The sequence below is a fragment of the Cyclopterus lumpus genome, chromosome 3 (assembly GCF_009769545.1).
Source record: "Cyclopterus lumpus isolate fCycLum1 chromosome 3, fCycLum1.pri, whole genome shotgun sequence".
Classification (NCBI taxonomy): Eukaryota; Metazoa; Chordata; class Actinopteri; order Perciformes; family Cyclopteridae; genus Cyclopterus; species Cyclopterus lumpus.
In genome coordinates this window covers 18,764,677-18,836,765 of record NC_046968.1, presented here as the reverse complement: position 1 = coordinate 18,836,765, position 72,089 = coordinate 18,764,677, and the positions used below count along the sequence as shown (strand labels likewise).

The window sequence follows — 72,089 nt, the reverse complement described above, 5'->3', positions numbered from 1 at the left end:
ACAATAGAACAGATTTAGATGGAGAGGTGCTGTGTGTGTGTGTGTGTGTGTGTGTGTGTGTGTGTGTGTGTGTGTGTGTGAGAGAGAGAGAGAGAGTGCGTGTGCGTGCATGTGCGTGTGCGCGTGAGTTAAAGAGGATCGAGAGAATGATGCAGGTTCAAACGTCTGTTTTTTGTACTTTTTGTTTCGCTGTTTCTCTACCATCTCTCTTCCTCTGGGTCCGTGGGGAGAGCCCTATAGATTGGTGGTTGGATAGTTCTCCCCCTCTACATGCCCAGGCCTTGTATAGTATGATTAAATTGTCAATGGTTCGACAGTGTGTAAGGGGGTTCAAAAACACAAAAGGGGAAAGATACAGTAGAAAGCGACATGGAAAGAGACTAAGAGGGAGAGAGAGAAATGAATGACCATGTCGCCTTCCGACTGACAGTGAAATATTCCTCCTCTCATCCTCCCATCATGCTTCATGTGTGTGCCTGATGGGGAGCGAATGACAGGCCAGCCCATCACCCCACCTCCCTCCTTAGTTTTTTTAGTCTGCCTCTCGCGGCTTTTTATTTTTCTGTGTGTCCTTTGAGCGCTTGGCATCACCGTAATTTACCAACTTTTTCATGCACATGACAAATAAACTCCATCTAACCATCATACAATAGCCAACGCTACCTAAACATGCTCACAGAATTCACTGAATAGTTAAATGTCCTGGCACTGAACTAAAGTCCATCTTTTCTTCATCAGATGATGATTGAGAAGCTTTTTTTAAACAGCGCACACCGAAGCGTAACACTCATGAAATTCTATCGATAAAGAGTGGAATGTCTCTTAATGCAAATAATTGAATACTTAAAATGTGTCTCTAACAAATATGTTGAGGTTGCAGCTTATTCTGCAGATTCACACACAGTGTTGTCATGTCAGTCACATGTTTATATGCATTGTTTTGCACATGTGCAACACTGTTTGTGTGTACCTGGAAAATAAATGTTTCTGTGTGTACTTTTATTGTGTGTTTTAACTCCGTGTCTGCGAGAGAACGGACATCACAACCTTAGTTGTGACATTGTAGAAACTAGCAGCGCAATTTCATTTTCATACGTTGATCTAAGTCTCGTGTTTTACGTCAGCATTAGATTTGCAAAAATATTCATCTGGTTTTAAATAGGAGATCCACAATCAGCCTTTTTGATAAACAAACTAAATACCATAGCTGACAAGATAAAACCAAAAGAGCCCTTTATATATTATGAATCTTCAAACACTGTTTTTGAACTTTTTCAGGTATGTTGTGGCACTTCTTGTCCTCAATAGATGTGTTTCTCTATGCAGCTGATACGCACTTTTCTTGACCTCCGCAGACAATTCATTTCCCCTTTATCCCCTTCTCCCCCCCCCCCCCCCCCCCCCCCCCCCCCCACCCCCCCCCCCCCCCCACACACACACACACACACACACACTCCCTCCTCTCCCTTCCCACATACCCCTCCCTCGTGAAGCTGTCACCTTTTTGCACCCGCTCAGTCCCTATTAAGGCCGACAGCCCATCTGCCGCCTGCCCCGCTAACAGCTCCCGTCGCTAACGCTAACGCGCACACACATCCACATCCACTCAGACACACAAAGGGCTGCAGCGTCGAACCCCACCTGCCCCGGTGCACATGCCGTTTGCCTGGAGAAACATAATCACACACATATAAATATGTATTTATGATTATGTAATGGTCAATCTAAAGTCTCCCAAACACATACACGCAAATACATGTCGCTGTTAGACTCTATTTATGAGACTTTTACAAATATGTTATTATTATATCACAAATGCAGATAATACATTTACATTTCCAACAATTATTTCTCAATATATCAGGAATAAAAGTATAATGTGCGCAGTCTCAACACTGTTTACTACATTGGAGCTTAGTTTTTAAATGAAAAAGAGCCCCAGTTTTATTGTTAAGATGCAAGAAATTGAACAGTTCAATTTATTTTCTATTGCGCTTTGTCTGGTTTTTGTTATTGTAAATTGTTGTAGGCGAAAGTGTGTATGTCTGCTCTAGTGAAGCAGAGGAGGAGGACTGGATTATCCTGCACATTCATTGTCGCCTTAGTTTTTTTGTTCATGATTGTATGTAACGGTGTGTGTTTATCAAATTGTTTAACAAACAATACATATGTGGATATTTATCAGATGTGTGACTGGAAGACATCACACTGCCCTGATGAGAGAGGTAATTAGGTAGGGCAGTTGCAGCCCTCTGTGTGTGTGTCTGTGTGTGTGTGTGTGTGTGTGTGTGTGTGTTGTGGCATTTGCTCCCTTCAGGGATAGGTGCGTTTTGCATTAGCAAGAATGGCAACTGTCTCATCAATCACTGCATCACCATGTCACACACACACACATACACACACACACACACACTCACACACTTATTGTGTCATGGTCATTCTGTTCACAGATGGGCCAGCAACACATGAGTGAGTCACTGAGCATCAGAAAGACACCCACGATCTCCATACTTTTACACACTCATACACACGTACACACAAACCCACACATCCAAAATGTGTGTGTGTGTGTGTGTGTGTGTGTGTGTGTGTGTGTGTGTGTGTGTGTGTGTGTGTGTGTGAGTGTGTGTGTGTGCTGCTGCAGCTTACATACATACATAGTGACAGGAGCGTGAAACAGGTCAGGTAGAATCACATAGGTTAATATTCCTCTCCTTTATTCTCCCCTTTTGCTTTGTATTCATGTGTAATTTATGACCTGAGTTATTTATTGTGTTGGTGTGTAAGTACTTTTATGGATTTGAATGCTTAAAATGAATCCAATCAGGCTGAGATTATATTTGATATTAACTTCCTTTTTATTCATAATTAGTACTGTACTAATACCATGTGTACCTTTTCTCTTTTAAGATGTCTCTTTATTTGCTGATTTTAAGATGCCTTTTAGCCTAAATGTAATCTTCTGGAATGAATAAAGACTTAAAAAAATATCTGATTACTTTGCCATAGGGTATTATGTAATAAAACAGAATATCCCTTTGTAATCCCCAACACTTAATGCAAGTGGCTGTAGGTGAATTCTGCCAAATCAAAAAAGCCGTTTGCTGTTTATCTTAAATATTGAAATTGTGATTTATCTCAGAACCTGTTAAACTTAGATTGTGCATCTCATGGTTCGTGGTAAGGAGGTTGTAAAGCTTAATAAGTAAGTGTCAGTTGGATCTGTCCCCCTTTCTTCCTCTTTATTAATCTCTACTTCCATTTCATTTCACATTAAACTTTGTTGCATTGTGTTGGCCTGCAGAAGGACGCAATTCACATAACAGCTTGTATGCAACTTGAAAGGCAGGGGTGAGGAAACTAACAACACCATGTATACATGGTAGTGGGTGTACCTTAGTCTGGTGTGACACCAGGACACTCCCCCAATAAAAAAAAGCAGTAAGTGTTACCTGTCTATAGAGCATTGTGACACCGCAACCGAAGCCAATAAGTGTCTGAAGCAGCAGCAGCGGCAAGATATCGATTCCTCCTTTTCACCAGAGTGGAACTAAAACCTACATATTACACACACTGGCCCTCCAGCTCTCACTGGGCCGACCCAGCTCTGTGGATGGAGGGACGAGTGGTTGGTCTGTCTACCTGTCTACGTAGCCCTTACCTAAACAGCAACCCACAGTGGGACACCGTCACACACACACACACACACACACACACACACATACAGCTACATACACACAAATGTCTTTGTGGTGTGTGTTTGTGTGTTAAACATGCCAACACCTACTCTGTTTACGTATACTCAAAGTCTGAGACGACACACACACACACACACACACACGTACGTGGTAATGGCACTAACCCAAAACAACAATACCTGAACAGATAAGATCTTTACTAAAGTCTAAAGTCCTTGCTTTGCTTAAACAGCTCCCAGGTTTTTTTATTTGAGATGTTTGACATGAAAAGATTAGTCAGTATTTTTCATAAACCAATGTCAAAAAGTACTGCTTTTTAAATTAGTACATTTTCAAGTGTCAATAATATATGAACTAATTTCTCCCTATTTAGGTCCATAATAATGTTTTACTCATCTGACATTATGCTCAAAATGGAAAGCACAGGGATGCCTCAAGCCTCACCAGTAGGCATCTCTAATGCATTATTTTAGAAGGATCACTTTATTACCAGTTTTGTTCTAACATCTGTTTCCCACCCCGAATCAGTTTCTGTATTTTCTATATTTTGTCTGCTTGCAAAACAGTATTTTTCTTTAAAGAACCGCTCTATTCTCCCCTGATAGTTTTGTTTAAATATAGGCAACCCAGGCAATTGTATTATAAACCCTTCTCTCATCCTCTTTGACGTCAGCTAGAAGTATTGGCCTTTTTTTTCCGCTTGGCGTGTTATTTCTTTGTTTAATTTTTGCAATGGATGATTTGGATTCTGTTGCCCACAGTGACCTTATCACCCTGGCGACAGCTCCTCCCCTAACGACAGTGCTGGGTTTGATTGACGGATAGCAGTCCCTCGTCGGGTGCTTTTACTTTTATATTCCCTTAGTTTGAAAGCCTTTTTGTGAAGCTAAAACTGGTAAAACTCCTCTGACGTTAAACACAGCCGGGGTGTGCTTCAATTAGCAGCCTGACGCCTCCACCACATCTGTGCACAGACGTGTATTTGTCAGAAATGTGTTCACACATTCCAGGACAAAAGTCTCATGCACTGGTTTAAAGTCACAACCTGTCCTCTGTGCATCTGTCTGTCTGACAGCTGTCTCTCTGTCTGCCTGTCTGCCTGTTGGGGCTCTCAGCATGTCGGCCTGTGTTTCGGTCTGTCGTGTCCACATACCTAAGTACTTTACTTACTTGTATACTGTAACCATTTGCGTATTCTGCAGCTGTTTGTTGTTTATACTGCGGGCAATAGGACAAGCAAAAAGTGAACGCTGAATGTGTGTGTTGCGTGTTCATTATTAATTATGTTATTACTACATTTTTTATTCTATATTTGTCTATCCATTTCCCTAAAAGAATACTCCACATGTCTTCCAGTTGTATGACGTGATTTTAATGTCCATGAACAATCGATTTGTAGGTTTTCTCCGAATGTTTTCATTTATTAACTTTTTTTTTTTTTCAATCTTTTTTTAACAGATTTTGTATCTTTTACTTGATAGTTAACCAAACAGCCCCAAGTAGCATTAAAAAAAGTCATGTTACCACTTTTTTGTTGCACTGGCTGTATTTTCACCCCTTCGTCTCTCACTTTGTTCCCCCCTACAGAATGAACTTATCGAAGGGGCCATTGGTGAACAGCAGCAGTGACGATAACGCCAAGTCAACCTATAGTAAATGTGGCGCTGGCGCCTGGAGGATGCACCAGAGCTACGATCAACTGGAGGCCAACCACATGAGAGACGCACATGCCCTCTACAACCCCAGGTAAGACAGAATGAAGAGTGGACCAAAGACAAACAGAAAGGAAGGAAAAGAGCAAAAAACGTAGAAGAAGAAGAATCTAGGAATCTGTTCAGTTCAGTTTTACACAAAAGCCACACTTGACCTCTATAAACCCCTGGATGAAAAAGAAAGGAAAGGCAAGCACTTTGAGACCATCAAAAGCCAGTGTTTTTTTTAGTAGTCCGTCTATATGTGTGTGTGTGTGTGTCTGTGTGTGAGTGAGTGAGTGAGAGAGAGAGAGAGAGACATAGCGCTGAGAACTTTCCTCAATTCCTCTATTAAAGTATCAGAGTTATATACTGTATGTATCTTTTGTTAATCTTCATTTATTCATTTCTTAAGTCAGGTATTTCTTCTTTCCTTTATTCCATGGATGAAGGCTATATGTTCGAACTGATTGAAGTACATTTTATATTTTCTGCATACACGTATTTATTAGATCCGTATTTGAAGTAAGCTGCTCTGCTTTTGTGTGACCATGGGCAGTAGTCAAACTTACTCTATGCAATAAGAAGATGTACCTGCTTAAAATTATAGCCTTGAAAAAAGCAGGATCAGCAATTTGTATTTTATCTTATTTTCCTTTTTTCAGTTAAAAGAATCCCCCACTATGAGTTTATAGAGTGACTGCTGAGTTCCATATGATTACAAACGCTAATGTTTCTTATTATCAGTGACAACAGGCATGGAAAAGCCATTGTCCATGGTGAGGCCTAGTCTAAAATGTAAGGTTTCACTGTAATTGGTGGACGTGTTAAACATTTGCAAAGCAATTTTTACTTGTAACTGTGCTATAAAGATTTAAAAATCATGGCAAAGAGAAGATAAAAGACAGGACTTTATCTTCTGCCTCATAGAAATATGTATGTGAGCAGGACTACTAATTCTGCTTTACACATTTTACTCAGTGTTTAAAGACACATGTATTATTTATTTATATATATATATATATATATATATATATATATATATATATATATATATATATATATATATGGGCCGTCAAGAGAAAGCGAGATTCAACATTTGGCTCAAGGACACTTCAGTAGTGCAAATGCGTCGCAGCACAGAGAATTTAACTCATATCATTTGGTTGAAGGACGGTCACTATTAACATAACATTAATCCCCTATGCCATCTGCATTTGCAGTAAAGCATAAGAAGTTTAAACTAAAGTGACATTTTTAAAGTTCTCATGTGGAAACCAGTTCTACGTTTTGTGTTATTTGATGGCAGGTGAAACTAAGGACTACCGTAGTCCATTTTTAGAACATAAACTGTAAATATGCTGCTTGTTTCATGTTAAAACAATGTGTGACGCATTGAACACAGGCAGACTTTCCCTCTCTTCATATTCCTCCTCCCACTCACTTCCTCTCTCTGTTTTTTAATCATTGTAAGTTTCACTGGATAAGAGAAAGAACCTCATGCCCAGATTGAAAACTGTAATTGTAAGTATTTGTGTTGTAAATGATAAGTAAAGTGCAGACTTATCTCACATATGATTATATTCTATCTATTTTCTTACCTGAGATTCTTGTGACCCAGCGCTGCCAAAGATTTTACATTATTATTTAATTAATTGCATTTTTTAATTTCATTGTCGCAAAAAGTGCTCGCATATGCAAAAACAATCTATTTATAAAATATTTGATGTGTTAAGACAGCTGCTCTGTGGAGGTTATTGGTTTGTGACTAAACAACATAATGCTGTATGATCTCACAAGCTGACATGATTATATTGATGAACATTACTATCGTGAATAATGTTTTTGTTGTTGCAGCATTGAAACACTATTGATTTGCCCATTGTCCAGAGGCTTTTGCACAGCGCTGTACATTATGTGTGTGTGTGTGTGTGTGTGTGTGTGTGTGTGTGTGTGTGTGTGTGTGTGTTTGTGGGTGTGTGGGTGTGTGGGAAGTCTTAGTCCAATAGGATTTCAGGGTTAGTCTGGGTCAAGCCAATTAGAGGTCCGGCAAGCCATTCTCACACACACTCTCAGCCAATCAACATGAGGAGTGTCACCTGCAAAATGTAAGTGTGTGTGTATGTTGGCAAATAGTGCAGTCTGGTGATGAGACGTGTAAAGGTTTAGCCAGAGGCTAGGCAGTCACGCCATGGCCTCAAGTCACACCTACCATTCTTGCGCACAAATAGACACTACACACTAAACTCCACATTTGGGCATATTATTTGTGCTGCATTGATTCAACTTTTGGGGTTCAAGTTCAAATAAGCTACAGTGGAAAATGTAATTGTAAACTGCCAAAACTATGCCAGGCCTCAGATTTGACAAAATACGATTACCCAGTTGACTGATTACAATTTAAATAACATTATTGCTGAAGTTTATAACTAAATGAATGCATGTTATGATCAGAACAAAAAGCAACACTGGATTTCCACTCATTACATGCACACAGTCTTTTCACAGGAAACAACTAATTTAGATTTAGGGAACAAAACTACTTAGTTAGGTTTAGAAAGAAAATCGAGGTTTGGGTTTGGAAGTGGCGTTACTTAAGTACGGAAGTTACGTGACAAATAAATAAATGTTGACTTGTTGTTTCACATGTGGTACGAGCAGCGGCCTCCTGGAGGAAGGACCAGTGTTTGTTTGAACCATCAATCTCCCCTCCCGCTCGCACTGCGTGGCTTTTCGCAGTCTTTATACTTCCGCTTACATTGATGACATTCGCGTCCGAGGGATATCTACGAAGTACAGGGCTTGTTATTAGTCAGGGTGGATGTACAGCCTGACTAATAACATTAACAATGACTCCATTCAGTTCAAGCCATTATTAATTTGATTCGTTACACCTCTGCTTTTTCTACTGCGATATGGCAACATGAAATAATAAACAAAGAGGACCCAGTCTTTATAAAATATAATATGGACATAAAATCTATACATAATTAGGTACTAAATGGTTAAGATGAAAGGTACTGTTACTGTCTCCTAACACATGCATGTAGACATACAGACATGCATTTGTTCCACAGAGTAGAAGGAGAGTATTTGTAGACACACACACATTCAGTATAAGATCACTTAAGCATTTCCTCCAGGATATCGGACCTCTAACAGTGTTGATTGGTGTGGAGTCACACAATTGACATAAACACGCACTAAATGCGTCTTTGAAAAAAAGTCAAATTTCAATTCTGATACAACAAATTGTATATACCTGTGGCCCAAATCACGTTTTTAAATATAAAGGATAGCATCCATCAAAAAAACCTAAGTGTTTGATTCAAGAAGTAATATAATAAACGTTGCTTTGTTTCCAATAGCTTTTGCTGAAATGAAACCTTTTTTGAAGTATGATAAAATTCCTAATTTTATTTTATTTTCATTACACAGCAACAATATTATTCCTCTTTTTATTTAGGCCATCAAACCATGGGAATGTGATTAATGCCAGGCAACCGTGGTGCGCTTGAATACACACACACTCACACACTCACACATTGCTGTAAACTGAGCCCAATGTAATCATAATGATAAAGCAGATTGCCTTAACACACAGATGGGCCTCCCAACAGCTCTGTGTGTGTGTGTGTGTGTGTGTGTGTGTGTGTGTGTGTGTTTGTGTGTGTGCGTGCGTGTGTACATGTGTGTAAGTGTGGACAACGCTGATTGGATTGCAGATTTATAGAAGAGGATTACTGCTAGTGCAGAGAGAGAGAATGAGAGAGAGAGAGAGAGAGAGAGAGAGAGACGGTTTCAGACACTCACCTCTCATTAACTTCCACCCCCTTCAACTCAACTCGCCATGGATAAACACACACATATACACACACCGAAACATGCACGGTCCAGTTGTCGATGCAGCACCTCACTATACATACAATGTCAAATTGATGCTAATAAATCAATTGTAATATTAGAATGTTTGAGGAGTATTTAAATTATTGTAACTTACAATTATGACTTTTTAGGAAAGCCACATTTAAAGCCATGTGTCAATAAATTAAGCTGTAATACAACCAAATTATTTAAAACCTAAATATTCACACATCAGATCAGATTAATTTGTTCGATAACTGTCACTTCATGCACTGGTGTCAGTTTAGTGTTAATAAACAGAGGAAAATAAAGAGCAAGATGAAAATGATGAAATAATTTAGACAGGCTGACGGACACTGTAGAGAAATGAAATAATTCTAAAAATGGAAGACAATCAAAGACAAAATGTAAAATAGACAGCAAGAAGCAGGTAGGTCAGAAAGAGACAGCGACAGACAGGGAGGCAGAGACAGTGGGCACTCCAGCAAACCTGATTATGACTGGATGTGAATTAGATTCCCTAACAGATGGTCCAGGAGCGAGGCTGAAAGGTGCAGCAGCCAGCAGTGAGGGTAGGGAGAGGGGGGAGGGGGGGGAGGAGGAAAGAGAAGGAAGATCAGGAGAGGAGGCAAAGGGGACGAGTGTCAACCGAAGCTGGTGACATGACAGATCAATGCAATTCGAAAAATACAATAGCTTTAAACATTTTATTTAATAAAATGTGGGTGATGTTCCAGCATTTCTTTCACTTTTTATTTCAAAACATAGTCTACGATATTCTTCTTTTCACCCTCAGTACCTCTCGCGTAATGTCGCCATACAGTAAAAGTAATGAACTGGCTGGATCGTTACCAGTCAGTACATTTGTATGTGTTTTGGTAATTCACAGAATGTTAGATATGTTCTTCCTGCTTATGTGCAGCTTTTAGAATTATTGAATGCTGAATTGAAAAGTAAGCGGTGAACTCAGCCTATTTAGGGCGGATTTCCTCGATGTTCTTTCAGATGCTGTGCATTATTGTACATACTCTAGCTCTGCTTCTCTCTCTCTGTGATGGATAGGTGTAAATCATCCCAATCCTGTAGTGACAGCCCAATTTCCCCAAATCTGATCTGCTTAAAGAATGCAGCTTTACTCGCTTATGTCTCCTCTCCTTTCCGACATTTCCGTTTCTCCTTTTTCCCACTTTTTCCCACTCTCAGATCAAGCCCCACTTTTCTTCTCTCTCTCTCTGTCTCTCTCCCTCTTTCTGTCTCTCCTCTCTTTTGCAGCATTGTGCTCCCTGTTCCCATTCCCTTCTTGTCTGTTTCCCTCTTCTTCCCCTCCCCTCTCTCTGCCTCCGTCCCATGTCACATTTGAAAGCCCTGTCATATTTACTAGAGTGGAAATCCTCTTTCACCATCTGCTTAATAAAATGTGTTTTTAATCCGATGGGGATATTTAGTTTTTTTTAGACACTTTTTTTATTATACCTCTGCGCACCTTGGTTTCTATCTGTCTGAGTATGAGAGAGAGTGAAGGAGAAGGAGAGCTCTACGTCTCACTGTACATGAATGGTCGAATGTGTACATGGACAATTGTGTGTGTGTGTGTGTGTGTGTGTGTGTGTGTGTGTGTGTGTGTGTGCGTGGCAAGTGACGGTAAGTGTTTAGAAGGGCGGTTGCACCCCGAATGCATCGAGATAACACTGCTTATCCACACACACACAGAAAGAGGGACACACAGTAACCTTGATCAATGACCTTTCCTTTATTAAGGAACCAGCCTACAATGAACAACCCTGCACAGCCATTACCTGCCGATATCCTGTGAATACGCTGTAGGAATGTGTTAGTTCAAAACAAATTAGATGTTTATGTATAATTATTACATAATTTCATAAAAAAGAAGGAATAGTAATTTCAGGTTTTACCTAATGAGAGGATGGATTAGATAATTGTACCTGATTTACACCACTCAGCCTTTCCAGTACAAGTACACGGTATGCAGTTTAGTCTGCCAATTCCCAAAACATAACTAATTTAGACATATAATTTGTAGTAATTTAAGTATTTGACTATTTTGAATATAAATACCTTTATATAGTTAACACACTAACTGTAAACAGTACTCGTGATCTGCAGCATACGGATGGAGCTGAGCTGTTTTAGAGGTTTATAGCACTGTTCTTACAGTAGACAACCACCTTTACAAACACAATGACACACAACAGATAAAAAAAGACAGAAAGAGAGAGAGACAAAGAGAGAGGTAAGGAGAGAGGGAGACATGGTGACAAAGATAGTGCCTGGCAGCAACACACTAATCAGCCACTGCTCCGCAAGAAAATGACCTAAATCATCAAGATTCCCATCTGACACACACACACATACACAAGAGGTGCACTGCCTTCACATTTCTTCCTGAACAAGCTCAACCTCTTCATATCTTTCCACTTAAATAACTGCACATACACAGTCAGACTCTCAAATCTAAATCATCCTTTGCACAGACCAGGGCAGAAAAGGAATTCCGTTAAAACTGTGAAATATAATCACCTTTTATGAGAAGAGAAAAGACGAGAGCAGTCCAGAAAAATATAAGAGAGGAGAATGAAACAGTTTTATGAACCCGCTATATGATGATTAAAGACATGTGAAATGTATTGATATCACCAGACTCAACATGATATTCCTAAATAGTTTTCGCAGTCTGCAGTTTGGAGAGCACATAATTCTTAATCAATCGTGTTTGGCCGAGCCTGCCCTGTGTGTTCTGTCCCCCACTGTTTATCCATTCACATCAAGAGAGGGTACGTGTGTGTGTGAACTTTATAAACTCCAGGGTGCATCATAACAGCTTTAGCCCCACCAGTGTGCCTCTGTAAGTCTTACCCAATTCATTTCACACCCCTGTATGTGTTTGTGGATAGTTGTGCACAGCAAAGCTGTGTGTAGAACTGTGTTTGTTACATTAAAATTCATACCTAGAAGGAGTCTTGGTATCGAAACACACAAACATTCAGGAATATAGACACGCACACTCACATTTCCTCTCCTCTACCGGTCTTTACAGCCCGACAGCCCATTGGGCAGAATGTGTTTTAGCCATTATCACATTGATTGCATGTAATCAGGGGTTTATTCTGCAACCAATGAAGTGAATTACAGGTTTCCTACCCGACTAACACTGTAACAATTGATCTGCTCCCTGGTGTGAGTGTGTTTGTGTGTGTGTGTGTGTGTGGGGGGGGGGGGGGGGGGGGGGGAGTGTAAGGTGGTGTGGATGCACGAGAAGGAGAGAAGAGAATGACTGAGTGTGTTTGTGTGTAAGAAGTAAAAACAACCAGAGAGAGAGATTGAGACCCAAAGAGAGCAGTATAGAGAGGGCGAGAGAGAGCTCAGTGGGAGGGAGAGTGGTTTGGATTGACTGGCGCTGTGTGAGTTTTTATTTTTTATTTTATTCAGGTTTTTTCACCCTGAAAACAACTATAATCATCGGCACACTGTGAGTCTATGGAGCTCAACTCAAACACGGCAACACACCGATTATCTTCTCTCTATTTCTCTGCCTTTAAACTATGCAGACACCATTCACAATTCTCATGTAAAAACACAGATTCAATAACTACTGGCTCACAGAAATTCAAACATATTTGTATTAATTTTTTATTGTTACAAAAATTAAACTCCCAGAAAATAGAAAATGTGTAACCTATTCTTTTTAAACCTGTGTGAGCATCTTACAAGTCAAGTTTAAGTGTGTGTCTTTTTGTCCTTGTGTGCACACTCACCATTGCATGTATCGAACTAACAAGCTGACAAGCAGTTCAACAACCCTCCACAGATAGGAGCGCGTCGAAAAGGGAATAGAATAGAGAGAGAAATAGAGCAAAGAAAGAAAAATAAACAGACGAGTGTGAGGGCTGAAAAAGCAATTCTGGCCATTGAAGAAATCGTTCTATTCATTTGACTATGGAAATGTAAATGCATTTTTTTGCACCTTCTTACCCCATTCTTTAATTCAATGTATTTTCTCTTCTGTCTTCCATCCTTCCTTCACTTTCCCTCCCTCCCAAACCCCTACCGGTATCATCTAGATAGAATTGTGTAAGGTTTTCTCTCTCTCTCTCTCTCTCTCTCTCTCTCTCTCTCTCTTTTTGCTTATTGGACTGTGTTCTTATCAGCATCGAGAGCACAATGCGTGGTGTGATAGAAAGGTATTAGCCAACCCATGGTAGCTACATTGTCAGCACTTCTCTCTACTCTGTCTCTATTGCTACCACTTCTCTTTCCTCTCTGTTTCCCCCTCTGCTCTTATTCTTCTCTTCTCATTTTTATTGCTTTTACCATGGGATTTAATAGATTATATATATATATATATATATATATATATATATATATATATATATATATAAATAAAAGGTTTCTTCCCTTTTTTCCCTGTGAAAGGTTATTTTGGGGGAGTTTTTCCTGATTTGATGTGAGGTCCTGGGACAGGGATGTCGTATGTGTACAGATTGTAAAACCCTGTGAGGCAAATTTGTAATTTGTGATATTGGGCTATACAAAATAAACTGAATTGAATTGAATATATGTATATATATATATATATTATTTTTCAGACAGAAGAATCTAGCAGGGAAGCAACATGAGTGTTTATGAACAAACTGTGAGTGTTATCTAAACCTCTAATAGTGAGAGGCGAATTTTAAAATGACACCCAGGCCGTCTGTTGTATACCTTTATGTAGCTTGCAGCTACTTACACTGCTTCTCTTTCCTTCTCTAACCTGAGGCGGGACAAGAACAGTTGTTTGAGGATCAGCCTGTATTTACGACTGCCATCTAGCGAGGCAGTCGCACAAAGATTGTATATAATAAAAGAAACTAAAAGAGCACACAGTGAACAGCACAGAGACACTGAGGCAGAGTGCAGTAGTTGTTCTAATACGATGATTGTATGTTTGTCCCTGCCAGTTGTCGGGCGCTGCATCAGCCCACCGCTCTAATGGCAGCTTGTCATACTAAAATGTCCCACCTTCCTTCAAAACACACAAGAACATCCTTTTTTCTTTCTTTCTTTTTTAGACATTATTTGATTCTTTCTGTTGCTCTCTCTCTCACGTCCACATACTTATTTGTTTCATGAGTCACTGTGAAATGGAAAAAAGAATAGGAACAAAGAGAAAGAGAAAATGACAGGGATCGAGCAGGAAATGGAGACAAGGGAAGGTGGTAATCTTTCTATTTTGTGTGTGCGTGTATGTGTGTGTGTGTGTGTGTGTGTGTGTGTGTGTGTGTGTGTGTGTGTGTTTTCTACCTCAGTCAGTGACAGGTAAATAGGCCTGCTGAATATTTGATGTCTGCAGCCACTTTTGTCCCTTTGCTCTGACTGTTTGTGCATTTGTGTCATATCTTGTTGGTGTCACAAACACTGAATGTGTAGTCAATTTTAACAAAGGAGCAGGGCACTAATCCCTAAAATATGACCTTTGGTGAATGATGTTCTCACTATCATAGACTCACGGTGAACTATTCTAAAGTTATTTATTTCAAAGATTTGAAAAAAAAAAACGTATTGGGTGAAGTTAACCTTTTTTTATTTGATGTTTGACACCTGAAACTAAAATTATTTATTTCATAAAAAATGTAAAGACATTTTCTTTTTATAAAAGATGTGGTTATGGAAGCAAAATGTCAATTTTTTCTCCATAAACAAATACACATGACAAAACTGACAAACAAGTAAATGAGAACTTCTACAACACGTTTAAGAATTGAACAAAAGAAAGAATTACTTTCTTCATGACTTCCAGTCAAAGAAATGAGAAAACAATCCCTTACACACTATTTGTCAGACGTAATTCATGCGATTCAAAAAAGCTGAAGTGTCGACCAACGACCCTGTTTGTGCATCAAAATGAACAGAATAGCAGGAAGGAAATGATATTCAAAACCCCTCTTTTGTAAGAGAATTAAGCAAAACGGCTAAGTCTAAAATCTGATTACTGCCCTTCATTGTGATTTACTGCAATCATCTCATAACACACTGCTCACGTCTCTGAGCCCCTTGTGAAAATACAAAAAGTAACACACTCAAGCCTTTTCCTCTTTATATAAACCTCTTTAAACACCTAAAAACATAAAGAATTGATAAAAAAAAATGAGACCCAACCCCTTCCCTCTCTCTCCGCACTCATCTGAAGAGCAGACAGGCACAATAAGACTGCTCTTTCAGCACTGAGACGTCGTTACATAGCGCCATAATTATACTGATAACATACATACATAAATGCATTCAACCTCGCGCTCGGCACAGCGCACTGGCTGTGATTTCTTAATCTTCTTTCCTCTTCTCTCCTCTGCACGCATGTCTTCTTTTTTTAATTCTTTTTATTCCTCCCCCTTCGACTGCCATTATTTTTCATTTATAAGCAGAGAGAGAGAGAGAGAGAGTGTGTTGGAGAAAAAGAGATGATAGAGGAAAAGAGAAACGGAGCAAAGAGGAGGAATGGAAAGGGTGAAGGAAAGAGAGATAGATGAGACTTTGAGAGAGAGAAAGAGTAAAAAAGCGCCTGAGATCTTTTGGCACTTAAACTCTTTCACTTAATGGTACTCAGAGGGATTGACGGTCGAAGGGAGGGGGCACAAAAGAGCATAAAGAGTGAAAAAGGAGAGATTAAATCATCACCATCACATCATCTACTTAAATGGCTCTACTCTCTTTTTCTGTCACCACTGTATTTCCTCTCCCTCCGCTAGAACACAGGCAATGCTGTGTGATCTCTCAACATCCCATCACTCTTTCCCACATTTACATGTATTTCTTCCTTGCTTTTTCTAGCAGTGTAAATGTGTTTCGGTCTCCACTTCCTTTTCTCTCCATTGATTCTTCATCCCTTTTCAAACTCCTTTCCTCTTTCTTGATTTGTGTCCCAACCTTTCTCACATTCCCCCCTCATTTCAAACTGAAGGCCTACCTTAGCATCAGATAAACGGATTTATAGACATTGCTGAATACCACAAAGCCACGATTAATGGAGTCACTGAATTAGAGGAACTTGCGTTGAGGGGAGGGGTGAAGTGGTGGGGGAAATAAAATATATAATGAAAAGGGGGGGGGGGGGAGGCCAAAGTATTGTATATTATAAATGTCATGTCACTTTATGAAAGGAAAATTAGACTCGAAGGTAAAGCACGGAATGTCTGGAGGAGGCATTTCTTGGGCTGGAAGTGCACATGTAGGTTTGGCTAAAGGAAGAGGACAGCTTTGTCTCAAGCACATGAGAAACCAAACAATTCAGATCTGAAACTGAAGTCTGTCATTTGGCTATCATCTGTCCCTGCAACTTATTTTTCTCCATTCTGACTGCCTTGTCTGGCTGTCTGTCTGCCTCGCTCTTTTCCGCTCTATATCCATTCCCCATTCCCCCACCTTTCTCTATCCCGACCGGCTCGCTATTCCATGTCAAGGCGCTGTCTGTGTTTTATGGGTCCCTGTAGAACAGGGATCTTTTACAGGCCGACTGGACTTTAGAAGCCCCTCGTTTAGCAGCATCCTGCCTTAATTAAAAAACCCTTTTGTGCTTTCTGTCTTTAACAATGAAAAGACAGAGAAGGGAGGGAGGCCAGGGTTAGAGGAATAGAGAGTGGTAATGCAAATGCAAGAGAGACAGGCAGATAGATAGTAAGGTAGACAAAGGGAGGGATGGAGAGATATGGACAGAGAGAAGATTGCTGTTAATTACAACTGCCATTAACAAGACACCATGCAGCCAGCCTCCTTAGGGAGAGGAAGAAGGGAAAGAGAGAGAGAGAGCGAGGGAGAAAGGGAAGCACCGTGGAAGAAGTGAGAGAGACAGTGGAGAAGAAAAATAGACGAGGAGAGGAATTCAGTAATACTTCGGCACTGATTAGCTGAGATGTTTTTGTCTTTTTAAACAGTTTTGTATTGCATGGCTTCCTCTCACTTATCCGTGTGTGCTTGAAAAAGTGAGTGTTTGGTGTGTATGTCAGCATCATGTATGTGTAAGGCTGTCTTTGGGATGATTGAGCAGCAGAGAGGCTGCTTACTGATTACCTTCATGTAGAACAAGCTGCTATTGACTGGAAAGTGACGGATGACCGTCGGCCCCCGAGCATGTCTATGTGTTTGTGTGACTGTGTGGGAGCTTCTCTGCTCTTCTATTTTACACACGGTTCTCCTAATGAAGCACAATGTATTTAGTTTTTTTGTATTTAACTCTCTCACTCTCTTGTATTGCCTCTTCCCTGCTCTCCCCCTCTTCACAGCTCTATCTATCACTTCTCTTAGAAAAAGAATAACAAATGTGATGGATGGATTCTGTGTGTTCATGTATGTGTGTCATTTATAGAACTTGCCCGGCTAAGTGAAAAAATACAAATCCATCATTGAAAGTGACAGTGAGGAAATACTACAACATTAGAACAAATGATTGCTATAATTGGACTTTCAAACATCGCTTTCACTGTATTTATTTTTCTTTTCCTTTTGCTCTGCCTTTCCTCTAACCCTTCCTTCTCTTGGTTTTCTCTCTTTTCTTTATAAGTATAAATCATTTTGAAGACATTTTTTTGTAATTCTTCTTCCTTTTTCACTCCCTTAGGCTTCTCTGCAGAATGTCCAGTAAGGAGCGCCACCTTGAGTCCAACTGTCCGTCCTCTTATATAAAGACTGAGCCGTCTAGTCCTGCCTCCCTGACTGACAGCCTAAACCATCACTCCCCTGGTGGCTCCAGCGACGCCTCAGGCTCCTATTCGTCCACGATGAACGGCCACCCCAACGGCTTAGACTCCCCAAGCCTTTACGGCTCCAACGCAGGGCCCCTCGGTCCTGCTGGCGGCCCCGGATCAAAGCGTTACGAGGACTGTTCGTCAACTATTGGCGAAGACTCACAGATAAAGTGCGAGTACATGTTGAATTCGATGCCCAAGAGGCTGTGTCTGGTGTGCGGGGACATTGCGTCAGGATACCACTATGGGGTGGCATCCTGTGAGGCCTGCAAGGCCTTCTTCAAGCGCACCATCCAAGGTTGGCTTCTATTTCGACTTTCTTCTCTCTCTCTTTGTCTGTCCACATTATTATTTGTTGAGACGGTGTTAAAGGTCAAAAACACCTCACAACAGAAAGTGTTTTTCTGTTTCACGGTAGTTAAAGATGAAGAGTGTTTTCCATATTGAACAAAATGGGCTCTTTAAAAAATCACGGCCCTTCAGAGGAATATTGCACATGAAACATGAACTATGTTTTTCTTCAAATGAAATGCACAGACACACACACAATGTACTCACATGCACACGTGAGCCATTAAACTAGATCCAGGACAAAATATAAAAACCCCTGGCCAGAAGTGAACCCAGATCTTTATGTGGTACATGTTTCTACTGAGGGAGCCACCAGGACACCCACCATAGTCTATTTTTTCTCTCTCGTTCACCATTTCTCTTTTAGTCATGTATGCACATAGACACACTCACACGCCAACACCCAGACACGCCCCCCTTTCACCCTCAACCTTGACCTCTTCTTCATCAACAGCAAATAATAATTTCCAGGTAGTGTTTGTATTCCTAGATTTAGCTGCTTATGCTTTACAGAAACAGAGTTAGCTATAAGCCTGATGTCGAGGAGATAAGGTAGTGTCAGGGGAAGGTCGGAGGTTATGTCTCGGGGTCAGGAGTTCAGGTTAAGGGTTAGAGGAAAGAAGGGGTTGAGCAGTAATCCACATGATGAGAAGAGTACCAGGAATTAGGCTCAGTAATCCTTTGCTCATCTCTTGTTAGAGATAGAAGTAGCCCAGCATGTGCACAGGTATTTAGGCTATCCTCTCCAATGTTGTAGATATTCAATTCATAATCAACTCTCAGCTTTATCGACAATGTATCTTTCATTTACCGTTACAGTTATTTGTTCATTGGTTCAATAATCCACTCAGTTCAAATGATGCAATCATCATCATGACGCAACCATCTAGTTTCACATACTTTAAACAAATCCACAATTTAATTATTAGATTAATTCAGTTTTATGATGATTTTTTACGTTTTAAGCACAACTCATGCGGGTACATGCTAGACGGTTTACCTCTGATATTCTGTAATTTTGTGAGTGCAAACAATGAAAGGACCAACTGCTTGTATTTCCAGCAGAAGAACGGTAGGGGTACTGTAGGGTCGACTCAAACTACTCTGCCCATGTTGATCATACAGATGGAACTAATGAAACTATTGTGTTTTCTGGTACAGATCCATAATATCAGGCTTTGACTATACATACAATACGTTTTAGTAGGAGCAATTATGTATTGGTGTTAGTGCTTTCCTGGGATTTGATGGCAAAAAATAAAATATGTACATAATATCACCAGACTTTGATAACACATTAAACATAGATCCATGAAGCACATTTGAGTGTAGGAAGTCATTGAATTTTATGTTCATATTTTATTTCGGACCACCATGATGGTAAATCCAGTCACAAAATCGGTCAACAAATGATAAACTTTTGAAGATCTTGTTTTTAAGTAATAATCTTTAATGATTTGTTCACGTTTTCTCAAAGTAACTAATAGGCCCCATTAGTCAGCAGGACAGCCTTCTTGTCAGTCTGTATGCCACTAAAATAGCCACGCTACCAGTCATTCAGCCAGCCGTCATCGATCAGTCAGTCCGTCCGTAAGTCATATCAGACAGGATTCATCTATCTGCCTTTCCATCCATCCACCTATCTGTCGCTGCTTTCTTTTGCCTCCGATAAGCAGCTTTCCCAGTAAAGCCCCAGAGAGAGACAGAGCGAGACAGGGAGATGTGAGGGGGGAGCCTTACATCCAGTAGATGGTCACCACTTCGTAGAGATGACCTGTGTGTGTTTATTATGGGATGAGATCAGGACATAGTGCAATCCTGACAAAGAGATTGGAAGCCACACATACAGACAGAGATAGAGGCAGTGGCACGCGCACACACACACACACACACACACACACACACACAAATAAACATTAACTCATAGAAGCACATCCGCACATAGACACCACCAAAACACATGAATAGGCAGCCACAGACATGACCTTGTAATCACTGTGTGGAAAGGTTTAACCCTTAATTCTTTGCTTTTGTGTATAATAGTTGACCAACCATGTCTCATTTCATTGTGAGGGCTTGTTAAAGGTTACATATGTGAGTATACAGCCACAGATTAAATACCAAGAGCCAGCAAACATATAGATATGATGCCATGTTGACTGTAGAGCCTCTTCAGAGTATGACCTTGAATAGATTTAAAGTACTGCTCTGTCCCCCCTCTCTCTCGCATCTTCATTTTCCCTGTATTTGTAATCGTACCTTCTATTGTAGTGGACATGTTGCAGCTCAGGAAGGCCAGAGACAAAGGTTATGGGTCAAGACTTAGGCAAAGCTAGTCACAGGACTGTTGTCACAAGATGCGGTGATGAAATAAAACAGCATGGGGAGCCACGTTAAAACTGGAGCCACCAGAGGGATATACTGAAACTAGCTGAATTGGATCATTTAAAATTAACAAAATCATTCCTGGATATTTATTAAGAAAGATGGAATCATCCAATCACACAAATCTTACACCAGCCATTTTACAAGTTTGAATGGACAGAACTAGAATTTACTAAGAAATGTATTCACAGTATTTCTCAGCAGTGTTTTTGCTCCAGTATAAATTCATGTTTGTTTGGATGCAGACCGAGCCGTCTTGGATCCAATGGAACAAATGGGTCATGACATTATCTTTGGCTACAACACAAGCCAAACTCATCCACAGATGTGTGTGTGTATTACCCTGTGTGTATGTGTGTGAGGTTGTGCTCATCCATGTAAATGAGCGCAGGTGTATGTGTACTTCTGTGCACATATGCCTGTGTGTATGCACGGTTGTGTGCTAGTGTGTGTATCTTGGCTGGAAAACAGGACCAGCCTCAGATGGGCAGCGGCAGACATATTGGTATGTTTCAACCCATTAGCCAATAAAACTGCAGGTAATCACCAAAAAAATACCTCCAGCTGGACAGGGAGGAGAGCATGGGTAGAGGAAACGAGAAGAGGGGAGAGGAGACGAGAGTAGAATACACCAGTTTTGGTGAAACAAGTTGAAACAAGGAATAAGAGAAATATGAGAGAAGGGGAAGGTAGACTGGGCACATGGACGTAGGAAGGAATTAGTGGTGTGTGTGTGTGTGTGTGTGTGTGTGTGTGTGTGTGTCCCAGCATGGTGGAAGTGGCTCTGGCAGCTGCTGTTTCTGTGGCGTCAGTCCAGCGACACCTGACAACCTGCATCTATCACTCCCTTATTGAGAGAGAGGGATAAAGGGAAGTGAGGAGGAGGGCAAAGTGTGGGAGAGGAAGGTATAGGGCGATGAAATGGAAAGATAAAGACAGCAAGAGGGAAGAAGAAAGGCGGATGAGAGCAGGAGAGATGAATATGAGAAAGGTGAACAGTGCAGTGCAATTGCAGGTGGGACCGTCAAACAAGGGAGTTCTCCTTAAAGACAATTTTAAATACTAATACTAAGAAAATAAACGTAATGGGAGGGAGAGGCTGAACTTATGTCAAGACAGAGTGAGATGTAAAACAAAAAAAAAAGGAGAGTTGAAAATGAAGACAGCACAAAGAGTATGGCAGGAGAAAGCACAAACTAACATTCATATACGCAGTCTGTCCAATGGTGGTCAATTGTCATGCAGTAGGTGGACACACACACACACACATCTCAAAGGAGATTGCAGGGGATTTGAGGCCCTCATATATATCCCCCTCACTCACAGCCACACACACATACATACAAACTCACACGTTATACATAGGAGCCTACAAGAACCTCTCGACTCTAAGCCCACCTCAGCGGACAATAAGACACATAAAGCCGGAAATAAAGACACACAGAGAGCTATGACATTCTGATGTCAACCCTTCTTTTTCTAATTCCTGTCCGGTTCTTTTCTAACAGTCCTGTATTATATATGTGTGTGTGTGTATATACAGTATATATATATATATATATATATATATATATTACAAATATGCTAGTACTAAAACTAGTCCACCTCACTTTTAGTTGAGGTACTAATAACTGTTGAGTTGAGGTATTGTAAAGTGAAGTTTCATAAACATTGTCATAGGTGTCATCTTAATCAACACATGATGTGCATTATAAGTATTTTCTGTTGACGGACACGTGCAGTGCACAGATGTAGAGGTTTAACACATTTGCCTTAGTGCTACCAGCCCTATAGGCCTAAGTGGCTGTTTACTGCAGTTAGTCATTTAGCAGTGCTCGCCTGTTTAGCCTTGCACTAACAGGGCCTTTTACCGACCATCCATTAACCCACGCAGAATAGATCATTAGCACATTTAGCCTTAGTGCTAGCTAAGTGTCCCTCTTAATTGGTGTATTAATCTGAACCTCCCGTATCATCAGCATGTTAAGGTTGTGTGTGAGCTAACTTGTCCCGTTAGCAGTGTCCATTAGCATTTAGTCCCTCCAGCATTTAGCATGTTTAGCCTTTACTTTAACTAATAAGGCCGATTAATGAGCATTGTGTTTCCCATTAAGGAGTGTTCGTGCATTTAGCCTTTTCCTAAGCTAACTACTCCCCTTAATCAGTCCAGTAATGAGAACACATCCTCTCCACAGCAGCAGTCAATAGTAATCACTGTTTACTCTGTTTCAGTGGGAGATGCATCGGCTTGCTGGGGTACTGTAGTTGTCTGGTGGGCGCGGGAGGAAGGGAACAAAGGGTTATTTTGCAGTCACATCTCATCACAGCTTAAACTATGGATGAATAAACCTTTCTGAACAAAGAAACCTGTTTGAGCGATTCTAAAATAGTGCAAACTGTCCGAAGAAATCCATAAATGTGCCTTACTTTGAACTGGGTGGGAGCAACATACTAAGTGGAGGAAATGAGCAGAAGTGGGGGGAGAGTGAAGCTGAAAACAAAACAACAAAATAAAATGAGTACAACAAAAGGAGGCAAATTGATGGTTAGAAATAGGTCTCATTTAGCCACACATAACTTAAAGTGTTGAAAAATGGAAGATGTAGAAAAAGACAGATTAAGTAGAGAATAAATAGTGAGGCTGTGGAGATTTAAAGGTAAAAGTGGTATTAGCCACTAGCACTTTGGCGAGGGTTGTGAAGTTAATAGACTTACCTCAGCTAATAATCTTAGTCTCAGCTTTGCATCAGTGCTATTGTGAGTGAACTACAGCTTGTCACGCAACCTCAGCTTGCTCCAGCAGTGACGTATGCACAGATACTCGCGTAAAATACACTTATATACACACAATTACATTGTTTTCTATGCCAGTTTTTGAAACAAAGTGATAAATAATGATTTGACCCGTAATGATCAGTAGACCCGTGAGCAGTCTGATTCAAATGTGTCCATTCTTAGTAAGGGAAACCCCTAGCTAATCGTGTCTCTATATGTCTATTTACTAAGATTTCTCTCTTTCTGCCCATTGATTGATATCAATGAAGACATATACAGTGTTTGTTTTCTTTGTCTTTGTACAGTAGGATGTGTCTATAAGCTTGACTGCCTACCTGTCTGTTGAAGTATCCATCTGAAATGAAACCCTTTTTCTGTCTTTCTCCTAACATGTCTACATACAGGCAACATAGAGTACAGCTGTCCAGCCACCAACGAGTGCGAGATCACCAAGAGGAGACGCAAGTCGTGCCAGGCCTGCCGCTTCATGAAGTGTCTGACTGTGGGCATGCTGAGGGAGGGTAAGGGAAAAGGTCTCTTCCTTATCTTTCTCTGTTAACTGTGCTACATGTAGCATTTTAAGGCCTATTAAATATGTTTATTTATTCGGCTAATACAGGCCTCTGCTGATAAGATTAGCAACTTATACAGCACCTTTCATCATCAAAAGACCACTATCCCTTTTGATCTTAAGTTTGAAGAACACAAGATCAACCAATGCCATAAAAACAGGCCAGAACTTTATTCAGACATGGTGTCATTGTTGTTTTTTACAGACACCAAAGTATGACGATTAATTGATGTTGGACAATGCTACATGTAACACTTCTAAGAAATTGTTAATACTCCTTTTATACAAAGTATATTGTAATCTATTTCTTTTGGCAGTATGCCACTCTTGTTTGCCTTCCCCATGTCCACCTTACTTACCACTTTCAGTCTTTGTATATCCTCATACTGTATGTGTTCAAAGCTTGGTTTCATTTTTCACCTTTTCCCTTCCTCATATACAAGTTACATACAATAGTATCTGAGTACATGAAGTCCACATCTTTGTCTTACCTAAATGAGATAAGCATAAAGAATTACAGGATGATTGCAACACTCACAATCTGCAATTGTTCAGTGGTTAAGAAAGAAAACAAAAACAAACAAGAGATATTATCTGCCCCCACACCACTTTGATTAAATACACTCACTCTCTCATTTTCACACTCCCCCGTTGCCTCTGCCTCTTTCTCTCCCTCTTGTCTGCCCACCTCTGACCTTTCTACTCCCACTGCACTTCCAACTATGAAAAGAGGGAGAGGAGTGGCGAGGGATAAAGAGGAGGGCCGATGGAGAAAGAGAGGAATAGTGGGAGAGGTAAAGTGGGAGAAAGCTAGGGGGAGGGCGGGAGAGCGAAGCGATTGATTTATAGGACCAGAGGAGAGGGACCAGGGGAGGTTGAGAGGCAGGGGGAGGATGGTTGAATGAAGCAGAAAGTATGTGAGAGAGAAAAAGAAGAAGAGAGGAGGGTCAAGGTTGTAATTGATGGGAGACCTGGCCTACGCCCCCTTCCTTACAGTGGTCAGGGAGCGTGCCTCTGCCGATGCCTGCCAGCCCTCTCTCCATCCATTCCTGTCTTCATCTTTCCCTCCAGTGCTCCCACTCTGTACTGTTTCTGTTGCTTCTCTTAAGCCTTTCATCCATCCATGCTCCTCTGTTCTCTCTGTCCTGTTGCCACCGTGACACTCATCCATACCTGCAGCCTCTTACCCACTCGTTATTATGTGAAACCATAACAGTTCGAGGGAGACAGTTGTAATAAAAAACTAAAAACATGGACATTCTATTAACCTGGCAAGCTGGACACATTCTATGGATTGGACTTCACATTCCCACCATGGTTAGACTGAAATGATAAAATACGTAGACAGCATGCACTTTATTCACAAAAACAATGACAAAGAGTCCATAAATATCACATACTTTTTTTACTATATCTTTTTTATGAAAAATACAGTAGAACTTTACATTGAGACTGATATTGATTGTGGTAAAAAGGCTAAAATGAAAAACAAAATCCATATGTGATGCCAATACACATAATTTTGACTAAGCTTGTCCCTGTCCCTGCACACAGCAGAATGTTGTAAAAAAGAAGGTAACCTCAGAGAAACCTCATCGAGAAACCTCAGAGTTTGAGACACCTAAATGTACACAAAATATAACAAACAGCCACAATTTTACTTTACTACAAAAGCAAGCTTGTCTCTCTCTCCTCTGTTTCTCTGTCTTTCTCTTTCTTTTCCACACACACACACATGCACACAACAAGCTGCTGTCGTTGCGTTTGTTCTCCCAGTTGATCTGACATAGACAGGACCCATGTCTCATGCCCTGTTTTGTCTGGCGAATGAGTGTGTGTGGCCACAAACACCCACACACATGTGTAAGTCCATGTATTATTGGCAGCTCCAACAGTCTCAATGTTCACACAACTCAGACGGCCTCCTCCTACTGGACACAGAAACAGCATTGTCAATAAACTTCAAGTAAAGCCATCATTTCCTTTTAACACTTAAAAAGAGAAAATTACTGATTTCGTTTAGAGATTTTGAGTGAACAAGAGAGGTAGACATGCTATTCATTTTAACTCTTCAAGATGTGGTTTGCCCAATAAGAGAGAAGAACTATGCTGTCTTTTGTTAGGGCAGCTTCCCTGCTTCACATGCATGTATCATGCACACACACACACACACACACACACACACACGCCTAGGCATACATATATACATCAACATGACAGACCACAGCCACCTCATTTGTTGTGGTGGGTATGAATGTAATACTGGAGGTCCTGCTCTACATATGAATAAGGGTCATTTGGAAAAGCGATACATCCATTTTCTGAAATTTTCTAATTTTCCCTCTTTTTGAACTGGGACATTTCATAGACTATAAAAAAACACCTATGTGTATCCATTCACCTTTGCTTTATTCTGCTGTCAATACTAGTTAAAATAAAAACTAATGTACTTATAGTCATTTTTAAAGAACAAAAAAAAAATATCTCCTCAAACCTCCCCATTAAATATAGAAACAATCCTCAATAGAGAAAATGAAATATAAACCCCCAACTCAAACCCATAATAATGCAAAGGTGTAAATCTAAATCAATCAACAGATCTGAAACACAACATATGAAGAAAAAAAATATTTGATATGGCAAAAATGTAAAAGAAGAACCAAGTCTGCACCAATAATAACATACATCTTTGCAAAGACCAATGTACAGAATGACAAAGACATTGTTATAATGCCCGGTTAAACATGTTGTCTCTCATCCAACAAACCTTTGCATACACAACATTTAAGAACATTGCCCACTTTGTTCCTTTCTGGGTGAAATGCCTCGTTGCAGCGGAATTGCGTAGATGATAATGGTAAGTGGCTAGATCAGTTAGCATCAGAGCTAACTGTGGTTGTCAGGGGCTTGCTCACGGGAGAAAGGTGAAGATAAAGTGGTAAGGGTGGAATGGCGTGGAGGACATGGAGTAGTGTGTGTGTTTGTGTGTGTGTGTGTGTGTGTGTGTGTGTGTGTGTGTGTGTGTGTGTAGATGCTGTAGTTTACCCCTTAGGGCAAGATCTGCCTCAAATTAGCTTTGTCGCCGTGGGAGACAGAGAGGGTGAGATGAAGAGCAAGAGCAAGTGAGGCAGCAAGGAAGTGTGTGTGTGTGTGTGTGTGTGTGTGTGTGTGTGTGTGTGTGTGTGTGTGTGTGTGTGTGTGTCTGTGTGTGTGAGAAAAAAAGAGAGGGGAGAACAAGAGGCTAGAGGATCAGTAAACCAACTCAGAATGCAATGTTTTCTTTACGTCTCTCAAACACACATCCGATCATGTGAATACACACACAATCCCGTCTGTGTGGAATATTGAGGAGAGGAGTAAACGAGCAGGGGGTAAAATTAAGCAAGGAACGAACATGGGGCACCCACCCACCAATATGTAGCAGCTAATTTCTGGAGCGAGGCAATTAAAAGGCCTGACTATATTATGAGAACTTCCCCTCTGGCAATGGCTGTCTGTCCATTTTTAATGAGGTCATAATGATGCGTCAGCTGAAGACCGAAAGGTCACAGAGGCGGGGCTTAAATCTGCCTAGAGAAAGGGGAGAGAGAAAAAGGGTATTATTGCAGGTAAAATATGTGTTGAAAAATGATGTGACACAAGGTTGAAAGCAATTTGGAACAAACAAATTACATTTTAATCTAATTTTATTAATTTGACAAGTTAAAAATAACAAGCAAATAAAATAACGCTGTAGCTGTCACAGTTATTTCTATTTGTACACAACTGGCAAGGCAAAACAGACATAATGCATACAAATTCAGTAGTAATAATAATAAAAGCGTACAATTGTCATGAACAGAATACAAAACACAGATCAGACATCTGAACATGAAAAGCTTTGGCAGAGGCACACAGACCAGGAGCCAGCGATATTCAGAATGCATGTACATTGTGCATATGGTCATATTGACAGATTTGCTCTCTTACAACGTAGCAGCTTTGATGGTGGCACGTCTGATGAATCACGGTTAAACAGGCAGAATGTGTTGAATCCAAAACCAAAGCCTCCATCTCTATATTGCCATAAACGGCCAGCTGGATTCAGATGGTAGACTAGTAGAGAGACCACAGACTGAAAATATAAACCTTGGCACACTGCCCCACTCATGCACACGTACACACACACACACACACACACACACAACACTAACAGCTCATGCCAACTTTGGCCGTGCTCCCCACGGCCTCTAAGACCTAATGAGTGAGATCGGGTGGAAGGCTCCAGTCTGTGTGAGTATTGGTTGTGTGTGTGTGTGTGTGTGTGTTTGGTGTGTATATACAGCTGGCAGTGTGTGTCAAAATTATCTTCATAGCTCAACAGTCCTGAACGCTGCTATCCAATCTCATTGCTGCGCACAAGTGCAGTCATACACACCACAATCAAGACGAATAGCCGAGACATGTCCACATGCAAAACACACAGAGACCTTTGGAAGGTATCAGTGATGACTCATTGAATATGATGTCTGTGGGTCACTAGATGATTTGTAAAGGAATAGCGAAGGAGGAGAATACAAGAAGATGGGAGGCAAGAATGAAAGAAGAGGATAACTAGAGGAAGAGAGAGCGAGTGATGGGGAAAGGGGAGGAGACAAGAGGAGAGGACATGGAAACAGAGGAGGGGAGCGCCAGACAACTGGTGGCGTCTGGTGGCGTCTGGTGTTCCCCCGTGGGAAACTTGTAGCTAAATCTGGCCCTGTAGCGTCTGTCCTGAGTAAGTGTTTGTGTGTGTGACTGGCATCTGGTTGCATCCCAGCTAAAAAGGAGCGATAATGGAAATGCTGTGACGAGAGAGCTGCCTAAGTGGTCCGCTCTCTTTCATATACACTTTCGTTGTTTGTTTTGAGAGTAAAGGAGACGTGAGAGGAAGACAGTTTGGGAAAACTGCATTTGATTGACCAGGAGACTTCAACGAAATGTAGCTGTTGTCTTCAGCTGCATGTGACAGCTCCACAACAGCAACGTTTTCATCAAACTCGCAAAACGAATTCCACAAAAACACTCCCATGTGACACACAAGACTTAAAAGACTTCTGATTGAAAAAAAAAAAGAAGAAGTGTAAACTCAAGGTATTACTACTGAGCTATTTAGTTATTTAGTTCTTCAAATTTAAAATGCCAAATAGTTTTGTCAATGTATCAGGATATTTAAAAAAACAGCAATAAAAGAAAAAGGGCCAATAATGTTGAAAAGGCAACATTGTTCTCATGGTCTCACACACATTCACACAAACACGCACACACATATTCACACACCAGTGACAGCCACCTGCCCGCTGCCTCAGGCCGAGCTGTTCTGATCTGTTCTGGTCTAAGCAAACGTCACTGCATGACACTACACACACTTTCCTCTTAACCTCCCCTCCGCCCCTCTCTCATGCTCTCTTTATTTTTCTTTCTTTCTTAAAGCTATCTTGTGTCAATTGTTTTCAAATTTGAGCATACAATCCCTCCAACCAACGTGAATAATCTTGACTCACATTACCAGTAATCCATGTACTGTGGCTATTCAACCACACAGTTTGTATTTCTTCCTCCTGTTATATCTACTGTTTCCTCACATGCAGGGGAATCATCGATACACACAATAGATTTAAAATAGATTTAAATGGGTCTGTTGTCTTACCCAATCTACTCGCCCATCAGTTGTTAAACCCACATAGGAAAACCCTTTATGTTATTACACCAGCACTGAGGTTTTACACACACACACATTCACAAATAGACACACAGAACAATAAGGTGATAACCTGGTCTAAGGTTGAAGAGAGACTTCAACCCTGTTACCACTTCAATTACCATAAACTACACTCCCCCCCTCTCCTTGTCTCTGCCTCTTTAAATGGTCCCTTCCTCTTGTGTTTTTTGTCACCCTGCTTCCTCTTTGCTGTGATCAACAGAAATCAATAATTTTATTTGTCTCCCTTTTCCTCTCCACTTTATGCCTCACTCCTTTTTTCTTGCTCTCTTTCATCCTCTCGTTCCCATCATATCATTGACCATCTGAAATCAATCCATTTTCTGTCTTTCTCTCGTCTTTCCTCTTTTCCTCTCTTTCCATGAATACCAGTTCTCTCTTCAAAAGCACTTAGGTGTCAAAGGCATTTCACCCTCAATCCCTCAACTGTTCAAACAAAGACACACACAGATACACACACACACGTGCGCTGATGTGCAGTGTAAAATCTATGCTGATGTGATCAAAGCAGATTTTGCTATTGACAGACAGCAATATTCCCACGAAAGGAAAGATTTGCCTTCATCATTGTCCCTGTGTGTGTGTGTATGTGTGTGTGTGTGTGTGTGTGTGTGTGTGTGTGTGTGTGTGTGTGTGCAAGAGTGTGTGTGCAGCATGTGACAAAAGTGGTGCAGAATGTGTAAGAAAAATGTGATGTGAATTAACTATTATTAAAGGAGCTGTATTTAACATTCAGAATATTAATATAGCAGCAAACAAGTATTGGTTCAGTAAAGTTATAGTGGAGTAATGTCTACCAGAGCAGAGAATGAAGTCGCCCTCCATCTGTGTGTGTTGTTCTTCTCCTTGCTTTGTTGACATAGCCGAGCCAGTCGTGCTTGCTTTTAGTGCATGTTTGTGCACGTGAATATAGCACCCACCTTGTGGTTCCCCCTCAGGTAAACACTGTTAGCCCGGTCAGCCCTTTCGCCGTAGTTAGTTAGTGCTATTAGCACCGTTTGCTATTAGCACCGTTTGCTATTAGCACTGTTTGCTATTAGCACTGTTTCCTCGCCGCCGACATGTCGGGAGCCCCTGAGAGACAATCGAAATGCTCCCAATGTCGGATCTTGGACCTTTAACTATATGGCATCAAATTCAGTTGACACACACTTTGCACTATGTAGCACAACAAATGCGGGGCAAATTGTAATATTTATTTCAGTGTGTAGAAGTAGGAGCAATAAACTGAGTAGAGGTGTTCGTTTCGTTGACATAATAATTAAGGCATATAATGAAGGTGCACAACCTCAGTGGATTTTCTTCCTTTCTTTCATGGATCTTTCCAGTTTTCATTATTCTGTTCCTTTCTCTTTTCCTATTATCATCCCTCCTTTTCTCTCTCATTTCATTTACTTTTTTTCTCATTCTTCTTCGTTTACCAGCCCATCCATTACCTACCTCTCCCCTTCTCTTATTTCACAACCTGTGCTCTCTCACCCTTCTGTTCTTCTCCTTCTACACTTTCTTTCGTTATGATAATCTTCCATTAATGGTCTTTAGCATTTTTTATCTACATTTTATATTTGTTTTTTTCTCTATCGCATCTTTATTCCATTTCTTACCAATTTCCTGTTCAATTATTCTGTTCTTCACTTGCCTTTTATTTTTCCTCTTCACATTTTTTGCCCTCACCCTTACATTACCTTTCCCCCTTTCCTTTCCTCTCCGAATTCCTTCCTTCCTCTCCTCTGGTGCCCATTCTTTATGACTTGAAGGCTCATTTGTTAAGAGGAGGTAGAGCACTCTCGTTCTCCCCCTAGCTTCCTCCTGTCTCTTTTTTGTGGTCTTTGGAAATATAATTTTTAATTTGATTCATTTAGATTTGATCATTAATCAGTGCTGAGAGAGAGTTAATTTGGTGGAAAATAGATGAGGTAGTTAGAGAGCGCTCTTTATAAAGTGAGCTCAGCGCAGCACTGGGTCTTTTAGGTGTAAGGAAAAAGGAAAGGGAAAGATTGAGAGTCTACATGTGAGAATTTGTGTGTGATAAAAAAATGGGAAAGTGTGCTCCCAGTAGGTAACGGAAAAGGAGCAGCCTTAATTGTCAGAAATTACTCAAAGTTATGGGATTGGAGGCCGTAGCAGGAAGTGTGTCATAAATAGACATACAAGTACAAGTGATGCCACAGTACAGACATGGGAAACAGATGTTTGCCACTTTTTGATACTTGCATCTATCAATTAATTAATTTCTTGTTGAATTTAATATCAATCTGTAGTTTAAATTGACAGTATGCAGCCATATTACTGAGCTCGCTATTAATTAAAAATCTTCCTCAAACCCTTTCTTTCACTTCTTTTGACGTCTGTATTCCTTTCTTCCAGTGTCCTCTACCTTCTCTAACTCTGATACTCTGTCTCTGTTTTTCTCTATCTCACTCTCCTCTTCTGACCAACCACCGACCCAGGAAGTGACTGAGCAAGCTGCTTGTCGGGGCTTACCCAAACACAACACGGGAGTGCGTGTGTGTGTGTGTGTGTGTAGGTGTGTGTGTGTGTGTGTGTGTGAGAGAGAGAAAGAGAGAGAGAAAAAGCAAAAGTGTGGGTGTGTGAGTGGGTTTGTACCCCCTGGTGTTAAGAGTTTCTTGACCGTTTGCTGACACTGTCGCCCCCCCCCTCCTCCCACACACACACACACACACACACACACACACACACACACACACACTGTACCTGGACTGTCAGCCCTTCTGTCTACCTATTTCCGTCTCAAACACATAAACACACACACACACACAGATGCATGTCATGTTCAGTTCACCGGATTGACTGCTGCCTTGGCCAGTTAGAGGTTTTCCAAATGACAAAATGTACATAAAACCAATGTGTACACATGCGTAACTGTAAGATGATTTGAATAAAAGCAGCCAACACACGCGTGCACACGTACACAACACAAATAAAACATAGAAACATGCACTTACAAATAACAATGAATGCACAAACATGCTGCCTTACATTTGTGCCAATAGGAAGTCTTTCCGTTAAGTCTCCTAGGTGTGTTGCCTTGGTCATGGTCAGCACATTTTTCAGAGGATTTATATATGTGTGTGTTAGCAAATCTCTCTCTGGCTCTCTCACTCTTTTTGCCCCCTCCTCTTTTTACCTCTCTGTCTACACATTTAAATCCTGACTGTTTTAAATGCACTTTGCATCAGAAAACCTTTCAACCCAGTGGTGCTGTAGGAGTGTAAAGTGCTATGCAAGAATCCTAATAATGCAACAGTGTGTTAATGAAGTTTCTGTAGATTATGTTATTCTCTATTTAGTCTCACTTTATATCTGAATGGGAAAAACAAGCATTTAACAGCCCCTTCAGATTCCTACTCTCCTCTTCTCCTTCAGGGTACATGACACCTCTGTCTTCCTTATCCATCTTTAAGTGGTAACCACGGTAACATCCAATCCCCTGAGAGATAGGCCTGATTAAATTAAGACTCCTTTGTGTCAATTAATTAACGAGACAGAGAGAGAGAGACGGCAACACAGAGAAAGAGATTGGGCAAGAGACAGGAAAAGAGTAAGTCAGAAAGCCAAAGAGAGAACATGAGAGAGAGTGAGAGAGAGGCCTTTTGCTCAAATGGTGTCTCTATAAATTAGTCTTGTTTTAGAATAAAAGAGGCAAGCGAGTTTAGCAAGCTTGACAATAAGATAAAAGTGCCTACATGCATAACAGACACACACGCACACGTTTGTACTACAAAACAGCACCGCTATTACCATTTCATTCCCACACATCATTATGTAATCGTTTTCCAGTCAACACGTTTTCATTTCCTTTCCTCTCTAATTTTATATTCTATTTATCTTTATTTATATTCCTTGTCTTTTAGTCAAAAGAGTTCAAAGTTCCAGTGTCATGCACAGTCTATTGATATACTTCTTCTGTCATTTCTTACAGGTGTTCGTCTTGACAGGGTGCGTGGTGGGAGACAGAAGTATAAACGCCGGATAGATGCCGACAACAGTCCATACCTGAACCCACAGCTGGCTCTGCCTCCCAAGAAGCCATGTAAGAGCAAACACACACACACAGACAGACACACACACAACTCTGACTGGCAACAGAATATGTGATAGTCCTCTCTCCGAGGTTGAGCAGTGGATCTCAAGGACACACATTTGCATACAGTCCTCAGTGCACAGTAACTCATACTCTACAAATTGACATTTGTGCTGCAGTGACAAAAGCATCTGACATAGTGTGCAGAGGGAACAATGAAAGACATACTATGGACAGTGCAGGAGTAAGATCCTCCCAAAACAAACAGAAAACATTCCAATCCCAGCATATAGTGTAATTTCTTCAGGCATTGTTCATGTTATAAGCAGGAGTCGTTGTTCAGAGATCAGAAGTGCAAGGAACTGCCTTTCCATCAGTTCATATCCTAATGGAGACAGTTGGACAGTAAAAGTAGTTTGAACACAGACACACAAACACACACATAAATAAACAGAGGGTAGTGAGAAGCCCATCTGTTTGGGACCAAGTTTATCTTCCTGTCTGCTACCAGTTTGGGGTCATAATATTTTATATGTGTAATATTTCACTAGAAAGGTATTCATTTAGCTCCGGCTGGATTGGCTGTGTTTCTCTAAAGAATGAAACCATCGCCAAAGCCTGATGATTGAAAATTAACAAGGGAGTGAGTGAGAGTGACATAGAGACAGGTGGAGACTGAGAGAGAGGGAGAGACTGAGCCCAAATGGGAAGGTTTCTCAGAGAGAGAGAGGGAGAGAGAGAGAGAGAGAGAGAGAGGAAGGTAGGGGGCAGCCAGCACCCTAATCCGGATTAAATCCAATCTGGCAGCCACATCAAACTAGAGTTAGCTCTTTAGCTAAGCGTCTGCTCGCACACATGACACACACACACATACACACGCACATGCAGTGCAGATTGAACAGTGTTTAGCAGCTTGGTCCCCAAAGCCCATTTTGCTTAAAGCTGGAGCATATTCTGCTTTAGGCCAATATGCTGAATGGCTGCACGGCAGCTTACCGGGACTTCTGCACTACTAATCATTGAAATGATGGGATAATAAGAGTGTGTACACTGTGTGTGTGTGTGTGTGTTTATAATGTATGTGTTTGCATGCACAGAGCATGTGTGTGTTCCAGCTGAATGTCTTCACCGGCAGGCTATAGACCAGTTATCCTTAAACAGGTTTAGTTATATTTAACTTTTTAGTCATGTTATTATTATTTTTAAGCTTTTGTCCCATTTTGGATAAGTTTCAACATGAATAATGTACTGGATCGCCAGTGACCACTCTAAATAGTTATTCTGGCTGTAATCTCTATTTACTTCCTTTCTTTAAATATATGTATGAACACAAATCTCTCTAAACTAAAACTAAAACTAGATGATATTGACTTCATGGGTTTCTCTTGTTCTTTTTCTCTCTCAAACAGTCAATACACAGACAAAAAAATCTTTCTGTCCCTCAGTCTCTCTCTCAGATACACGCACATACAGCCTATCTGTCTGTAGCCCAATCCCTAGCCTCAACGTCCCCATTGATTGTGTGGGAACAGAACAATAGCCCAGGGTTTGGAAATGGGCTTTCATTGATTCTAATTAGGGAAACATTAAATAAGATTTACCCACAGATACTGCAGTCTGACTGGGATTGGGTTGGCTCAAACGACCCTGGAGCTGAAACTAGAGGGAACAGGATGGAAGAACATATCCATGTACAAATGTGTGTGTGTGTGTGTGTGTGTGTGTGTGTGTGTGTGTGTGTGTGTGTGTGTGTGTGTGTGTGTGTGTGTGTGTGTGTGCGTGTGTGTGTGTGTGTGTGTCAACAGCATTGGGGGTGGAGAGTGTTAGATCAATACACAACTCATCCCCCCCAACTCTTTTTCACTCTCTCTTGCTGTTTATCTCTATCTAGCTGTCGCTTTCTCCACTCTTCCTGTCTGTCTTTTACAATCTGTCCATGGCTCTATTTCTACCTGTCTGTCTTCTCCCATTTTATTTTCTTTGCTTATCCCTCCCTCTCTCTCTTTTCCTCCATCCCTCTCTCCTCTCCTGCTCTTCTATCCTCTGTTATTATTCCCATGCTTGATTAGTCAGTGGATTAATTTGGAAGCAGGGTATCAGTCTGTTACTAATGGGCCATAGAGATCTCATCACCACATGTCACCATTACCAGCTGAGCTGTTTGGCTTTCAGTATTATCTTTCCCTTCTGTATGTATCAGTGAAGCTTCTTTCGTCACTGATACAATGTTTTAAGCAACATGAATAACTGGCAGTGATAGCATTCAATCACACCTTGAAACATATCCTAAACTAGAAATGTTTCAATGTATTTTACATTGTTTTAGCATCTTTAGTCCTGCCAAATTGTTAGAAATGGACTTTTACACTTTTACTTTATAAAGTAAGCATTGTTTGACAATGTTAAAGGTTTAATTATGTCTGTGTTTAACATTCTTATTATTCTTACATATTCATGTTTGTATACAATACACACACACACACACAGACATATATATATATATATATATATATATATATATATATATATATATATATATACTGTATAATGTATAACATGTGTGATATCTAATTATTATGATGTGTGTGCTGTATACTATGAAAAATACTGAAATGTATGTATGTTGATTTAATGCAACATGTGTCTTTTTTGTTCTCCTAGTCTTATAGTTATGTCAGCTAAAATAGTTTTACTACATGTGGAAATACCTTTAGACATTTGTTTTGTCTAGCAAACAATGTTCTAGTGGACTTTGCATATGACCTTTCACATTTTTGCATTGGAAATTCACCATCTCTCTGTCTTTGTGTCTTTCTCCTTGTCTGGTGGTCATGTCAGTTGCCTTTGGCTGCCTTGCAGATAACAAAATCGTCTCTCACCTGCTGGTGGCCGAGCCAGAGAAGATTTACGCCATGCCCGACCCAACAGTACCAGACAGCGACATCAAGGCCTTGACCACGCTGTGTGACCTGGCGGACAGAGAGCTGGTGGTCAACATCGGCTGGGCCAAACATATCCCCGGTAGGGAAAAAAGACTTCTGAACTCTGACTTTCACACAGAACCTAACCTGCCTAACCTGTGTTGTGACATGATCACACACACACACACACACACACACACACATCTGTCCATACATACATTTTTTTCTTTCAATTCCAGAGTATAAGAGATTTCACATATACAGGATAGCATTCGTGCGGTGGGAATTGGCAGAGTACAAGGTTAGACTTAGCTGCTCCAGATGCAGTTCAGGGACACGCACATACACGCCTGGTGCTAAGGTTTGACCTTTCACCCTAATCCTTGCACTCAGACAGTCTGAACTGTTGACTCTCCACCTGGCTAACCAAATGCTCTCACTGGTATCACACCTTCGTACACGCACAGAATTATTGACCTTTTGAACCAAACAGTCCAATCCCCTTACATTCGACATGTGTATGTGTGTGTGAGTGTTGGTGTGTTAGTGAGTTCCTGTACCCTATATATGACTAAACTCTTTGAAACCCAGCCTCCTGTGAACTATGTATGTACTGGTATTAAAAGCCATAGTCACACAAATGTCTGGGATAAAATGAGTTTACCTGTGACCGTTAGAACTTGGCCTGACAAACACAACAAGGTTGGATTTTTTATTTATTTTTAAGGTTAACTTTGTTGTATAGGAGACACAATCTGTACGTGGACACAGAATATGCTTTGAGATGGTTGTTGTTTGAAGCGATGAGCATTGATTTATATTTATATGTGGTAACATTCTTATTATAGAATTTAAAACTACATTATAGAGAGTTTTTACACAGCAAGTGATGATAGGTGTTGTATTAGAAGGATTAGACAAAATAAAGAGCAATGGAAATGTCATATTCTAATGATAAACGAGTGAATAGTTTTTATCTTTACAGTAAAATGGGATTTCTGCCTTAGCCAAAAGCACATATTTGTCACTATACAGGTCTACTAAGACAGAAGACTCTAATCTAAGCTGTTTAAACAAACAAAAAAAATATTGGTTCTGGACTTCAAGAAAATTGAAATAATGGCAGGATACACAAATGAGCCGTAAAATGAGTAAATAAAAAAATAAAGGAGAGAAAAAGCGTCAGGCTGTGGAATCTTAAATGCAGAGGAAGACAGGGAGCAAGACGTATGAGATTAAAACTATAATCTGGTTTTGGTTTTAGTGGGTGAGCCTGCTGTGACAGCAGAGAGGAGGGAAGAGGCGTGTCTCAGATTAACACAGATTTGCACCAAGATTAGTCCCATTGTCGACTGGAAATATGGTTATAGAATAGAGTGACCCCCCTGTTGCCAATGCTCAAACTGTGTAGGGGGTTGTGAGAATATAGGGGGAAGCACCAGATTAGAAGTATAAATACCATTCAGTCATGCTGCGTAAATCTATAATAATAAAGTCAATAGCGTCGGATAACAGGGTCTCCAAATGATATATATAATATATTATCAATAAATGTGAAAACAACAGAGTTGAAAGAGAAAAACAGAGATGAAGTGAGAGAGAGAAGAATGGGAATATACATTGCTTCTTGTTAGTGTATTGATCTATGTGCTGCTATATGGACAGTAAGCAGACATATATATTGATCCGCATGCCAAGTATAGCCCTTTGAATATTTATTTTTCTCTTTCTAAATAACATATAACCTCATTCCAATACGATCTCCTTTCCTGTAATCTCCCTGTCCTGCGTTTTACTCTTTTGTGCTTTCTCTTTTAATCCATTTATCTCTCTCCCCTACGATCTCTGTCTCTCTCCCCATACCTCTGGGATGCACCCACTGTACATACAACATAAATCCACAAAAAAAACTCACAGACACAAGCAGATATACACACTAATGTACACGTGATGTATGTTTAATGTTTTGTTTTGCATTGGACTTGCTGTTTCCATTGCTTACTACTTTTTTCAAGTGAATGGACTGAGTTAGCCAGGTTATGTGCTAAGCTGTGTGTGTGTGTGTGTGTGTGTGTGTGTGTGAGTGCGCACGCGTGTGTGTGTATGTGCGTGCGTTTGCGTTAATGCTTGTGTGTGTGGAGAGAGCGAAGCGCAACGATTGCTTGGTGGAGGAGAGAAGATGGCGTGATTAGATGAACGAGAAAGGCAATCCACTGCTCACAGAGAAAGATAGAACTCTTCATCTTCCAAGTGTGTAATGTGTGTGTGTGTGTGTGTGTGTGTGTGTGTGTGTGTGTGTGTGATGTGAGCACCTTATGAAATCCTCATTGTTTACAACACTGAACACCGATCTAATACTCTCTCACACACACACACACAAACCCACCTACGTACATGTAGACACAGAAAGTGATCTACTGTTCACTCGGGGTGGAAAGGATTGTCAGAAAGAAATACGCCTCCTCAACATTCTTTATCAGACTCTTACACACACACACACCAAACAATAAAGAGTCTACAATGACTTACATCTTGAATAGAATAGAATAGACCTGTTAACCTTTTTGCAGCCGTCTTTTTTCACATCTTGTCAAGTGTGTGTGTGAGTTTTACTCCGTACAGGGTGTACATGTGAACACACACACACACACATGTCTGTGCCCGCCATGGTACAGTAATTTTTTTAATCAAATTGATGGAGAGAGACAGAGAAACAAAGAGAAAAAAGACAGAGGCAGGGAGGAGAGGTGAAGCCAATTTATGCTTCATGATATGGCTGCTCAGCGCTGCATAGACGCACACACACACATGCATGCGCAAATACACGCACACGCAGCCTGCTAACAGTGGTAACAACGTGTCAAGCCGAGCGCCAGGCAGCTAATTTGAAGTCATTAGATGTCTGCCGTACTGGCAACAATTTGTTACGCTCACACGCGCACAAACACACACACAAAAACACATCGCATACACACACTGAGTTAAGAGCCGTCTGCGGATAGCGAGGAGGCTAAATTGTAAACTAATTTAAACATCACTCAGCGTTAGAGAGGCTGCCCGCAAGACAGGCCCCCGGATAACAAGGCTAGGGTACACGTGTGTGTGTGTGTGTGTGTGTGTGTGTGTGTGTGTGTGTGTGTGTGTGTGTGTGTGTGTGTGTGTGTGTGCGTGTGCGTGTGCGTGTGCGTGTGCGTGTGCGTGTGCGTGTGCGTGTGTTGCTAGTCATGTTTGACACACAGAGTTGCCCAACCTTAGAGACTTGTGACAACACACACACATATACACACATATCTCTTTGATTGGTTCTTTGATTCTAAAACTGTGTGTGTGTGTGTGTGTGTGTGTGTGTGTGTGTTCGTGTGTACGTGTGCATGCACGCTCATTTCCATATTGATATGGCCTATATGCAAACATTTGATATGTCATTAGGAGAGGAAAATGAGGTTTCAGACCCAGTGTGTGTCTCTTGTTATCCCACAAGGCATGGGACACCATCACACATTTGCACCTCACACATGCATATGTGTGTGTCAAAGAGAAAGAGATGAAATGCATGCAACACAAACATGGACGAGTATTTTTGCTGATTCAAACTGGGCAATGAGTGGCCCCACCCATATTCACACATTTAGAAGACAAGTATATGAGCAGTATACTGTCACTCAGAAAGCTGTGCGTATGTGGAAAATTGTAGGAGTTATTATTCAGAGGATGTGAAAGGCTTTGGCGTCCAATAATATGGATTAGTGAAGAGAATATCTTATTTCAATAGCTCTCATAGACACAACTCCAGTTGCATATTAGGCCGCATGTCATACTTAGTGTGTGTGTGTGTGTGTTGAAGTATAGGAACAATGAGACAGGTGAGAGGAGGAGGCAAATATTTAAACAGGAGCAAATAAGAGAGTGAATTAAAAGAAAGAAAGGCTTTTCAAAATGAGCCATTTATCTGTCTGTAGAATTATTCTTTTCATCCTCTTTTCTGCTCTCTCTCTCTCTCTCTCTCTCTCTCTAACTAAATGACTACCGGGCAGTCATGCCAGCAGCTCTTATCTAGACTCGCGGACACAAAAGAGAAAGACAGACAGGCGAACACTTGACTTGACGAAAGAGCAAGGAATGAACAAATGAATGAATCAACGAACGAGAGCCAGGACCTATAACACAGTCTATTTTACCAGAACCAGAGGCCTTGCCATTAGTGGTTTTTTACAACCCCCTCCTTCATTCTTTCTTTATTCAAGGAAGAAATTGCTCTTGGGCCGCCCCCACTTCCCATCCACTATTCTCTGGCTTCCCTATCTCCTATTACTTGCTCTTTCTTTTCTTACAGTCTTTCTTTCGTTCCCTTTTCAATTTTGACACTCAGGATAAGCGGTCTATGTGTCGGCAGTAAAGCAGTATGATTGAGCTGTAAAAACGGGGTTCCGGAGGGGGAGGGGGTTTGCTGTGTGTCTATTCATTTAATCGGCCTTTATGGAGATATGGGAGAAGGGGTTTGGGTGGTTGTGGTGGTGATGGGATAGTAGGTGATGAGGGAAGTCCTCTTGGCTCATGTTCTGCATGCTTCATTTCAATTTTTCTGTCTCCTTTAGTCATTTGTGGCCTCTCTATAATTTCTTCTTTCTCTTTATTACCCTTACTCCTTGTTTTGGATTTGAGGATGAGCGTGGGTGTTGAAATCCCCCACAGTGATACTAAAAACATGAATCAGGATTAAGGGGAATGGAGAACTGAAGAGAAGGTTTGAAATAAAAAATACAAAACTGAGGTGAGAGAAAGAAAAAAAGTGTAGGAAATGGGTAGAGTATTGAAAGCAGGTATGTCACATACATTACCTCCGTATAACCTAAATACTCCCAAAGAGCCTTTAATACAATACTATTCTGACCCGATGGCTACATATCCTCCACCTCTTCAACCTCTCATGTGACCTCCCTATTTCTCTCTCTCTGCTTCTGTCTCTTTCTGGCTCTCCCTCCTTTTCTCCCTCTCTCTGACCTGACCTCCCACCCTCTCTCTCCATGGTATCCTTAACCTCTTCATTATCAAGTCAACCTCATCTCTCAACCCTATCCCCTCCCACGCCTCCAACCTCCATTGACTCTGTCTACAGACACTACAGAATCAGTAATCCAACTCTAGATTTTTAAACCGCATGAAGGACTGCTCACCGATCAGATTGCTCAATTAAATATGCCTTTTTTCATACATTCATGTTTAAATTGGTACATTACAGCATTCTCAGGGAGGCCGCACTGAGCAACGCCTTCCTTAAGCTTTACCTCTCCTGTTGTTCTTTTGTGCTCTTTCTCTTTTGGTCATGTTATAAATGGTGTTCACTTTTGAGATGCAGCCAACCAGTTGAACAGTGGTCATTCAGACTGCCAGATAGTCAGTCAGTTAGTTAGCCAATCAGTCAGTCAAGTAACTGCACAGCCAGTCAATCAACCAGAGAGACACCCAGTCAGTCAGCAAATATTGATTAATAGAAGTGTCCAGCTCCTTTTAGCAAATCAAATGTTGAGTCTCAGCAGCCAAAGGAACCATTGCAAGCACACACACGTATACACATGGATACACACATCCTTGACTTTGAAATTGCAGCTCTCTAAATTAACACTGACACACATTATAACACTTCACAATGAGCTCCAAGAGAGGCAGAACATCACTAAGCGTATGTGTGTGTGTGTGTGTGTGTGTGTGTGTGTGTGTGTGCGTGTGTGTGTGTGTGCGCGCGTGTGTGTGTTGATAAAGGAATGTAAAAGCCCAGACTAGTGATGTCACTCCCTGGCCCTCCTCATTAAGTCTGGTGTTGTCATCAATCAGCAAAGAGGTTGTTGGGCTTTGGGTCATAGAGTGGTAAATCAAAGAAGAAACATCTCTCCACACAAACAAACGCACACACTTTTTTTCCAATTGTTAAATCATATTCCAGTATGTCTCTCCCTCTCAGTGCCATTGCCCTCTACAATAAAACGTCTGGTCTAGGTGCACATGTGCACGTAAACCCATACAAAATACGTAAACCCGTAAAAAATACTCTTACGCAAAAATACACGTGGACAAACGCACAAGCAGATTTGGCCCCATTCTGTCGGCTAGGGCTAGTTCACCTTGACAGCCACAGCATGCTGCGTGCCTTCTTAACACACAAACACAACACGCGACGATACAGTCATTCACAGAGACACACACATTCAACACAGTGGGAAGACAGAAAAACATTGACATTATCTTGTCCAAGCAAACACAAACTTTAAAAACCCTTGATAGGCATAACAAGCAGAGATGAATAAAAAATGCGTCTTTGTTAAGTCCCACCGCTTGAACCCAGGCTGACCAATGACGGGGTGGCATTGGCCAGCTCTGACCAGGCTGTGCTCCATAGACTCTCATGCATCATTTCAGAGCTTCTGTATTTCAGGCTGGTCTTGTGGATTTCGAGCCATAGTTAAATGCTGTGTAATCGTCGTGAGTAATCAATCATGCTTTAGCCTTAAGCAGATACAGTAGGAAAATGAATAAGAAATGTTTTGCCCCTATTCTAATTAAAAAACATAATGAACACTATTTCATGAGGTTGCTTTTGTAACAAACTCCTTCTGACCGCACTCTGTCGCCTTTTGTAGTGACACACCAGACTCTATCTTTTCCAGATTCTAATGAGTTTATTATGATTGATTTAAAATCTGAATTTGATTTAGTTAGTGTTTAATTTTGCTTCTTTTATGCAGTCTCGTACATGTCTTCATGTATGTTTCTAGTTGCTGTTGATTCTGTTGGGCGTGTTAGATTTCCATTTCTGCTCATTCCTGAGCGACGTAACACATTTAGAGGTTGTGTGTCTGTGTGTGTCTGTGTGTGTCTGTGTGTGTGTCTGTTTCATTGTCCACATTTGTACAGAAGAAACATCTTATTTTCCAATGTGCCACCACCATGGTTTCTTCTTGCATCCAATACAGTATAAACAAACACACTATTGTTTGCAGATGAAAACAAATATTGATGAAATCAAATTAGGAAAAGAATATTTGATATCTGAGCTTAATGTTTGGATTAAGTTGGGCTTTCTTTATTGGATTAAGCCTGTGGGTATTGGAAGCATGGCACCAATATGAGAACAGCGAAGGGAAAACATTTTCCTTTTCTGTGAATTGCTTTTCTGTTGTCGTATCTACTTTACTTCATTTCTTCTTTGGTTTAATAATGCGAAAACAACATTAAAATGGACTAAATGTTGTGTAAAAGTAATCTACAATTTCCCCCCGAACAGTGTAATATGAGTTAATTTAACAAAATAGAACCCCCATTTTTATTGGGAATATTTGGAATATCTGTATAAGATTTAAAAGAGAGTCAAACAACTATAACATCTCTTTATTTTCAGTACGCTGTCGTGCTGTTTTTTGGGGGTTTTTATGCCAAATTTCATGTTTTGCTAAAAACACAGACACACACACGAAGGCACCTACATATTCTGTCCCTGAGGGCACGTTCAGTCTGTGTTGACTCTCCTGTCTGTCCGCTGCCCTGTGTTTGTTTTGTCATCACCATGTTGACAGTGTTTTCATGACGATGTGCCAATGATGACACTCAAACACACACAGCTTCAGAAACACACATTATTCTATACACACACTCAACACAAATATTCTCACGCACACATTGGTTTTACCTCTATCAGGTCACGCCTTGGTGCTGACACACACCTTATGCCTTTTATATTCAAGCAACCTCACATTTCATAAGGAAAAATGCTTCAAGCTTGGGACCAGCTGTCTCTGTATCCACGTGTGTCACACCGTATCAGACTTGAATTCAAAATGAAAATAAAACTCAAAGTAGTCACTTTAAGAGTAATAGCAGCCTATGATAGTGGAGTGGTGAGTGTCATTTTTTTATTATCACATTACCAACAGTATCCTTGCTAATATCAGCACTGTCAACAAGTGAATGAAATACCTGTATATTAAAAAAATACACTGATTTTAAAAGTAGTGTTTTAAATCCATGTTTTTTTCTGCTCAGCTTCCGATTACAGCGTCTGATTAAAAGTAATTTTAATCATTTTGATTTTAATCTAAAAGAATAGTCTTGAAAGACATTCAGTGGATGGATATTCAAGCAAAACTGAGAAAAAAACACAAATATTGAATTCATGTGATTTGCTCTAAGCAGCCCATTGCTGTTTTTCTTATTAGTGTGATTACATTAGCAAATCAAATTCATTTGTCTATCAGCCTTTGAGACACCGCCTGCAATCTGAGTACACTGACTAATCTGCATCAAATAATGTCTGTCACACACACAAAACACACCAGAAAAAAGCAGCATACACAAACACATACATCATAAACACACACCCATGAACACACAAACGTACACTTCTAATGTCGCACTAATACACAGCGAATGTGCACGAATGCACACATATACAGACGTGCACAGTTTTATAATATGTGACATCAGACAAGCAGTAACAAATAAATCAGCGCACCATCTGAGCCCATCATCATCTAAGTCATCACTAGCAAACAGTCAGCTTTTACTACTTTCAATTTGCTTTTGTGTTTGTGTGTGTGGGTGTGTGTGCCTGGGAAAGAAAGAGAGAGAGAGATGATGTGATGTGATATGATATGATATGCTGGCGGGGCATAAAGATAGATGATCATAATTACGCACAGGCCAAACTCCATTTCAAATCATCATCATCCTATTCTATCTGTTAGGGCACACACACACACACACACACACACACACCAAAAGCAATATAAAGAGTTCACACACATACAAGGATTCACAGTTACCCACACACACACATATCACACACCTATGCATGCAGCAAATCTAGTGGAAGGAGGGACAGGCTTGTCATGGCATCACATTATTTCTGTCGGTTCATGCAAAGTTCACAGACAGGCATGAAATAGTTATTCTCTCTCTCCCCACGTTCTCTCTCTTTCTACTTAACTTTTTACCTTTCCTCACGTTTCCCTTTTCTTCTCTTTATCTATACATTTTCTCTTTTTCTTATGCGCCCTGCTCAATCTCTGTTTCTCCTCTTACCTTGGCCTTCCTCTCCCTCTCTTGCCCCGATCATTGATCCTCACCTCCTTCCCCCTCTCTCTCCTGTTTCTTCCTCTTCTTATTTTTCTTTATTCCTCACTCCCCCCTATGTATTACTCTCCCTCTCTCACTCGTCCGTTATGACCGATGCTCCTACTGCTCATCTTCCACCTTCCCCCTTTCTTCTACCTCCCTCAGTCTCTCTTTCTCTCTTTCTCTCTCTCTCTCTCTCACTCTCTCTCTCTCTCCCTCCCCATCCTTCACCCATCATTCCTAAATAACAGTCAAGGATTCATCCTTTCCATCAGGGAATAAGCAGGTGGGGAAATAGGATTGGAGCGTGCCTGCCACCAGCTGGGGAGGACTTATGGTCTGTGTACAACACACACAAAGAGACAAATTATTTATTTATTTAATAGAGGTATAAACACATAAAGATAGGGACACCTTTTGCACATACACAAGAAAACACCTGCAGATAGGCAACAATGTGGGCCTGCCCCTGTGCCCACGTGTGACCCAGCAGTGTTGAAAGGTAAAATAGAATAACTATGTGTTAAATGGTTTATACCCAACCATTACTATGGTGGTTCTTTGTCTACATGTATGTTAAGGTACCCACATCTCTATGAGAATTATTTGCAATAATGATACATATAGACGGGTAACTTCTTGGTGTATAGAGAGAGATACAAGCACATTAACACATCGCATAGTGTACATTGCCAGCTAGCTACATCAGTGAGGAATGTCAGGGATACTGTTCCCATAACAGGATGCTCTAATATCAAATGTATAACTCCTGCGATCACATGCACACACAAAACACACACACACACACACACACACACACACACACACACACCGCAGTAATAATGTCTGTAGTTTTTTCGTCTATTTAATCTTGATGGGATGTTTCATCTGCAGGCTGCTATCACAGCTGGCTGCCTTATTGTCTGGGTCAGACTGATGAGTGTGTGTGTGTGTGTGTGTGTGTGTGTGTGTGTGTGTGTCTGTTTGTCTGTCTGTCTGTGCTTCTCTGTGTGTATTCTTGCCTGTATGCATGTTCAGTTTGTGATCCCCTATTGTCTAATACATGCATATGTGTATATCTACAACTCTTTGACACATTTCTCTCTGATACACATAAACATTTACCTATATGAACACTATGTACATATGCAAGTGTGTGTATTGTGCATGTGTGTGTGCTGTCCATCAAGCCACACACACAGCCCTACCAAACCATTGGCTTGGTTGCTGATGATGACATATGAGTTCCTGGCCTTGGTAATGGCTGTTAAATCTCATAATTACACGCTTCTTTATTGCAATGCATAATGACCCTGCAGCACTATTGGACAATTAATTAAGATTTTCAGCCCAGGCTTTTTCAGGCCCAGATGAGGAGGTGGAATGAGGTCTAATGTTCGTGTCTTAGAGCTAGGACATTAAGGCACGATGCTGTAGGAAAAAAGGCTGTCTCTCTATATGCGCATTCGTTTTCATCTCTGTCTTTCTTTCAGTCTGTGTATGTCTCTCTCATTCTCTCTGTCCTCTCTCTTCTCTTGGCTCCAGTGTTGAGCCTTTCCTTTCCTCTCGACGCTTGTCCTGGATGATGATATTGGAGACCATATCTCTAATCTGTGAATGGTAAATTAATCCCTGTGGAGTTTCTGCGTTCCTCTCTCTATGGAAAGCTACGGGGGATTAGGAAGATAGAATCAACACAGCCTCATAATCTCATATACAGACACCAGGCTTGGATGGGGACCATTGGATTTTGTTTTAAAGCCACAATCAGCAAGTTTCTATTCATAAATCAATACCCCTTTTTAATGCAAAATGTTGTTTGGAAAGTGTCAAAATACATGTGACAACACACAATTTTGTGTCATCATCTTTGTATACAAAAAAATATCCTGTCCAATGGTTTTGATTGCAGGGCAGCCTATTTGCAGATGCTTGGACTATGGATTTTGTCTTTTCAGGAGAATATGGTATGGCAGGATATTGTTCTGAAAAGATAATCCACCAAGAGATCAATAGACCACCACAACCCAGTTAATTGAACAAGCTGGGGAAATGAATTAATCACTAGATAGATAGATAGATAGATAGATAGATAGATAGATAGATAGATAGATAGATAGATAGATAGATAGATAGATAGATAGATAGATAGATAGATAGATAGATAGATGATCGGTCGGTTGACAAACAGACAGACAGATAGATATCTTTGTTTGATCTTGATTTTGCTCTTGACCCAGTTGTCCTTCACATAATTCAATCAATGGCTATACAGTATTTCCCTGGAAGCATTCCTCCTCTCCTTTCTTCCATGTAGAGAACTGTCAAACGGTAATGAAATATGTTAAGTTGGGATGAGTTGCCAACTGACAAAGCTAAAATTGTGGTACTGTACTTGGCATTAGTGTATGCCACTTACTGGATGCTGCAGATAGTCTGAGAAGAACTCATTATTTGTGTGTCTCGTGAAGTCTCGACAGACATGGGATGACTTTCCCTGGGGTATGAATGTTGATGTACGGTTTAATCAGTGTCTTAGTGTGTTTCCTAATGACGCTTTTGAGTAAGTGGAATACACCATCAAAACAGTATGTCCAGCTGCCTTTTACCTCGCCTAATATACTTTTACCTGGACGTCAGGTAAAGGGATGCAAATATTAAAATTCTCTTTATTCTTTTTTTGTATTTAATTCATCAACTCAGTGTTTTTTGTCTTCAAAGCTCTGTCAGCAGTGTCTTTGTGTGTGTGTGTGTGTGTGTGTGTGTGTGTGTGTGTGTGTGTGTGTGTGTGTGTTAGAGAGACAGAGTGTTGGTGTGGAAGCTTTTCAGTTTTGTGTACACATGGTTAATTCCTCTGACAGATTTGTGTGCACATGCTCTCGCACACAGTGGTCATTCCTGCCTCGGTCAGCATTGTACTGAAGAAGGGAGAGACAGGATTAGAGGACGATAGGATAAATTGAGTAAAAGAAAAAGTAAAAATAACAAATAATGCCAGAAAACAGAAATAGTGTAGAAATTTGTTGTTTTGCTTGATGTGTATTTCACGAAAAACATTCTCAAGCAGAGCAGACTATTGTCTCTTGAGCAGCACACTTGACTCTATCAAGAGATAAGAAGACATGACCCCAGTGGAGCTAGTTGTGGCACATACCCACACACACACACACTCCTTGACATGGCCCTGGTGGAGCTAGAAGTGGGTAATTAAAATGTAAATATTGATATTTTATTATTTGAAAATGCCTCCACTGCAATGCTCTTAATGTCACTCCATCTGTCGTCTCCACAGAGACTCAGGGTTGCCCTCAACGACCGGCTGCCCCCACCTAAGCAACCCCACCACAGCAACAGCTATAACACTCGACACACGTCTCTGCTGTTGCTGTGTCTCCATTTTAGCTCTAATTAAGTGTTAAATATTAGCAACCGCAACCATAGAGGCAGCACACACCGCACATTTGCACAGGAAGAATACAGCACACGACCCTCCTCTCCACCTCTGTCTCTCTCCCCCTGACTCTCTCTTTCACACACACACATAGACACACAAACACACACAGAGCACTCATCCCCACTACAGCAATGGGAAGATTTTAAGTGTTAATCTTGCAGTGCTGCTGATGGTGTCTAATGTATGCAATTAACAGTCAGCCAGGGCTGAGGGTTTGGTAATTAGCTTGCTGTTCACACTGATTAGAGGCTACTGCAACCCTATGACTGCTCTACTCTCCCCGAGGCCGCACAGAGAAAAGGGGGGGATATGCAGAGAGAAGTGGGGGAGGGTAGAAGGGGAAAGAAAAAAGATATTTTAGCCAACAATAGGGAGTAAAGGGGGTGAAGGTGACAAGGTGTGTGTGGTATACGTGTATTAGAAAAGTAACTGATAGTGTACCGAATACATTTGTATGGTCGTACAAAAATATGTCTGCTATTGTCCATTGGTCATTTTTAGTGTGTGCAACTCAAACGCAGACTCCGTAACGTTAACCAGGTAGTTATTTACTTCAGAAGATGAATATTAATCATATCCAAACCTGAAACTAATCTTCAACAAGACTCAAAATGAAACAATGTGAACAACGGCTTTTTAAACATCAACATGTGAAAACAGCCATCTAGTATCAAATGTACATGAATGTATTCATTCTGCACAGTGAAGGTCAATCAACAAGCAAAACCATTTTGTGCAAGTAGACTTTAAATTGTTTTGTTTGTTGTTGTTGTTGTTGTTTCACAAAATATTTCAACCTTACCTTAACGCGTACTAAAAATCAAAACCCAGACCGGATAGGAGTGACTATAAAAGAATAATACAAATGTGCAGGTTGGACACAATAATGTGCATGCTCTTCACACGCACAAACACACTTTTGATACAAATAAATGATTTTAATAGCGCAACTTATTTTGCACTTTCATATAATATCAAGTCCACTTAAAAATATTATTTTCATAAATCATGTGTATGTGTGAATGGGGGGGGGGGGTGTTCCCTTTATGTCTTAAAGCCCTTCTAAATTAGCTGGTTTTCTGGGTAGAGTTGTTTCCATTTCGTTGCGCATCTCTGTGTAATTGGGTCAGCTGGTGGATGTGTGTGTGCGCATGTGTGTGTGTGTGTGTGTGTGTGTGTGTGTGTGTGTGTGTGTGACAGCATTTGCCAGCGTGCTTGTCATGTGCGTGTATCTTGTGTGTGTTGTTTCAGCTTGGCCAAAGCCATCACAGGGGGTCCGTGTTCATTTGGGCCGGCGTCTGGCCGTATGGTACAAAACAGTTTGAAATGTGTGCACAAACACACACACACACACACACACTCAAAAGGCATCACAAGGGAGCACTTGCATTACACAGCATGCAACAATGTGCACACAAACACAAATTTAAACATAAACGCGTACAGAAGGTGGTATGTGAGAGAGCACTGGAGCCGTGTAACACTGGGTGCATACAGAACATCCACACACACACAAACAGGGCAGCGATGTGCTGGTAACTGTTGGACACTTCACGTGTCCTAATGCAATCTCTATCACAGTGGGCCAGAAGACTTAAATCTGTTCCCTGCAGAACACAATAGGTGTATAGTACATGCTGCACATATACAATCCCCAATTCTTCTCTCCTACAATAAGCAACAGGACAATCATAAATCAGTTTACGTTCCTTAACACCTCTATTAAAGAGAGAAGGCTTGGTTAACAACGTCATTACACTACATTTAAGAAGAAGTGACTATTGTAAGCTTCACATTTGGTAAATGACTATTACATGTCTATGACACATGTTTGTTACAGTGCTGTGACATTTTTTGACACCACATGTCATTGTTATTAATCTCTGTAATGAGGCCAGGATGCCCCTCTTGCAGTACACTTTCAGTTTCCCTCACTGTGCTTAGTGTGAATTCAGTTGTGTTACATTTCTATGACAACGTGTGGAAGCGTATTCTTACAACTTCAATACGGATAACTCTTGATAAATGTGCGAGTCTTTGCTGTTAAATTGTTGGGACAGACTGAGAAGTTTCCAGTTAAATGTGTCCTGGGGCCATGATCAAATAGGACAGAGCACAGTGTCGCTGGTGCCGGAGCAAGCAGGTGCTCCTAGAATGTTAAGCCACTACAAGTGTGCAGATGGACAACCACATGTATTTTGTAATATGTTGTAACCTACTTCTTATTCAGACGTGTGGTTGAGGGAACATGAAACCAAACCACTTCAAAGGCTGGTTAAACCATTAAATTAAAAGTTAACAAGTGTATGTTGTGTAAAACCGCAAAAACACGACGCTGATTCGATTCCAGCTCGGGACATTTGTTGCATGTCATTACTCACCAGATGCCGACATGTTTTCCATCAAAAGCAGAAAGAAAAAAATCTTTAAAAAATCCAACCGGCATTTTTGTATTCACAACCCTCAGATATTATGCATATTGGTATCACACCACGATCACATCCACCAGACATTAACTCTACCGCCATCTCTACCCCCTAATCTGAAGACTATGATTAAATAAAACATTTTTGCAAAATGTGTGTGGTAAGTGCTTTGGCGGTTATAATTTCCCAGATGCACGCGATGCGAGACAGACTGCTCACGGACGATTCTGTCCAGGCCACAGTCTCACACTGGGGGTTAAGTTGGGAGTTGGCTCATCAGATCAAGTGTGGTCCAGCAACACTGAGCTGACCTGCACCCCTGCAATGTACACACACATTTTCACCGGGACACACTCTCTCTTCCTTGTCTTGTCGGTTTCGATTCAAATAATTATATTGAGCAAATATAAGAAGAAAAAAATGTTGTCGTCAGTGACACTTCAACTTTGTTATTTATTTTGAATTCAACATTTGCTCATTCACAAAACTGTCTTTTGCCTGTATACACACAACAACACAGCTGTACCGTAGGTACACACAAATGAATAACATGAGCTTGGAATGGTCAAGAGAGAGACATTTTTGTATTTGCTAATGGAGGAAAGGATGAGGGGGTCATCTTGAAATCCCGATTATAACTTTACTTGAATTGAGACGTTTTTAACTTTAACGTTTTTTAAAACACAGATGAGCCCTCACAATGTGATGTGTAAGAAAATGTTGCCGGAGAGACACATTATTCAGCTCAGGGTGCAGTCTATGTAATGTACAAGCCAAGTGAAATATTACAGATATGATTTACTTTCCCTTTCTTCATTTTACAGAGAGTTTCCTTTATAAAACAAACATTAAAGGGGTTATTACATCCCACCCACATTTATGCCAAAAGTCTTTTTCTCCACACTCCACAGTGACACATTATGAAGACTAGTCGTGTGTTAATAACTGGAACCAGATCAGCATTACAACCAGTTTTCACACCTGTCACATTCATACACACACGCTTCAAAGAAGCATATTCTGTGTGTATTCGTTATTGCAGATGTACAAAGGCACTATCTTCCAAACACATACAGGCTCGCATGCACATACAAGTAGCTTCTCAAACGCCACAAACTGCACACACACATGGAATCATAAGCATCACAATCGGTTCTCACTGGTTCCCATTTGCCCTGTAACCACAAGAAAACAAATATAGGCCTCCTGGATATGTGTTTTGGTGTGTGTCTTTGTAGCAACTGGGGCGTGAGAGAGGGCTATACTAGAGAGTGTATGTGTGTGTGTGTGTGTGTGTGTGTGCGCCTGTGCCAGACTGTCGTGCGGTCTCGGGTGTAAACGTGCAGTCAGGACTCATTTGGCAGACAAACAGGCCGCAGGGTGGCTGGGGAATCGACGTGTGTTTGAGTGTGTGTTTGTCTTCATGTGTGTGTCTGATAGAGCAAAAGGAAGAGAAAAAAGAAAGAGCGCAAGAGCAAGCAGTAGAGGTTAAGTCTGCATCACTGCACTGCAGCCTCTTTCTGTCAGACCAATGTATGGCACACACACACATACCTACACACACCACACGCTCTCTCTCACTATCTCTCTGTACCTTCATAGATACAAGAGAGTGTCCTAATATTTTGCCTGACATGCCCCAAACCAAATCTCACACATACATAGTCTGGGGCATTAGCTTGACCTCATGCACACCGAACTTAATCCCAATCAGTTAAGACACACTTGTTTTTCGTAAAAACTAAATCAATATCCAACCTTGTCTGCAAAGAATTAAGTATGTATACATCCAAATGGGTGTTGATATACTTGTTCTTAAATCCAGCCCAGGAAGTGTTACGTTCTAAGGGATGTAGAGAAGTGAGAGAAGATGTAGAGTTAATTCAAAGCCATAAGCATAAATCCAATAATGGTGTCCAGGGAAAACAAAGCTTTACTTGCAGGTCACGTCCTGTAGCAATTTTCTCTTCTTTTAAGTGTATATCAATATATTTGAGCAACGCTTTGAACTTTTTATGTTCATTGTACATTACTGTACATTCAGCTCAGCCCACCTTTACAACAGTAAACACAGGCTGTCCACACATACACAAACACACTCGTAGTCCCACACATATATGAGATGCCTTATCAACAATGGGCAGAAAGGAAATGTAATTAGAGCCAAATAGGGAACCTTCTTTTGTCAAGTGAAATCACAGGTATGAAAGAAAGGTCTCCACCCCTCCCAGCACCATCACCACCACCACCTCTCCGTCTCACACCTCTCCACCTTTTACTTTCTTCTCTCCTTCGTCTCACTCATTCTCATGCTCTCTCTCTCCATCAATACCTCTCTCTCTCTCCATCATCAGCACTAAATTCCCATTGATGTTTCTTTTCTTCTGCTGTATCGATCGCTTCATGAGAAGGAGGGGAGGAAGCAAAGAAGGGAGAGATGGCGTTATCTGTTAATTAATTTGTCCTGAAGCTGGCCGCCTATTAATCAGACAGATAAGAGGCATTGGATGGCTGAACAGCGCAGACAGGCTTGTGGGGAGGGGAGGGGTCGAGGAGGTGCACATACACAAACACACAGAAATACACACAGATAGAGACGCACAGAAACATGTATGGGAATGTATGCATATGCAAAGAAGAATACAAACATGCAGGCAAAACAATAATCCAGCCCTCTTACAGGACAGTCATGTATATTAGGTTTAAGTACATGCAATATAAGCACACACAATGTTTTCACACACACCACACTTACCTAAACACACACACACGCACACACACACACACACACACACACCGCATACTGATAAAAATCATTGATGTATCTCAATAAGAAAAGCTGCACTTTCAGCTCAATAAATTAATCACAGGGGTTTTAATTATCGGTATTTCCTTTGTGTGTGTGTTTGTACACACAATGTGTGCATTTCATGTGTAATTAGGGAGATGTTTGTTGATGAGGTATGTGGTAATCATATTATAAACTTAATGCTTGTCATTCAGGCACTTTTTGGATGACATTTACAATTACTTTCTGTATCTGTGTGTATGTGTGTGTGTGTGTGTGTGTGTGTGTGTGTGTGTGTGTGTGTGTGTGTGTGTGTGTGTGTTTGCCCAATTTTTAAGCCATGTGTGTCTCCACTGGCCCCGGATCAAATTCCACCAGAGGGATGTGTGTGAATTGATTGAACCCTGCGTGGTGCTTCCAATGCCAAAACGCTGAAACATACGCACACACACACCCACACAAACACACACAGACAAATTAAAACACACAACCAGTGACACCATTAAATTATATTAACCCCTTACTCATGTCCTCTTCTCTTCAATTGACCCCAGGGTTTAAACAGATTCAATAAGTGTGTGCGTTAATTTTAGCCATGCCCACGCTTATTTCCCCTGCCCACGATGAGTGGTGAAGTCCTTAAGGACCCCCTGAAGACATCTGCCTCTGTGAAAGAGATGTGTGTGTACATCTGGGTGTGTGCATGAAGACCCCCTAAAGAAATTCACCTCTAATCCCTTCTGATGATTTCATTAAGTAGAAGAAGACACTGCCAGTTGGCAACAGTACTGCTCTCTTCACTGTGCTTTGTGTGTGTGTGTGTGTGTGTGTGTGTGTGTGTGTGTGTGTGTGTGTGTGTGTGTGTATGTGTGTGTGTGTGTGTGTGTGTGCACGCTCACGTGTATCAATCATTCACATTTGGATTCCTTCCAGTGTGTTCCTATGCATTTATTTATTTGCTTATGTGTGAACTGTGTGTGTGTGGGTAGTAGTCTCCTGTGTATATATGTGTATGTTAGTGTGTTCGTGTGTCAGTGTGTGTTGGATATGTTAACAGTTGAAGAATGAATTAGAGCACATTACAAACAACAAAAGCCTGCAACCTGGACATAATGAGACGCCTGCCATTACCCATCAAGACGCTGTGAGATAAGAGCCCCTAACGCACATGCACACTTACACACAGCAACACATACACTGTCACACACCTACCATCTCAAGAGGAGGCACATGGCAGCAGATGTTGATGAAGAAATATCTTCCCTCTCATCTGCCTGCTTCTCCTGGCAGGATGCTCCTCTCAGACACACAAACCCCAACACACACACACACACACACACACACTGAAGGGCTGCAGTGAGGTCTGACAGGTGTGCTCGCATGGACCACTGTCTTTGCCTTCCCTATGAAGACTTGCACACACACCAAAATGCACACATAGGCAGACAGGCAGGTGTGAATGAACAGGTGTGTGAGGACAGGACAGCTGTAAGGAAAGGTGTGAGTGGGCAGGTGTTCCATTAAAGAGATTGACGGCCAGAAAGAGAAAAAGAGAGAGGGAAAGACAACAAGTGAGAGTCTGATGCTTCAGTAAGAATGTAATCGAAAGATATGAAATGAAGCAGCAAAAGTATTACAAACAAAATTAACATTAAAAAAGAGACATTCAATACAGAAAGTGAAAGTGATGACATAATGCAGAGAAACCCAAATAGACGGGACATGCAGATTGAGATGTATCAAGATGGATGGAAAAGAAGGTGAAGCCAGAATCAGACATACAGATGGTCAGTCGTAGATAGACACTGACAGATAAAAAGGCAGGCATGGATTGCAATTGGAGAGACAGGCAGATATAGACGTAGGCAAATAGTAAGACATGGATTGACACCACAGCAAGCAGGAGTTTTGAGGCCATAGCAGCAATTAGTGTATGTGTTTGAGCGGTGCAGCAGCGATGGCCAGCATTGATCCAAGGAGGCTGTGTCAGGGGGAGATAAGGCCTGCCTTTCCCCAGAGAACAGCCCTGGGCACAGGGGAGAGAGGAAGAGGAGGAGGAGGAGGAGGAGGACTCTGGTCAACTGGATGGATGAGGGGTGGGCAGGGAGGGAAGGGAGGGGAGCCGATCTTGACCCTCAAACAAGCTTCAAAACCAGCTTTATTCACTCCTTTTCATTTGCTCCAACCTTACTTTAAGTTTTTCAGCATGACTGTTGACTATGTTGACTATTTACAATACTAAAAACAGAGTGCTTAACTCTTTTCTGTTTTGGGGCAAACCAATTAACAATCCTTTCTTAATCGCCCCCAGGGTTCTCTACGCTGTCTTTGGCAGACCAGATGAGTCTACTGCAGAGCGCATGGATGGAGATCTTGATCCTACGTGTTGTGTACCGCTCACTGTCCTTTGAAGACAAGGTTAGCATCTTTTGTTTTATGTTTCCTTATTGATCTTATGAAATATATAAATATATGCATTTATGCATGTTCATTTGCAACCTCTTTGTGTCCCTCTTTAGTTGGTGTATGCTGAGGACTACATTATGGATGAGGACCAGTCGAAGCTAGCTGGACTTCTGGACCTGAACAATGCCATCCTTCAGCTGGTCAAGAAATATAAGACGATGAAGCTAGAGAAGGAGGAATTTGTCGCTCTCAAGGCCATCGCTTTGGCTAACTCAGGTTAGAAATTCTTCACTTGTTGTATCTGTCTGTTAGTTTCAGTTTCTTTGCATGTTACTGGTGGAGAAAGAGTTAATCCTTGGAATCCCCCGTCCCATGGGACTCATTTAAACTGAACCATCAAAGGACTGATTTCAATACTCTGCATCAAAACACGCACAGACACACGAACAAACACACAACGGTGACACATGATGCATACTCTAACACACTTTCTTTCACAGCCCCTACCGTTGTCAAACCTCCCACTTTCACTGTTAAAGCTCACTGCTCACATTTTTCTCATCATACTCCTAATAGACAACAATTATTTTACAAATGCATACAAACGGCAAAGGTACAACCTCACACACACACGCACACACACACATTCAACCTGAAACCCACCTCCCACCCCCAAACAAAGTGGCGATCCCTTTTACAATTAGCATAGTCGTCTCTTCAGATGCCTGTTAAATAAGCTGAAATCATTAGAACCCAAAGTCTGTCGATAAAGCCCCCTCTCTGATGTGTCCAGCTGCATCGACAGCTGACTGACACACTCACACACACACACTCTCTCTCACGCACACACACACACACACACACACACAGGCACACACACACGCCTTCTTCCTCTCATGACCCGTCTTTTGAACTTTGTCTTGGAAGCTGGCCAGCTCTTCAGTACTCTTTAATTACAAGGGGGTTGCTGTCAATACAATGTGTTTAAATGGGAGAATGCAATGGCAGAGCTTTGAATAGGGAGGGAGGGGCCTTTTGTTCTTATTCTGCCAACATCAACACACACGCACATACACTTATGCGCTTAAACTCTAATATGCCAATGATATTGCTCTTTCTCTGACGCATATATAAAAACATACTCAATATAAATTATTATTTACTTCAATGTGAGTCTTTGAACCATGTTTGCTCACACACAATCAGCACACACTGTCATGCACATACAGAAAGTATTGATGTGTTGTTTTCCTGTGGGCTATGTGACAATCAATCTCTTGGCCCGGCCTATTTGTGTGTGTTTGTCAGTCTATAAATGTTGCTGACTGAAAGTTGAGAAAGCTGGCTGGTTCTGCTGGCTGGATAACAGTGTTGATGATCATGACGGTGGTTATGAAGACTTCTTTGGCGAACAGGTTTTACATAGTTCTTGTTGTCTGTAAAACCAATGGCCCGGATGGGTGTACAGGTCTGGTCGACAGAGAAAGAGTGTCCTAGATATTAAAGATACAACTGATTTATTAGGTACACCTAGGAAATCTATTTCAATACAAAACAACACTGTGAACCGTATTATATTCAATTATTTTTGTCACTGCTTCAGATTAATTAATGATTGGTTAATCTTTTGGTCCATAACATTTCCAACAGGAACTCTTTGCAAAGATATAAAACAGAGAAAGCAGCAAACCTTCACATTTGACAAGCTGGAACCAGAGAATGTTTTTGCTTGATAATTAACTGAATCAAAATGATTAATCAGTTAACAAATTGTTGAACAAATAATTGTATGTTGATGAATCAATTCATCTAATCCACTCACATACACACACACACGCTTACACACAAGCTAAAATCCATGTGTTAGTTTGTAATTGGACACATGGAACTCAGAAAGTATCCACATACATTTGGGGAATAATTCTCCATCAAAAGCTTACCTCACTTTTGAGAAAACTTATTTAGAAATAGTTGTTCTTTTTAACTGATTGAAATCTAAACAGCTGATGCCAAAATAGGAACTTTGCATTATTGCCCAGACTCTCTTACTGCTCCTCAAGACAACATAATGCTAGCATTAGCATTTTGAAGGGCACTGACACTAATTAATTCACAGGATGCTAATCGTCTGCATTAATGAAGCCAAGCCTTAAGAAATGTTAGCAAACGTGCCCCACATGTAAAGACAGCTAAACTAGCCATGGGAAACAAGAGGCACGTGTGTGTCTGTGTGTGTGTGTGTCTGTGCCTTCATTTATGTGTGTGTGTGTGTGCATTGTGAGTTTCATGTTAACATGTGTGTTTTACCAGCCGTGTATGTGCTTGTGCTCATTAGCGTCTGCTGTTTTACTTGTGAGTGTACTGCGGGTCAGAGCTCGGGAAGCAGCCATGTCTACCAGCGTTAATACTAAACGCACAGTATTAATCAAAAACAATCGAAACTCATTAAACTTCATTTTAACGTACAGTCATTATAGCCTGCACTCCAGGTAACCACTTATTAGAAATCCAAGAATAACGAGAAGAAGGGAATTGTTTTATAATTGCGACCGGCAGTAATACTCATACATTTGTACGTTCAGCGCATGTTTATTATGTGTTTGTGTCACTTCGCACTCCATACAACATTTTTGTTGTGTTTTTATTTAAAAAGAGAAACTGCATAAGGGGCAGCTAAATATTTGGCATGAAAATGTTTGCGATATGCTGACAAAATAGAGATATGATAAACAGATGTTTATATTGTATGTTGATTATGTGTAATGTTCTTTTTGTGTTACAAAATGTAAATAACAATCCACCTCATTAACCTTATTGAATATAAGTTTCCCGTCCCGCAACAAAGCTTTCCACTGAGTTAAATATCATCAATCGGCAAAGAAATAAAAAAAGCCAGACACTCGGACCACCCACGCTTATTTAAACTGGGAGAAAAGTTTAAAAAGATTGAGAACAGATATAGTTTATATTGATCCCTGTGGAATCCAACCCACTGACTGGTCTGGCCCTGCATACTGATCCATGCATTACACTCTATAGATCCAACACTTCGTATTTGATTGTGTTTGTGTTAGCATGGTATTCAATGTGTGTGTTGCTGTGTTCACACATTGTATGTTGGCTTTATCTGCACAGCATATTTTTTATGTTTCACTTACCATAAAATGCATGTTTGCTTAAGTTCAGACTTTCTGTGTCGAGGTTGCTAGTGTGTAAAAGTGTGCTTGTATTTTAGAAGGTGTGAGCATGACTTTGTGTAAGAAGTACGGTACCTTAGCATTGTTTGAGGTTTTCTACGTGTACTCATCGTGTAGGTCTCATCCCCTCTGCAGATCTACTTTGTGTGTGTGTGTGCGTGTCTGCGCATGTGTGTCTGTGTTGGGGTGTGGTGTCCTATCAATAGTTGCCTTGTGATTATTATTTAACATGCATGTAGTCATTGATCAGAGTCATTGATCGGAGGTTGCGAGCTAAAGGCCAGCTCACATTAAGACTTTTCCTCCCTAAGGGGCAATATGGAGCATTACTATTGAGGGACATTCTCAGCCTTTACTGCCACATATGCTAAACCGCACCTTACATGCCAGCTCAAAGAGAGATTACTGATGTGTGCAGCCAAATGCTTACACACATACACAGACACACACACACACTCTACGGTACTACTGCATCTCTCCATCAGTCCATCTCTTTTTTTCTCCGCCCACTCGTCTCTTTGTGTGTCCATTCATCACACCCATAGAGCCACACTTTGAAGGCAGAGAAAGGAGCAGCCCCTGATTTTAAAGCCCCAATCCTGGATTTAATTCTGACAATAAGCTGTAGGTTTTACGTCTAAATTACACAGAAATGCTAAAAGGTATCGGCATTTTGAACTAAAGCTACACCACTACACCATAAAGAATGTCCTACCCTGAGTTTGTGACCTGTCAGTTGCATCACTGCATTGAGCCTGTTTGGATTTGATATGAAATCTTCAGCACCTCACTCACACAGCAGACAGAGGGGGCACAGGTACTGACAGAGAAACACATTGTTTGAGAGTTGTGGGAGCTTTGTGCAACGATAAACGTCCCGACCTTTGAAGCTGGAAATAATTTAGAACATAAGCATTTTAGTCAGCAAAAGAGGTTGATGAAGAGGCCATTTGTATCATGTTGTAATAATAACAATTACATAAAATCATAATCCCCTATTATCCTTTTATTCATATGTGTCGTAGTACGATATATTTGTGTTCATATTTAAATTGTAGTTCTGTTTGTGTCTTTCCTCCTTCTCCAGACTCAATGCATATTGAAGATGTGGATGCAGTGCAGAAGCTCCAAGATGTGCTCCATGAGGCCCTGCAGGACTACGAGGCTTCCCAGCACCAGGAGGATCCCCGCCGGGCTGGCAAGCTGCTCATGACCCTCCCCCTCCTCCGCCAGACCTCCACCAAAGCTGTGCAACACTTCTACAGCATCAAGCAGGATGGCAAAGTCCCAATGCACAAACTCTTCTTGGAGCTGCTGGAAGCCAAGGTCTGAGGATGGAAGAATAGATTGAAGGACAGCTAGGCGCCAGTCCGAATCTCACTTTGAATGACCTCTTGCTCTTTTACACGCACACACTCTTACACGCACACACACAGAAATATGTTCCTGAAGTACTTCTGCTGACACCCTCCCCTATGAATAAACAAGTAACCTAAACCTCTTCCCTGAACCCCTGAACCTCCAGCATCTTAGACAAAAGGGTGCTCACTTGACCTTTTGTTTTGGGGAAACATGCTGACACAGACTGACATGACCCCTATGTTACTAAGGGAAGAAGATATTTCCTTTTAAAACTATTAAAAAATCACTCAACAGTTACCACAGTGGCTCCGAACATTGAAGATGGTAAAACTCTTATGCATTTAATAACAATTAAGATGTTGTTAAAAGACATGCGCTTACATGGGGACACATTTAAAAGAAACAAAAAACTCTTCATTTGAGTTCTAAGAGACTTTACGACTGCACTTCTGTCTCCTTTTCCCTCCCCATTTCCCCCAACAGAGTTTTTTTAAGTGTTCAAGAAGAAGACGAGTGGAGAAAAAAAGGAACACTAAAGAACTATTAATGACGTTTGTTGTCAAATTACATGTACAATGAAATTTGGATGGATGGACAGAAAGAAAAGAAGAGGAGATTTGCCCTGCCAAAGAATGGAGCTCATCCATTCAGAGGATGCCAGCAAACTGTACTGTCATAACCCAAAACTGTTTCTGGTTTGATGTACAGGTGGCTTTCAATGCTGGGCCTCCAGAGTGCTGCTGGTTTTCTGTTCAACCAGGTATTTAACATGTGTCTGGTTATTATGAAAACCAGCAGGGCCAGGACCAAGATTAGAAACCACTGCTGTAAACACTTGCTGGTTCTCCCTAAATTCAATTCCTGGTTTTCCCACGACTCCCCTACTTCAACCATAACTTTACTATTTGTTGAAGACCTTGGCCTCCCAAAACTGTCAGTGCAACCATAGAATCGGTGTTTGCACACTCGACGTGGCTGAAAATGTTTCCAAATATCGAAACCACTTAAAGTGAGATTGACTGACAGAGTTCACGAGTCAAGATATTACTTAACAAGATAAGACTTGATCTCTACAGTTAAAAATGGATTCCTGCTTGTCCCGCTCATAGATGTAGGCTCAGTCCACATTCTCTGTATTTATTCTGTCGAACACTCCTCTTGTGTTTTAGACGTCTGTTTGAAACCTTCTCAGCCGCTAAGTGGCTCTCCACTGTGGCTTTGTTGCTCTCCACACACAAGTCAGTAGAGAATTGAGTCTGTCAATGTGCCATTAAGAGTAGTCCAGTCCGTGCTCATTACCCAAACTCGAAAGAACTGCAGTGTCACTTCAGTACAACGCTCCTTGCTCTGTTGCGTTCACAACTTCCAGTGCATCTCTGGCGTCAGCACAGAGCTATTTTATGATTCATTCAGGGAGTGATGGGGTCACTCAACGCAATACAAACCCGAAGGAAAGGTGTGCTGACAAAACTGATTGAAGAACAACTATTGTTGCTTTCAAACTCCTTATTGTTTTCTTTATTTCTATCTTGAAAATAATCGTAGCGATGAAACCAGTATTAGGGTTGTAAATAACTGTCATCCTGTATATGACATATAACACGGCTTTCTTTTTGTTATTAATATTGTCTTCTTAAAACTGAATCAATCAATATGTCTTTCCTTTTTTCTATCAGCTTGACCACTTTCAGCAATTATCATATATATATATATATATATATATATAAATATAACAAGTAATAATGTATTAACAAATCAGCGTTTCTCTTAGAAAACTCTGAGCAATAGTGGTTTTAAAGGAAGGGTTTGTGCATATGGACTAAGTCTGCAATATTAACATAACGTGCCAGTCTTAAATTTGGAAGAGAAAATGGGGATTTGAGGAGAGTTTGTAGCTTCTCTTTTTCTCTGTGTAACTTGCCATAAGCTATTAGATAAATATTTCCTTTTTCAGAGAAAGACAGGAACAAATAGGAACCAGATATGTGAGGATGGGATGTTAATGCTGCTGTCACATAAAAACTCTGAAGAAAGGTTTTCATGAACGCTGAAGCAGCAACTCAATCAGCAAAAAACTAAAAGATCCAACAATTATCACACAGCTCTGATGTGTGCACCTTTCTTGTGACCAGGTTCTTTTTGCTATCACTTTTAATCTGATTGAACCAAGACGGTTCTTTGTTTAAAAAAACAATATTCAGTTCTACACGGTTTTTGTCCTCAAAGATGTGGAGATAGTCAGAATAACCTAAATCTGGATCTGTGCGGAGGGAAATAAATAAAACAACGGCTTCTGGTTGTTACAGACTTGATTTGGACATTTTAACATATGTGTTGATAAAAATTAATAATAGGTCGATTAGATTAAGAGTAAATTGTGTAAGGGAATCAATTGCAAGTGGTTTTGCTTATCTTGTCTACTAGTTAAAAGTAAACTTTAAATTGACAACATTACCTGTATTTCAACTGGACTTCCAGAACTCTCGCAAATAGCAATTTTTAAAATGTAAATTTGACTACCTAAATTAATTAAACCGGTAACCACACAGACTTTTTTAAAGTCAAGGTCAAATGTTTTTAGCTGCAAGAAAAGGAAAGCTGAGTTTATAGGAAGCTGTCTGACATTGTACAGAAACGTTGATTCCATCATTCGAGTGAGACTCTATGGCCGTCAGATCACAACTGTAACGGGCGAAGACAGTTGAGGGAATTTTTTTACGTCACTGTTTATGTTATTTCTAAAGCCGAATAAGAATGCCAAAATGTGTAATGTAGTTGACGGTGTAATCTAATCTAAAATGGCAACTTGTCACAGCAGAGGAGTGCTGCAGTTTAAGTATACTTGATCTCTAACATCACATGCTCTGTATCAAACATCAGTAATATTAGTAAGGGGTATTTTCTCAACCTTCTTAAACATTGTATATTGTAAATTATACAGATTATAATTCTAACATAAGACATTTTATTGGAAACAAAATCGAGAAAAAAAAGAAGAAAAAAATGTAGTTCAGCCTCGATGTGTGTTTCATGTTCGCTGTTTTTTCTATCAAGAAAAAACCTTGTTTCTTTAGTTTTATCTGGTTTTTGTTTTAAAGTCTTTTTGTTTGATTCTTTTCTCCTTTTTTTGAGTCCTCTAAGGCATTGCTGTGTACTTTTTCTTGTGGTGATTCCTGTTCTTGTGCCGTGTGCTTCTTCTTTAGACAACACAGAGTAGAGTAGAGGCCATGTTGTCCGCTGGGGTCTGGACACGCTTTCTCTCTCAATGAAGGCTCTCAAATAAGGCTCTTCTTCTAGAAACTAGAGCACCAAGATCAAATTACAGTATTCCTCTTTACCAAACTATACATAAATAACTGAATATTTAGTATCTAAATGAAGAAACACCATACAAGTATTAAAAAAGGGATCATTTGTGTAACTTTCCTGTAGAATAAACAATATACTGTATATCTTTAGGTTAAAAAAACAGTGAAATGAAAAGGACATTTTGAGTAATTCAGAACTCTAGGTGACTCTTTTTTGATAAACTTGCTGTACATAACTGCCTTCCATACAGCTCGGCTCAATCATCTTTACGGTTTCAGCAGTCAAAAAGAGAAAGAGAAAAACTTTTTCACCCCATAGTCGTGTCCCGTTTTCAGCTCATTTCCAGGAAAATATCTTGTTTTACAACAAAGAATAAACAAAGAGTAAAAAGTGATTGGACAATTGAAATTTAGGACTTTAGGTTCTTTTGTGGGTTGATGGGAAATGTTAAAGAAAAGCTCAACATGTTTAGTTTGCACTTGTTATTTCTCTTCCCGCACTCATTAGAGATTTAAACTCAAAGTCTCCTTTGATGAACATGTTACTCTACTTGTTTTTGCCTCTTTATACACATTTATAGATTCTGCGCAAAAAATAGCATCAATTATTGCTTGGACTCATCACATGTCTTAAACATTAACATGTAATCCGAGGAAAACATACATACAAATAATTGAAGGTGCATATAAAAGAATTAGGCAAAATCCCTGATGACAATTGAATTTCCTGGTTTGATTGTAAGTTTAAACACCATCTCGTCAGACAGATGGTGTTTCTTATCATCCACTGTACAATAATCTGCAAATGATTTATGGAAGAAAGGTGCTCTTTTCTTACTTGTGTTTCTCTTCTGTAATTGTTTTTTTAGTTTTTTTTGTCTGTTGTCAAACCAATGCTGTGTAAGATGTTACACGTCTCCCTGAGGTGATTAAGGCTGAGCTGGATTTAATTAATAGCCACATTTTAAAATGAACAAAGTTACATTTCCAAACTTGCAAATACTGATATGTAGTTATATGTGTTTCCTGAATTGGTTCACTGGGTGCCACTTTGTTTTGCAAGTAAAAAAGAATAAATCTACCAGCTAAAATCAGGAGGGAGATTGTGTGATTCTTTCAGAGGTTTTGATGAACTTACTGCTCATAGCCAAGATATTATTTAAATGTACAAGACGATGGTGTTTTCATACAACATTTCTTTTCCAGAGTTAAAAAGCAATATTTTGTGACTGGAATGAGACAAGAGCTGCACTTGTTTGTGTTTTGGGTTATAGATCTAAATGCTGTTAAAGCTGTTAAGATGATTCTGTGGTTAAAGCTAAAACCATATACATGACAACAAACCAAACTGGTATTTTCTATGAGGAGTGTTGGAAGAAGAACGGTCTGGGTTTTCACAAAGACAACGATAGAAAGAGTTTGACCTGGTTGCACTTCGGACACCATGTTATCGCCCTCATCTGGAACTTAGATCCATTAGCTGCAAATACTCTATGTAATAGTTTAGCTGGAACAGAAGGACAAGTTATTTAGGCATAGGGACAAAGCAGGATTGTCCATCTATGGCTGCCCCTGAAATCTGCTAAGGCCAAACTGTGTCTATCTGCAGCTCTACAGTGTTTAGTCATTTAGTTGTATTTATTCCCCAAATGTAACTGCCACTTGTGCTGTGGCTAACCCTGCAGTCTGAATTTGCAAATGTGAAGAAAATATTTAAGGGGGCGAATGACACATTTGGATACAAAAGGATATTTAACGATTGAAAAACCCTTGGCATGGTGGAGAAGAGTTGTGTACGAGAGAAGACCCTGTAGTGTTATTAAAAACATGTCCGTAGATTTTAGATGTGCTTCACATCAGTAAACGAAAAAAAAGAAAAAAAAGAAACGATAACCTGTATATTTTTGTGACGTGTATCATACAAGTGTGCTCCAACAATAATGTCCATTTGTGTAAATGTATTTATTTCACATTGTATATATTGTTCAATGCAAAAAGAGAGACCTATGATTCTGTAACTTAAACTACTATGGGTTGAAACATTACATGTGTTACTCCAGACTATGCCTTTCAGGATTATTACAGTAGAGCAATATCAATTAAAACCAGGCTTCCAGTTTTGACACCTGTCTTTTGTCTCTGATTTATGCACACATTTCTTTTAGAGTGTTAACAATAACCACATAATTTATGAGATAGTTCACAGAGCATGCATGCTAGTTTCCAGTGGTGCTGTACTTCTCAAGATTATGTTTACGCCACGTTCAGACAGACAACAGTCCTGGAAAAAAAAACGACCTGGCCCCATTTTATTTGAATGAGGCCGGCAATGCAGCAGAGGTGCCAACACAGAGGGCGCTTCGTTTGTCCGCCAAGAAAGTTGAAGCTGTACTTTTGCAGCATTGTACAGGAAGTTGTGTTAGCCAATCAAACACCTGACACCATTGTGTGGCATACGTTGACTTAGCTCAACCTGAAGCACACCTGGCCAGAGTGAGAGTTGACTTTGTTCAAACAATCTAACAGGACAAAAACATTACGCATGATTGATAGCAGTTGTGACGGTCCATAGGAGCACAGCAGCAAACGGGGACTGTACTCTAACCACATGAATGGGGACAAGAAATACACTATACACAACTAGTCATTTTTTAAACAAGTTCAAGTGCTTTATAATGCAATTTAGCGACCAATAAAAGGATAATACAACAGTGGTTGTCAAGGTAGGAGAGCATGTTTTTCATATATTTTCTAAATTTATCAATTAGTCAAGTGGATTCAAACATGGAGTTAAAGGTGAACTCTATGCTACGGTCACAATGTTTTAGTTTTTCCTTTAATGTGAAGTGAAACGAAGGAGAACAGGGAGGAATGAGTGCAAAGAGTGAAAGGGAGGACAAGAGAGGGAGATGATCGGGGGAGGGGGGGAAAGGAAGTGGGAACAGCTTGCTCCAGTGGGTGGCTAACTACTGTCCATTCTGAATTATTTTGCCAAGGGCACTAAACTCTCACACACACACTGATGTACAACATTAAAAAATAAAGAGATTTTACAAAAGCAACAAACATGACTAGAAAACCAATCAATAGAAGCTTTTCAAACTCCATGTGTCACTTTATTTCTCTTTATTAAATGTTTTGTTTTAAATCATTGTTTTACAATTCTTTACTATTTGTACCTCCTGTTTATATATGTTTTCAGTTCCCCTTTTGTTTTACTTTATTCTTTCTTACATACTTCCCTTTGTCTCTCTCTCTCTCCCTGTCTCTCTCTCCCTGTCTCTCCCTCTCTGTCGCTCCCTCTAATAGCTAGCAGCAGTAAATGGGACGCAGAGGCCAGATATTTAATGTAGCAGAGAGCCGTGAAGAAGCCTTTTTCTAACAGGGGGAGCCCTGACCCGCAGGCAAATATTTTTCAACCAGATGACATAAGAAGATATTACCGGAAAGAGAGCAAGATTTTTATTCCTTTTTTTTATCTTTCTGCAATTTCTCACTCTCTTTTCTATTTGGGTTGCTGACTGCTCACCCAGCTCTTTGCACATACGTTTTATTTTACTTGCTCGCCTTTTGGAGTTCATTTATTTTATTTTATCTTTGATTCATTATTATGATACGATAAAAGCTACTTGAGCATTTCAGCTGCTGAGGGGCTCTTATCGTTAACCTTGTGGAACGCATGTAAGAGTGGGCTCCACACGCCGCATCGCTAATGGCCAACTTAACTCCTCTCTTCTCCTCCTCCACCTTCTGTCTTCATCTACATCTCTCATTCTATCTCTGTCTCTCTCTGAGCATCATTCATCCCTTTATCTTGTTCCTCTGTCTCCTCTTTTCTCTCATAATCCCTTCCTACTATATATATATATATATATATATATATATATATATATATATATATATATATATAGTATTTATTTAACTCCTTTTTCTTTCAATTAAAATTGGTTGAATTTGTTTTGTGTACAGGATAATAAAAATCATCACAAGTCTATTCTACTCTACTCAGCATAACTGACTAATGAATGACGCAGCTTTTCACACTAAAAAGAGGAAACAACCTTGGTCTGTCACTGTTGATAAGTGTGATGAGCTGTGTTTTTCAGTGGTTTAAAACTCAGTGGTCCGATACGGTAATTTTAGTCACCATGGGCATTCCATCCATACAGACTTTATTTTGGGGGTCCCAGAGGGTTAATTTTTCGGCCCCATTTAATTCTCCATTTACATGCATAAAGTTTCACTGTTATGCCAATGACGCTCAGTTATAGCTTCCCATAACACCTAATGGCACCATTAGTCTGGACAGTTGTAGACGCTGCCTTGCAGCTATTGAAGTGTTGAGCGTTACCGATATTTCCACAACTTAATGAATCCGAAATCCAAAGCATCAGTTCATTTCCGATTCAAATAACTCCATTAGATTCATTTACTATAAATGATGCACATTTCAAAGACAATTTATTAACAAGGGAGGTTTGATGGATACGATTTGATGGAGATTTCCGTTTTGATGCGACAGCATTTGTGGTCACATTAATGAATCGAAGCTACCGTGTGTGGGTGGAAATCACTTCACACAACAAAAAAATCATCCATTTCTGGAATTTGACTTAACTTCGGCTGGTGAGTCAAGAAGGTATCGCCTTTAACAGCAGTGCTGGCAATTTTGCTGGGTTGTGGACATGATGAGCAATGAGCCGTGAGCGCCATTAAAACTCAACTCGTACTTCTAATGGAAACGATACCTTTTTACATCGTGTCACGTCACAGACCGATCAACTTGCTACATGGAGTTGTGAATTCTGACCAATTCACTAAACTTGGCAGCATCTACTGTGAACATGTACACACCCTACTGGGGAGAGAGAAACAATCACTTTTATTTACATCATCACTTGTATGCGGTTCCTTGTATTGTGTAATGGTGGTTCTATTCATTTTGTAATTGTGTTTCCTCACACTGTTAATGGTTTCCGGCGGTGTTTGATCTCATCTTTTTGTCATTACCGTAATTGTTCTTCAAGATACGTTGAACTGTAACTCTAAAGAGCAATAGTGGTCACAATAAATAAGAGAGTTGTGTTAGAACACATACATTGCTCTTCAAAACACTAATCATAATCATGTAATGTAATGTAATCACTATGCTGAACAACAGAAATGTTAATGAGGTTGAACACAGTGAAAAGTATCACATCCAGCCTGCTACTAAAGATTTGACCATATCTCAGCTTTGAAAAAACTAGAGCAATGATTATGGTCTGTTAGCAGCGGGTAATACAATACAGCATAGTTTTTTTATTTTGTTGTTTTTTTTATTACAAAATGCAATGCAGCTCCTCTCTAGTCCTGGTGGAAGTTGTTGCAGTTTTATTCAGAAATCTGTGATATTTTTTTTTTGTAACAGTTACACAAACGGGCTGCTTAATTCAGACCTCGGAGACTGATTTCATTTCGGAGCGATTGTCATTGGTTTTGTGAAAAAGTCTAGCTGTGACTCTTATGTCCTAATATTGTGCCAAACAGGGTAGGTCTCCAAGGGTAACCATATCTGTTTTAGGGGCTGTGACCTGTAAAGTGCTAATGTGTGGCAGCTTCACACTGGTGGTGTTTCAAAGGCCTGTTTTGGGGCTATTTTACCCCCCTTGTGTGTATATATAAATATATACAGTATATATATTTATATATATATCTGAGTGGGTTGTTGTGTGTTCATTTTGAAATGTAAGATTTATAAATGTACAATCTTCAGGGGTCCACATGTGTCCATACGTAAGCACAATTTTGATATGTCTGTGTATGCGTGTGCGTGTGTGTGTGTGTGTGTGTGTGTGTGCGTGTGTGTGGGTGTGTGTGAGAGAGAGAGAGAGAGAGAGAGAGAGAGAGAGAGAGAGAGATATCCCCATATCCCCTTGTATCAGTGGGTTCCCTTGGGTTTCACAGGCCTAGTGACATGGACTCACGGTGGTAATGGCCTTTCACAGCATCTAGCTCCCCTGACACACACACACACTCACAAAATAAAAACACAAATATGGGCACAGATGGAGAAAAACACAATTAAAACCTGGTATATATCTATATATTGGAGTGTACAGTGTAACATTTATAAAACACTGTTTCATCAGTAAGTCCAAATCTCTCTGCCTTTCGTATAAATCACCCTCTGGACCCTTTTCTGCTTTTCTTATACATTCTTCTGCTTTGTTAAGGCAGCGAATAATCCCAAAACAGGAATTACGTAGAGAACATGAGAGGGATTGAGAAATGACATGAGCGCAGTGACAAGAGGAAATGAAGAGTATAACTTTCCTCTCTTCCACGTCACTCTTCTTGTTTTTCTTTGTCTCTCCTTTCTTCTCTCCTTGTCCTGCTTTCCGATGACACTCTCTCCATCAAATCACATATGGCCTACTTAGCTTACATGCTAACTAACGGTCCACTCTGCTTGTAATTTATAGCCCCTCGTTTGTGCAAACCGTGGGTGATTTACGTGTTCTATGTTCTCTCCCTCTTTTACACTTTGTCTCTTTCTAATTCATTCTTTGATCTTTCCTTCATTCTTTTTGTCATTCACTTTAAAAAAAAATCATATTCACGATAACTATAAATCACTTGTGTTCGCTTGCTTCACTTCCATCTCTCGCCTCTTTCCATTTCTCCGACATCTCATTCTCCTGTGTCATCCAATTCTCCATCCTTTCCTCTCTCTTCCCCCATTTTGCCCCCCATCCCTTCATCTTGTAGGGTGTAAAGTGGCTTAGGTGGCTGCGCGTGACTGCGCTGCATGTGCAAGCTATAAGAGGGTCAGCTGTCTATTTGCACTTTTAACGTCTTAACTCTATACGATGGGCCATTTATCCTCACTCTCTCCTCTCTCTTTCCCTCTCTCTCTTTCCACCTTCCCGTCCTCTTTCTGTGTCTATTGCTCTCTATCTCTCTCTTAGGACAGTAAATGTTTTAACTCTCCATTCTATGGGCCATTCATTAAGTTAGTGTACTTTAATAAATAGTCTGATATGTCACTGGCCAGTGAATTAGAGGCTCTTAAAATCACCCACTAGTGGCCAATAGATAGCTGGAAGCTTTGATATGCAGTGGGCATTTTTCCTCAGAAAACCAATTAGAGCTTATCAGGACGGATACGTTAATAACACACATGTCAGTATTCAAAGCACAAACAATTTCACTTGCTCATCTCTGTTTATAGTGAGTCAAGACACAAGAGAATGTTCTGAAATGAAGTTTTTTAAATTTTTAAATT

The 72,089-nt window shown here is 40.5% G+C and overlaps 1 protein-coding gene across 6 annotated transcripts; it reads left to right on the top strand.

Annotated features, from left to right (window-relative positions):
• The first annotated feature begins 17,861 nt into the window (after positions 1-17,861).
• esrrga (estrogen-related receptor gamma a) lies at positions 17,862-61,484 on the top strand. Of its 6 annotated transcripts, XM_034526292.1 has the most exons (8): positions 17,869-18,286; positions 23,904-24,020; positions 33,754-33,838; positions 35,313-35,335; positions 36,715-36,876; positions 56,861-56,967; positions 57,069-57,231; positions 61,240-61,484. In XM_034526292.1, the coding sequence occupies exons 1-8, from the start codon at positions 17,875-17,877 to the stop codon at positions 61,482-61,484; spliced, it is 1,314 nt and encodes a 437-aa protein (XP_034382183.1). In that variant the 5' UTR covers positions 17,869-17,874. The 6 variants fall into 6 exon arrangements, with proteins under 6 accessions (XP_034382140.1, XP_034382148.1, XP_034382183.1 ...); XM_034526249.1 differs by lacking the exon at positions 35,313-35,335 and having other exon boundaries at positions 17,862-18,286; positions 33,754-33,864; positions 36,694-36,876; XM_034526257.1 differs by lacking the exon at positions 35,313-35,335 and having other exon boundaries at positions 17,862-18,286; positions 23,892-24,020; positions 33,754-33,864; positions 36,694-36,876.
• Positions 61,485-72,089: the final 10,605 nt, after the last annotated feature.

What these genes read in the sequence shown, in the direction of transcription:
- esrrga (XM_034526257.1), top strand. Translation starts at nt 17,875, where the DNA reads ATGTCCAGTAAGGAGCGCCACCTTGAGTCCAACTGTCCGTCCTCTTAT. An exon ending in CTGGGCCAAACATATCCCCG is followed by an intron (nt 36,877 to 56,860) that starts GTAGGGAAAAAA and finishes AATCGCCCCCAG; the next exon opens with GGTTCTCTACGCTGTCTTTG. An exon ending in CACTGTCCTTTGAAGACAAG is followed by an intron (nt 56,968 to 57,068) that starts GTTAGCATCTTT and finishes GTCCCTCTTTAG; the next exon opens with TTGGTGTATGCTGAGGACTA.